General features: G+C 48.2%; 9 protein-coding genes across 15 annotated transcripts; 4 read left to right on the top strand and 5 right to left on the bottom strand.

The window, feature by feature from the left end:
• The first annotated feature begins 6032 nt into the window (after positions 1–6032).
• Positions 6033–10977, top strand: LOC112902643 (hippocampus abundant transcript-like protein 1). Of its 3 annotated transcripts, XM_025971785.1 has the most exons (14): positions 6033–6319; positions 7436–7547; positions 7724–7836; positions 8132–8254; positions 8375–8550; positions 9030–9105; positions 9216–9302; positions 9408–9488; positions 9587–9619; positions 9720–9773; positions 9961–10002; positions 10105–10183; positions 10292–10362; positions 10452–10977. In XM_025971785.1, exons 1-14 carry the CDS (start codon positions 6119–6121, stop codon positions 10566–10568), a joined length of 1365 nt encoding a protein of 454 aa, XP_025827570.1. In that variant the 5' UTR covers positions 6033–6118; the 3' UTR covers positions 10569–10977. The 3 variants fall into 3 exon arrangements, with proteins under 3 accessions (XP_025827570.1, XP_025827571.1, XP_025827572.1); XM_025971787.1 differs by lacking the exon at positions 7724–7836 and having other exon boundaries at positions 6034–6319; positions 8136–8254; XM_025971786.1 differs by lacking the exons at positions 9587–9619; positions 9720–9773.
• Positions 10978–12435: 1458 nt separating this feature from the next.
• LOC112903177 (tetracycline resistance protein, class H-like) lies at positions 12436–17437 on the top strand. Of its 3 annotated transcripts, XM_025972399.1 has the most exons (14): positions 12453–12784; positions 12953–13064; positions 13178–13290; positions 13857–13979; positions 14081–14256; positions 15514–15589; positions 15673–15759; positions 15869–15949; positions 16056–16088; positions 16227–16280; positions 16463–16504; positions 16616–16694; positions 16786–16856; positions 16966–17437. In XM_025972399.1, the coding sequence occupies exons 1-14, from the start codon at positions 12590–12592 to the stop codon at positions 17092–17094; spliced, it is 1371 nt and encodes a 456-aa protein (XP_025828184.1). In that variant the 5' UTR covers positions 12453–12589; the 3' UTR covers positions 17095–17437. The 3 variants fall into 3 exon arrangements, with proteins under 3 accessions (XP_025828182.1, XP_025828184.1, XP_025828185.1); XM_025972397.1 differs by having other exon boundaries at positions 12436–12784; positions 16056–16280; XM_025972400.1 differs by having other exon boundaries at positions 12514–12784; positions 13861–13979; positions 16056–16280.
• Positions 17438–18364: 927 nt separating this feature from the next.
• LOC112902950 (protein Rf1, mitochondrial-like) lies at positions 18365–24570 on the bottom strand. Its single transcript, XM_025972147.1, has 2 exons — positions 23128–24570; positions 18365–19836 (listed from the first exon to the last, which is right to left on the bottom strand). The coding sequence occupies exons 1-2, from the start codon at positions 24261–24263 to the stop codon at positions 18708–18710; spliced, it is 2265 nt and encodes a 754-aa protein (XP_025827932.1). The 5' UTR covers positions 24264–24570; the 3' UTR covers positions 18365–18707.
• Positions 24571–24787: 217 nt separating this feature from the next.
• LOC112902952 lies at positions 24788–27111 on the top strand. The gene is made up of 2 exons (XM_025972148.1): positions 24788–25183; positions 25806–27111. The coding sequence occupies exons 1-2, from the start codon at positions 24811–24813 to the stop codon at positions 26921–26923; spliced, it is 1491 nt and encodes a 496-aa protein (XP_025827933.1). The 5' UTR covers positions 24788–24810; the 3' UTR covers positions 26924–27111.
• Positions 27112–27463: 352 nt separating this feature from the next.
• Positions 27464–30717, bottom strand: LOC112902953. 2 transcript variants are annotated; one of them, XM_025972150.1, is made up of 8 exons: positions 30407–30717; positions 30187–30285; positions 29499–29658; positions 29241–29420; positions 29004–29138; positions 28362–28444; positions 28207–28249; positions 27464–28106 (listed from the first exon to the last, which is right to left on the bottom strand). In XM_025972150.1, the coding sequence occupies exons 1-8, from the start codon at positions 30694–30696 to the stop codon at positions 28008–28010; spliced, it is 1089 nt and encodes a 362-aa protein (XP_025827935.1). In that variant the 5' UTR covers positions 30697–30717; the 3' UTR covers positions 27464–28007. The 2 variants fall into 2 exon arrangements, with proteins under 2 accessions (XP_025827935.1, XP_025827934.1); XM_025972149.1 differs by having other exon boundaries at positions 27464–28063; positions 28156–28249.
• An 896-nt stretch (positions 30718–31613) lies between these two features.
• On the bottom strand, positions 31614–32475 carry LOC112903468. Its single transcript, XM_025972739.1, has one exon. The coding sequence runs from the start codon at positions 32464–32466 to the stop codon at positions 31960–31962; it is 507 nt and encodes a 168-aa protein (XP_025828524.1). The 5' UTR covers positions 32467–32475; the 3' UTR covers positions 31614–31959.
• A 2100-nt stretch (positions 32476–34575) lies between these two features.
• LOC112872438 (probable mediator of RNA polymerase II transcription subunit 26c) lies at positions 34576–37960 on the top strand. Of its 2 annotated transcripts, none has more exons than XM_025935510.1 (9): positions 34576–35463; positions 35565–35633; positions 35784–35866; positions 35978–36051; positions 36169–36221; positions 36595–36634; positions 36750–36892; positions 37190–37298; positions 37530–37960. In XM_025935510.1, exons 1-9 carry the CDS (start codon positions 35077–35079, stop codon positions 37643–37645), a joined length of 1074 nt encoding a protein of 357 aa, XP_025791295.1. In that variant the 5' UTR covers positions 34576–35076; the 3' UTR covers positions 37646–37960. The 2 variants fall into 2 exon arrangements, with proteins under 2 accessions (XP_025791295.1, XP_025791296.1); XM_025935511.1 differs by having other exon boundaries at positions 34704–35463; positions 37202–37298.
• A 3600-nt stretch (positions 37961–41560) lies between these two features.
• LOC112903255 lies at positions 41561–43145 on the bottom strand. Its single transcript, XM_025972488.1, has one exon. It carries the CDS (start codon positions 43123–43125, stop codon positions 41821–41823), a length of 1305 nt encoding a protein of 434 aa, XP_025828273.1. The 5' UTR covers positions 43126–43145; the 3' UTR covers positions 41561–41820.
• Positions 43146–55015: 11870 nt separating this feature from the next.
• On the bottom strand, positions 55016–56067 carry LOC112902596 (probable CCR4-associated factor 1 homolog 9). The gene has a single exon (XM_025971719.1). The coding sequence runs from the start codon at positions 55997–55999 to the stop codon at positions 55079–55081; it is 921 nt and encodes a 306-aa protein (XP_025827504.1). The 5' UTR covers positions 56000–56067; the 3' UTR covers positions 55016–55078.
• Positions 56068–56331: the final 264 nt, after the last annotated feature.

Consider the following 56331-nt stretch of genomic DNA (forward strand, 5'->3'; position numbering starts at 1 on the left):
CATTTCGGGACGACGTAGCAGGTAGCACGCTTCAAGCTATAGGAGAAAAGAGATCGGAGAAAGAAGTAGGATGGATTCAGGAACTGGTTGGATTGTGATTTTGTGAAGTAGCAAGTTCTGTTGTTACATGGCTACGCTACATCCGTGCCTGGAGTGTGTCTACGCACGAGAGGTGTGGCATCTGATGGAGGTTTGGTCAGCAGGTCTTGTCCAAGTACCGGAGCCAGACGTGGAGATCGTAGATTGGTGGAAAAACTCTCTCTTGCACCTGCCTAACTGTGAGGGTAGGGTTGCAGCTGCTTTGCTTGTGTACATGGCCTGGAACATCTGGAAGGAGCGTAATGGAAGGATCTTCGACGGAGTCTTGCTGCTCGCTTCACAAGTGGTTGTTTTCATCAAGAAGGAGACAGGCTCGCGGCAAGCAGCCTTGAGAGTACCTAGTGTACTTTAGTTTTCATGTTTAATTTCTTCAGTTTAGTGAGTGTGAGTTTTTGGTTTTATGTAACATTTAGCATGTTTGTATGAAATTTTGCTTCTCCTTCTATATGATTTGGCAATGCTCCTACAGTATTTTTTTTTAAAAAAAACATGGCGACGCTACATCGTACCGGGTCCATTATGGGCCGAAAACTCTGGCGTTGGATCGGGCCTTTCTTGCCTGCGCCGCCTTTCACAATTCTCCGTACCTGGACCTGGGCCTTCATAATCATCTGGGCTGGTAGCAGAACTTCCCTTCACCTTTCTCGTTCACAATAGTAGTAGTATTGTTCTATCACATTCGCCCCCAAATCGGATCAATCGTGCATGCACTGCCACCCTTTGTCTGTTCCATGATTTTTTTAAGTTTAAAATTGAATATTTTTATCTTTTATAAAATAGAAAACTACCTTCAAGACTATCCAAAGACCCAAATTTACCCTGCTGTAACGGTTGGATGGGCTATATTATTCGATTTTATAGTTGAAGATTGAAAATTAGTTTTTTGTGATATTTCGAGAGTGTAAACCGGATTTTTCTCTTGTTCTATCACATGCCTCTTCAGGAAAGAATCATTCGTTCTTTCCCTTGTTAGAAATCGGATCAATCATGCATGCCAAGTCAGGGAAAGGAATTGGGAAGAGCCGAGTTGCCACCGCCGCTGTTTGAGTTCAGGGGTTAATTTTTAGTCCGGATCACATTCAATATTTGGATGCTAAATATAAAGATTAAATATGAGTTAATTATAAAACTAATCGTAAGCCGTTGCTAATCACGAGATGAATCTATTAAGCCTAATTAATGCATCATTAGCACATATTTACTGTAGCACTGTATAGTCAAATTATAGATTAATTAGGCTTAACGGATTCATCGCGTGAATTAACCTCTATTTATATAATTGATTTTATAATTAAATTATATTTAATACTTTTAGTTGGCGTCAAACATCCAACGTGATGGGATTAAAATTTAAAATTTAGTGCGAGGAACTCTGTTCCATGACCGAGCACGCCAAACTTCCTCGCAGTATAAAAATCTACAAGCAGCCCGTCATTTTCATGGCTTCGTCGTCTCCACCTTCTCCTTGCTGCCACTTATCCGTTGAGTTTTTTTTAAAAAGGGGATAAAAAAAAAACAAAATTCGAAAAAGGGGTGCCAGTTGGAGAAATTTAGGGAAATGGGTACCTCCCGCCCGCTGGGAGGGCGGAAAGAGGCATCCCGCCCAACCATAGGGCGGGATGCTCAAAAAAATTTCCAGGGACCTCTTCGCGAATAAAAAAACTTTTTTTATTCGCGAAGTGGTCCCTGAAGCAGGCCTCCCGCCCGGCCACTGGGCGGGAAGCCTCCCGCCCGGCAACTGGGCGGGATGCCTCCCGGTGCACTGTTATTTCATGTGTATGTGTTTTCTGGCTTCCAAAATTCGTAACAATTCACAGAAAAATCCAAAAATAGTAAAACTAGTTTTGTTAGAAAGTAGATTTCAAACTCTATAACTTTTGTTAATGGAGTTTAGTTTGAAACAAAATACTTTTACTCCTATTTTAAAACTAAGATTAAGAAAAGTTTATGCATAACTTTAGGATTTCATGCTTTGTTGTTTATGAAGTTTGGTATGACTATTCTATAAACTCTAGGTACCTTTGTGCAAAGTTTCAAACTCAAATTTGATGTAAATTTAACTTCTTTTGTCTTGAATTTTTCAAATTTGAAATGTTAACTAAACCTAATTATAACCCTTTTCTAATTAAAATCTATTGTTATTCTCTAATGTGATATTATTTAATATCTAATATATAGTCAAAGTTCTAAAACCTATAAAGTTGTAAAACCTATAATCTTATGCTCCTGGTCCATTTTTGTCAAATTTTTCTTAGATTATTTGTTTCAGAAACTATTTGAAATTCAGAATTTTTTCAAATATAAGATTCATTCGCCATACTCTTATGTATGCACATAAAATTTTAATTCAATTTTTCAAAGAAGATTACGGTATCGAAAACTCGTACGAAGATAGTTAAACGATAACGTTTGCAACGTAGAATCTAAATATTACGATAGTACAATACATGAAGCCATTTAAAATAAAATAATATGATAATGAACATTACAAATATTACAAATACATGAATCCAAATATTGTGTCTTCAGTCAATGCGGCAAATATTACAAATACGTATCTAGGTCTGATAGAATCTCAACGCAGCAAATATTACATATGAGCAAACAACGTTTAAATAAAATTACAACTAAATGATGCCTGATGACGTACTAGCACTCGATCGGCGACGTCTCCCACTTCTTGATGCAACCGGAGGTCTTCCATCTGTAGCATCACCTGTAGGGCCAGCTTCAGCACAACTGGGGCCAGCATCATTGGTTGGACAACGTTTATACGTGTGTCCAATCTGATTACATGCACTGCAGCGTTGTATCCTCGGACGGAGCTCTGACTCATCCATATCATTACGAATACGCCGTGACTGACGGCGTCCTCTCTTAACCCGTGATGATCTTGGGTCTGGAATATAGATAACAGGATTCGCTGTCTCAGTGAACGATCCAACCAAACGGAACCCATAGATCTCATACTGCCAGGTGCTAGCAATTGTCTCCTTTCTGAAGTAATGTGAAACATATATATCGATAGGATGTCCAATATCTGCACAAGCAGCCATTACATGAGAACAAGGTAAGTGCAGCAACTTGGGCCTCATGCATGAGCAACAACAAGTTCCATCGAACTTGAGAATGCACTCCTTTACAGGAGTTTGACGCCTCATGCCATGTCGCGCCCTATCTTTAGGAGATACCTCAAACTTGAGCTCCTGTGTTCCACATTGCCGTACATGGTGTAGCCGGGCGCTTTCTGCCTTCTTAGTCATGTATTCTGTTACCTTGAATCCAAAATTTCTGTCTGGATCTCGCATGAATATCTGATTTTTATTGAACCGCTCCCGAAAGTAATCGGTACACCCGCGGACAATGAATTCAACAATTGCAACCAGTGGAAGCCCACGAACACCTCGCAGCACCCAATTGTAAACTTCGGCGAAGTTGGTGGTCATTATACCGTATCTTGCACCATCGGTATCATAAAGTAACGCCCACTTCTCCTTAGGTTCATTCTCAATCCATTCAGAAAATTTTTTCACCGCTGACCCAGACCTTCTGCGAGTACGTGCAGTATCTGTTGGCAAAGAGCACAAAGCCTCTGCTTCGTCCTGTGCAGTTATGTTTTTTGATGCGTCCTCGGCTCTTTTCTTCCCGGTCAGTTCATCAAGTTTCTGCCACTGCTTGTTAAATTTTTGCTGATTCGTTTCCTTGCATAGCCTCTTGAACATATCCATAAGGTGCTTGTTCTTGAATTGCCTGAAAAAGTTTGCACCGATATGCCTCATGCACCACCTACTGCGAATATCACGCCACTTGGGCGGCTCTCCGGTCTCCACACACCCCTGCTGCAAATCTAGAATTGCCCTCAGTATGCCGGCGTGACGATCATGAATCAGGCAGACATCTTCCCTATCCCGAACGACTGCAAGCTTAACCCGTTCCAGAAACCAGTACCAACTGTCTGTGTTCTCACTCTCAACAAAAGCAAAAGCAACAGGCAGCAATTGATTGTTTCCATCCACTCCAATAGCTGTCAGCATTTGCAATCTATACTTTCCTGTGAGAAAGGTCCCGTCGATGCACAGGATAGGCCGGCAGTGATGGAATGCGTTAATGCATGGACCCAAGCTGAAAAAGACCCGCTGCAATATGTGGGGCGGACCTTCTCCTCTGTCTAGAGTTTTCAGGTCATAGTAGCTTTCAGGATTTCTCTGACATAGGACGGCCAGCATTCGAGGAACATTATCATATGCAGCCTCGAACGTACCAAACCTCATCTCCAACACCTTTTGTTTTGCACTCCACGCCTTACTGTATGAGATGGTATACTTGTACTTTTCCTGAATGTACCTGATAATAGACTTTGGTTCATATGACAAGTTCTCTACTATCGTCCCGTACATCTCATTTGCGATGTATTGCGACGTGAGGTTGCGATGGCTCTTCTGCACCCCAGGCAAATGACAAGTGTGCTGAGTGACAATGGAGCATTCCCAATAATCTTTCCATTTACCCTTGTAGGCATGCACCCGCCATGGACAGCCATCCTTCACACATACCACATCGTACTTACGAGATTTGCACTCGACTGTCTTAAACTCTCGCATAAGAGAGAGAGACCAGCACTTAACAGCTTCCTTCACCTCTTCAATTGAGTGGTACCTTGCACCCTGGATAATTTCATTCTCCCTGCAATCCGAAGGCCAGCTACATCCGTCATCTACGACAAGATGACTGAAGTCGCTGCTTACCCAATCTTGAGGCACATCATCGTCATCATCAGACGAATCGGCATTCATTGCTTCATCCAATTCACGTTCTTCGTCTTGCAGCTGTTCAACAATAAAGGGTATGTTCTCCCCCTCATCAGCCACGCATTGAGGTGCTGCGGTGCCACCTGCCTCAATGTTTGCCTCCTCGACTTCTTCATCAATATTTTCATCCCCCGGACCAGCTTCAATGTTTATCAAAGGAGGGTTTTGGTGCACACTGACAAGGAGTACCAGTGGCCACTGCCAATGACTTGCATTTTGTAGATAAGTTAGCCAGTCCTCGTTGCTTGCAAGTGGCATAAGCTCCCAGATCAAAGCGTGAGTGGTACGATTTATGACGCATTGAACACTCACAGTGTGTGTCTCCTGATTAATCCTTAGTCCCCTCATTAACCAGTTGCATAGGGATTCAAATGTCCTCTCGTGCGGTCTGGTAATTCCTCTGACCGCACAGTTGAATTCACTTAAATCTACCCCATTCGGCCCATAAATCACATTTCCTTCTCCGTAATATATACTGAAAATACCCTTCTCGGAAGACATATCTGTCAATCATTAATAAACTAGTTATACTACATATTAATACACAACGAACGACGATCCTAAATTTCAGCGACTCTCAGATTATATTTTACAGATTCTAAACTATTCAGATTATAAATTATACTAAAAACAAATGAAAATACTAAAACTATTCAAAACATAACTACTCTAACAAATATTTCCTAAATTATAGTTATTTTCAAGTACTTATATGGCTAGAACGAGAATATACCTCAAAATCGACGCGTGGACAGGGCTTCGCCGCTTCCTCTTCTCTCTTCCTGTTCTCTCTTTCTCTTTTTTTCTGATTTTTGCTGGATAAAATGGCATTTTTGGGGCAGGTTGGGGCTTAAATAGCCGGTGGGGGGACCTCCCGCCCGACCAAAGGGCGGGATGCCTCCCGCCCGCTGAACGGGCGGGACGCGTGGGGCCCGGGAGGGCGGGATGCCCTCCCAGGGACCTCGGGATGTCCCGGGCCCCACGCGTCCCGCCCGTTCATCGGGCGGGAGGCACCCATTTCTCTAAATTTTCCCAACGGCCACCCCTTTTTCGAATTTTAATTTTTTTTATCCCTTTTTTAAAAAAAATTCCTTATCCGTTGATATAAAAAAGAAAGACCCGCCGAGTTGACAAATCTCCGCGACGGCCTGAAACTAGACGCTTTACAGGGAGAGAGGACAGAGGACCGAGAGAGGGGAGCGCAGGAGGAGATGGGAGGATCTTTTGGAGGCCGAGGGATGGGCACCGCTGCGGTGAGGCCGTTGCTGCACCTGCTGGTGGGGCTGGTGCTGTACGAGGTGGCGGAGGAGATGGCCGTGCCGGCGCTCGTCGACAAGGTCACCGCCGCGCTGTGCCCCGCCCACGGCAAGTCGTGCCCGGAAGCCATCTACCTCACCGGCCTTCAGGCTTCCGTATGCACCCAGCCTTCAGTCCTCTTTGCTTCTCTCTGCTTTCTGCCTGCGGATATGGGAGCCAGAGAGAGCGGCAGCTCCAATCCGATCGGAGTGAAACGGCGATTTTGATTCTTTCCCATTCTTCTTCCTCAATCCTCTCCCTCCCTTGCTATCAAGCATTCAAGCTCTCTGAAACTGAAACACGAGCACACACAGGCGTGCAAAGGGGGTTGAGATGCAGGGGGCAGGGGGAAGAGGATGTTGGCGCAGGACCATGGGCATGGGTGTAGTTCGCTTGGTGTTGGTGCTGCCCTGGAATCCACTACCCCTCTGAGCTCCAGCACATGGCCTTGCTCCGTTGCTCGTAGCACCACACCTACCTTTGCAGCGTTTTCCCCTTTGTTGTTGTTGGCTAGCGAAACGACGACCTTCGCACTTCTCATACTATAGCTATTTGAGAGAGATTTAGCTAAATTTTTTCACGCGCAACTTAGTTCTTAGCTGCCACAATAAAGTTATAGCTGGCTATAGCCTGTTTTTGACATAGATAGCTAAATGCCTTGACTGGATATTTGAAACATTGATACTACTACGTGCCAATAGCAGTTTTGGTAAAAGCCTCTGCAAGTTCAGGATCCGGTTCCTGCAAGTTTCTTTTTTTTTTTCTTTTTGATAGTTAGTTCCTGCAAGGTTGGGGAAATTAATCTCGCAAGGGACCCCACGTCCCGAGCAAAACGGAGTGCAGTGCTTCTACTCTGTTTCTTCTTCTCTAAGCTGAGCTTCCCGTCTTACAGAGCACTCTCTACAGTTTGTTGGGGCCAAGCGTTCTTTTTGAGCCCCAACAAACGATATGTTATTTTTCTGGGATTCCACAAAATAAATTCAGTTCACAAGTGAGTACTGAAAAGAGGATAGATATAGCAACCGGGCATTGCTTTGGTAGCTGTAGGTGCCTACTTCCTTTTATGCTTGTGGGAATGCCGTCATAGTTTCTTGCCTAACTTCTGAAAAACAGTGTAATTATTTTTGTCGTGTTAGTTATTCTCTCTGTTTTTTTTTCAATGGAAACAATGTCTCTTAGTGAAAGGGAGTGAAAAAAACATGTTGTTAATCATGTCATTTGCACGACTGCAGGTAGGAGCTATTTTCAAGATAATAGGATTCCCTCTAATGGGCCAGCTAGCTGATGAATATGGTCGGAAACCTATTCTCCTCCTAACTGCCTCTACATCCATAGTCCCTTTTGGTAATTTGCCCCTGCCTGTGCTCTCTCTGCTTCTAATAATGCAGTAGCTCCTTTTGTGTACACTCCATATCATTCACTCTAGAGTATATGTTTACCAGTAAGGCTTCTTTTAGCTCTCTGTCTATGTTTATTTACACCATTTGCACTAGATACTGATTGTCTGTTTATTCATGCATCCGTGCTTGCATGGAATGATTCGAGGACTGTTGTGCATGTCTACTTTATTCTGCGCACCTTTTCATTCTTGATTGGCCAAGGAACATTGTTCATCATTTCACTTGCATACACGGTTAGAATTATTGCAATTTTCTTATCGTTTTAGGGAAATATTGCATATAATCTGTCCAACTCATCATTCTGCGGTAGTCTGAGTCAAACTCTACATATGCATGATTTTCCCCAAGGGAAACAACGATTTTGTGTTCGAAATTATTATTGACATACCAGTGTGGGTGACTAGGTGGAACCTGAGTTATCCCATGGTCCAATATCTATTTATTTGTTTTATTCTTTTTTATCCTAAGATGTAAATATGTTTTCTAAAATATGTCATCTACTTGCATGAGAACACAAATCTATCTTAGGCAGATGTGGTTGAACCGTCAAAGAGGGCGACTGCATTTGGCTTCATAACAGGAATTGTCTCTGCCTCGCATGCTTTGGGGGATGTTTTCACAAGGTTTCTACCGAAGAGTTGGATTTTCCAGGTATCTCACTAGTTACTTACTTTTGTAATATTGCTATGTTCACCTGTGAAGTCAGTATTATTGTTTGTTACTTACTTTTGTAATCTTTAGTGATACAAGCACTAGACCATGGCTTCACAGGTGTCTGTTATTCTGTTGATCTGTTCAGTCCTCTACATGAAAATATTTCTGGTTGAGACACTTCAAAGAGCTCCATCTTCACCTAGTCGGCATTCATCATTATCGTATTTGGTTATCAGGGTACCACAACAACGTTGGGAATCTATCAAAGAGAACATTAATATATTTAAAAATAGGTACAGCTTATATATATAGACATACTTCTCCAGATCAACAAGTCAATCACTAAAGGAATTCTTGAAAATTTAAATGAAATCCTAAAGGATTTTTTGTCCCTTCCTTTTTATTGCAGAAAAATGTGGATTATATGTTTGCATTTGCACTGCTAGGGACATAAATAGCATTGTTCTTTAGTTGAAACAATAAACTGAGAATGTATAAACTTACATAAATATGGTATTTTACTAACGTAGTCTTTTTTTAGCGATCAACTGAGAATGTATAAAGTTCCATATGAGTACACATATATATTTGCAAAGTTTGCCATCAGGATTTAAGTTAAACTTTTTCCTTCATTCTTGAAGGGATTAAAGGAAAAAAAGGATAATCACCTCATTGATTGAAGAGAGTTACAATGACTACTGACAAGTTTTAAAGTCAGCTACAACTGCTAATGCAAATTTTGACGAATTTTCTTATATTGTTGTGTTTATAGTGAATCACTTAGGCGAATAGCATATGTTGACTTCTTCTATAAATTGGGCATGAGTGGCATTATTGATGTCCGACTGGTAATTGCTTCTATCGCTGTTACTATATGATATGATGTTCAAAATTACTTGGCTTGAGTTAAAGGCAGAGGCGAAGTTTGGTAATAATTTCTATCCCTCTCTTTTCCTAGTATTACTTGAAGTCAGTATTTGGCTTTGACAAGAATCAATTCTCAGAAATTCTTATGGTGGTAGACATTGGTTCCATCTTTTCTCAGGTGCCACTTTGAAAGTCTATAACAACTCAAATTAAGATCCATGTTTTGCATGTTTTAGTTTAAAATTAGTTATTATGGTTTGTGACACTGTTTTTGAAATTGTAGATTTTGGTCCTTCCCCTTATTAGCCACGTTATTGGTGAAAAAGGAATCTTATGCATTTCCATCCTTGCATCCATTGCTTATGTGAGTTATTGCACTGAGATCTTTCTGTAATAAGTTTCCACTAATCTCAGCTACATTGTTACAAAATTAAGTATATTATTTCTGAAATATATTTTCAGGCTTTTCTTTATGGTGTTGCATGGGCTTGGTGGGTATGTATTTATTAAGCACATACTTGCTTTAAGTAATTGCAATTTTAAGCAAAAATGTGCACATAGTCATTGTTGTGTTTTGCTTGTACCTATATTGCAGGTTCCTTATTTTAGCTCTTTATTTGGCATCATCTTTGTGATGGCCAGACCAGCTGTAAGTCAGCCCTATATATCTGTCCTCTAGGCACTATGACATAATTTTTTTTTCACAGTTTCTAATTACTATAAGGGAAGGCAGTTACTCGAATTTTCCAGACACAAACTCAGCCATTATGTTTCTGTGCATTATAATGATATTTGATTAATTGTAGTCTTACTTGCATTGGATTAAAAATATGCAGATCCATGCAATCATTTCTAGGGAAGTACTCTCAACTGAGCAGGTATACATACTCTCAATCTCAACTGTCTTGGTTATATCTGTGTATACCTGAAACCTTTGTGTAGTCTTCTGGGTTATCAATTTGTTTTTTCTTACTTTCCAGGGAAAGGCACAAGGTTTCATCGCGACTGTACAATCTATTGCTATAATGCTGGCACCTCTGTTTATGAACCCTCTAACCTGTGAGCAATTAGTTCTGACGATTTTCTATATTGCCTGGGGACTACTGGGCTCTGTACACTGTACTATTCTTTATTTTGATCTCATTCTGTCCTTCGCCTCTGTTTCAGCTTACTTCATTTCACAGGAGGCTCCCTTTAATTGCAAAGGTTTCAGTTTCCTCGTGGCTAGTGTTGTCTTGGTTAGTTAGTCCCTTTTGTTATCTCAGTATGATACTACGAATCTACCAAGAAAGTAAGGTATTTATTCCAATGCTAAATATTTTTGCAGGTGGCCTCCTTATGCTTTGCTAGGACACTGAATCGGAAAGGCACGGACAAAAGCACAGAAGTTGCAGTTTCAGATGAGCCTAGTGAGGAAGCATTGCAAGCCCCTTTATTGGCTTAAAGGCCAGCTGAGGATCATCAATGAGGCGAGAGCCATCTCGAAGTGGCAGATGAATAGTTACCACAGTTTGCAACGAGGTTTTGCTGAAAAGCTTAGTGGAGGGCATGTACATCAACAACCAGCGTCGTTCACAAGCAGAGGAACACGATCGAATATTCCAATTTACATCGTTTGTTGATCATCAATTGTTATAACATGTTTAGTATTACTCCCTCCATTTTTAGATATATGAGTCCTATGCTGTTTAGGACAAGCTAAAATGGTATAATTAGCTTGTCCTAAACATCATATATTAAAAAATAGAGGGAGTGGTAAATTTTTAGGCCTTGAAGTTTGAAATCACAACCAACATATTATGAAACCATACAACACAATTGGATGAAACGTATGCACGCAAACTCATACAACACAGAGTCACAGATGATAGCTAACATTGTTTAGTGTGTTGCTTTTAGTATGACCACTGTGACCCTTAACAGAAGGGGTAACTATTTGTATTTCACACTGAGCCGATAGGTATCTGAGCGAGTAGGTAAAATGATCATGTTAAAGTTGTTCACCAAAGGAAAGTAACGGCTTATCTCTTATAGAGCGAGAGTACTAATTAAGAAATACTCAAGAACAAAACAACCAACTCTCTGAGCCTCGCAATTACACCAGCAAACGGAAAAACTGCACACAAAAAGCATGCATGAAAGTCTTATTTACTGGCACCTCTGGCTCTTTTGCATAGTCATCGTGTTTGTTTTGATTGCTGCAGTACCAAAAATGTGATGTTATCCTATACTCTGTGTGGGTTTTCTCTTCAGTAATTTACAGTGAGAAAACCCGCATAGCATTGCTATCATGACTCATAAATTAGTAGTAGCTCGGATATCTTCAGTAGGATTATTGAAAAGTGCCAACCCTTGATTAGATATTGCTAATTCCTGCTGCCTGGGCCAAAACAAGCAAAAGGTCACTCACAACCACAGTATTGCTTGCACGCAACAGCTTACATGGCGGCATGGAAAGTGTCAGCACTCAGCACCCTTGTTTATGCCATGCCATTTCTATGTGTTAAAAAAGCTAGGAAAAATTGTGGGGATTTTTTCCCCAATGCCGGTCGCTGTCAGCTCAAAGATTTATGGAAGAATATATGAAATGGATCAGACGCAATGACGACGGCTAACCTACTCGATCGAATTATTCAACCGGCTGATCATGAAAGGCGGCGACGCTGCATGAACAAGTCAAGCTGGATTGCCTTTTCCCCAAGAAGAGATAACCAGCTTCCCCGTCGCACGCGCGTGTCGTGTAGAGCCCAGCAGGGGAGGCCGCTCACCCCGTCCGCGGCAGGTGAGGCGCGCGCCGGCCACGCGCGCGCCGCCACCGCGCGTGCGCGGGCGCGCGCCGCCCCGCTCCCGGCACGCGCCGGCCGATCAGAACGAAGTTGCTGTGGACGCCGAGCTCGCGATCGCCAGGTGCCAACTTGTTTTTGTTTGTCTGCTCCGGGATCAGGAAACAAGCTAGGCTGCTTGAACAAGATCCCCGGCTTATCCCGAACTCAGTCGCTTCACTCTGTTCTTATAGATCTACTAGACACTATGGTATCTGTCTCCTCATCGTATCCGCGGCTCTCTTCACCGCCATCTCTGTTGTTGTCAGATGCCGTCGCTATGAATCGTTTTGTAGGTGTTGTCACTTGTCAGTGCCAGTAGAGACCAACTAAAGGAATGCAGCCACAATATTGACTGAACGTGACAACGTGGCAATAAAAAGTGCCAGCGCGGCAGCACCCTTTTCCTTTCTGGCATGTCATTTCTCTAAAGAAATAATAACTATGTAAAATTTTTATAGCTGACCTCACCTTCTCCTGGTGCTATTTCTTTTTGTCCTTTTCAACAAGTGAAGGGGCTAGCTGCTTGATACACACACACACACACACACACACACACACACACGAAGTGCTCGCAATTGGTCCATTGCCAACAAACACCCTGTAACTGGGAACCAAAGAACCGAGCTGAGCCCGGTCGGAAATGGGAGTCTTAGAAGCCAATGCGACGAGCGCCATGATGAGGCCGGTGCTGCACCTGATGGTCGGCCTGGTGCTCTACGGGGTCGCCGAGGAGATGACCGTGCCGGCGCTCGTCGACAAGGTCACCGCCGCGCTCTGCCCCGCCGACGAAGGGTCGTGCCCGGAGGCCATCTACCTCACCGGCATCCAGTCTTCGGTACGCTGCTGTCGTTCTCAGCTATGCACGATCTGTCTCCTGCAGTACCTGCTTGAAGATGTACCCTCCTCATGGCGTCTCTGCACTCCGTTTGAAGTTCTGCTCGGACAATCACAGTGTTCAGGATTCAGGTGCTTGCATGTTTTCCAATCAACTGCTTGACTGCAGGTAGGAGGGATCTTCAGGACGATAGGACTCACTCTGATGGGCCAGCTGGCTGATGAGTATGGTCGGAAGCCTCTCCTCCTTCTAACCGCCTCCACTTCCATCATCCCTTTTGGTAACATGGACCCATCTCTTCTGATCAGCTAATAGTAAAATAGTATACTACAAGTCAATGGACGTTTTTGCAGTACATTTACACTGGATACTAATTGTTGCTCATGCTTGCAGCTGTGCTTGCATGGAACAATTCAAGGACTGCTGTGTATGTCTACCTTGTGCTGCGTACCCTCTCATTCATGATTGGCCAAGGAACCATATTCTGCCTCTCTATTGCGTACACGGTGAGAACAATAATTCCAGTTCATCATATTTGTAGATAAACTACGCGTATAGCATTCATTGAATTATAATGCTCCTATATTTGGAGTTGTACTATGCTTTTATCCATCAAGTTTGGCAAAGAATTTTACCTTTTCTACTGTTGCCAGTAAGTGTATCTTTCATACAAACATAGGCCTAGTAATTTAATGCTTGCTTATGTTGCAATATAAGTAAGAAATAGTACCCCCTAACTTATCATGCTTTTTTGACCGAAGTCAGTAGGAAGGCCGCTATCTACTTTTTATATAAGTTTTTATTTAAACTAAGCCTGTTTTTAATTCGTCCTCGTCAGAAGTTGAACCTAGGCCTGCTGGAGGCTACTTAAGTGGTCTAACCACTAGAAGAGGCCCTTTCACTAACTTACCATGTTCTATCTTGGAAATATTATGTTATAGGATTCTTCAAGTGCTTTAAGTACTTTGAAAATATTAATATAATCGAATAGAAGGTTATCAGGGTATATTTGTTTTCTGGTTTGTGAATAACAGATAGTGTCTCAACAGTTAATAAAATTCTGCTAAACTAGGCAGATGCGGTTGAACCGTCAAGGAGGGCAGCTGCATTTGGTTTCATGACAGGAATTTTCTCCGCCTCACACACTTTGGGCAGTGTATTTTCAAGGTTTCTGCCTGAGAAGTGGATTTTTGAGGTATCAGCACTTATGACTACTTGTAGCTGCATAACCATTTTAATTATTTACTTTCCTCTGCAAACTGTCAGTCTTACAAGTGCTTTAACTTTTTTTATTAGGTCTCCATTGTCTTGTTGATCTGTTCTATCCTCTACATGAAAATATATTTGGTTGAGACAGTTCATAGAGTTCCCTCTACACCATGTCAGCATTCGTCGATGTCATCTTTGCTTGCCAAACTACCAAAACAACGGTGGGAATCTATCAAGGAGAATATTAGCATTGTCAAAAACAGGTAATCCTTCAACATACAGAACACAAAAACACGTTACTGAATCATATTCAAATAGTCAAGGGATTCTTGTATTCATGAAATTCACGTAAAATTTATTTAGGGTTTGTTTCTTCCTTGTTCACGAGGAAGAAATGTGAATGATATATTTGTGTTTGTATTTATACCAACCTGAATAGCGTCGTTCTTTAGTAAATGTATTCAATGTTGTTTCTTCCTTATTCAGTAAGATTCAACAATGACCCATCAATGGTCTTTCCCTAAAGAAAATGAGTATAACGACAAAAATGACGAGAATCTACGAAGTGTCAAATGATTTATGAAGCATCAACGTTAACACTTTTCCTATCAGAATTCAATTTTTTGTTCATGAAGGATTAAAAAGGAAAAATAAAAACATGACAACAGATAGATTTCATAAGGAGTGAGTTAGATTACTGCCCTTCGGCATCTTGATGATACAATGAGAATTGACTAGTAAATCAGTAAGAGTTTGCGATTGCTCTTTTTAAAAGGAATGTATTTATTTCAGCCTCTATATGAGTCACGCACTCAGTCATGCATAGATTGGACTTTGAAATAAACCTTCTTATGTGGAGATTATTGAATAATCTTACTAGTCATTAAAGTGAAGAAATGCCCCTAGCTTGAAGTTCATTCCATTTTTTTTGGCTTTTCTTGATAACAATAGCCCTGCAAAAGGAGAAATTAAAGGGAATGCACTTTAAATCATGGATCCTATTCCATGTTTCATGGTCACTATAACATACAAGAGGGGTACGGTATTTTTTAATTTATATGTGTGCATCTAGCAAGCCATGTATCTTTCCAAAAGATGATTTGGGTCCCACTGTTCAATCTAAGGCAAAACTAAAAAATTGAATCCCCCAGTTTCCACTACACTCCACCAACACTTTCATCGCTTGTTTTCTTCCTACCAAGTTGTTGCCACCCAATCATCGTTAATTGTAAGCTTAAAATTAATTCACTTAATAGAAATTTATTTTGTACATCAAGGTCTCGAATTCCTAATCCACCTCGACCGTTTGGTCTGCATAATGTTTTCCATTTAACGAGTTTGTACTTCTCATGATCATCACTTTGCTAGAAAAATTTTAATCTGTAATAACCTAAAATTTTTAAAATTTCTCTTGAGATCTAAAAAGAAGAATGTATAAATGGATAGGCAACTCAACACTGACTTCATGAGAACCACTAATGCCATTTTTTTGTTACTTTCTTTTCTTTCTGTGTTCATAGTGAAACGCTTAGGCGGATCTCGTATGTTGCTTTCTTCTATAAATTGGGCATGATTGCCATTAGCGACGTCCTAATGGTAATTCTTTTCCTCACTTATTGGATTTTATGATATAGTTTTAGAAACTATATGGCACCTAAATTACCTTTTTCTATTTTCAGTATTACCTAAAGTCAGTATTCGGCTTTGACAAGAATCAGTTCTCAGAAATTCTAATGGTGGTAGGCGTTGGTTCGATCTTTTCTCAGGTATTCCTTCAAGCTTTTATTTTTCATCAATTTAAGTGGAATAAATATGTCACGTGGCATAGTGTCTAGTTAATTAATTGGACTTTGTGGTAATGTTTTCAAACTGCAGATTTTGGTCTTCCCCTTTCTTAGCCACATAATTGGGGAAAAAGGCGTCTTATGTATTTCAATACTCGCCTCCATTGCTTATGTAAGTAGTAAGTTATTTAACTGGGATTTTTACTCTGATTTTACTAATATATTTAATACACTAATTTAATATCTTTCTCTACTGATTTCTGCCAAAACAATTCCAGTCCTTGCTTTATGGTGTTGCATGGGCTTCATGGGTATGTGTGCAATCAAGTAAATTTACCTTAAGTCCTCAACTTATTTGCTACTCAAAGGAAAAGTACTGCATGTTGTTGGGCTTACTACTCGGTACAGTTACAGAAGTTTGTTTCATTTACGCTGAATTTATCCTGCAGGTTCCATATTTTAGCTCTTCACTGGGTGTCATCTATGTTCTAGCCAAACCCGCAGTAAGTCCATCCTACATATATTATTCATCTATGCATTACGCCTTCAAGTTTTTGTGGTTAAAAGTTTACTCTAAGGAAGGAAGCGCCTGAAATGTTTTCAGAAATCAAATTCATCTTTTATCTTTTAATGCATTCCAGTGATATTCATAAATTTGCTTACATGGAAATATGCAATTGTGCAGATATATGCAATCATTTCTGGGGAAGTACTCTCGACTGACCAGGTACACATACAAACCCAATCTCTCCTGGATTTATTTGCAAATTCAAACCCGAAAAGTTTATCCTAAATCCTAATCATCTATGTCATTGTCTCATTGTTTCTAATTTTATAGGGAAAAGCGCAAGGTTTTATTGCAACCGTGCAATCTGTAGCTATATTGTTGGCACCTCTATTCATGAGTCCACTAACCTGTAAGCAGTCGCTTTTCGTGTATTAGTTTTGCAACAAGCACATTTCATTTGTATTTTTCTCTCGTCATTTTCTCCACCTCTTTTTCCCCAGCTTACTTCATTTCAGAGGAAGCTCCCTTCGACTGCCCAGGTTTCAGTTTTATTGTGGCCGGTTTTTTCTTGGTTAGTCCTTCTGTTCCTCTGAGGGTGATAGAAAATGTCAACAATGAATACCTTTTGTAACTATAATCTAACACCAAGAGATTTCCTCTAATGCTAAATATTTTTACAGGCAATCTCCTTTTGCCTTGCTTGGACACTTTATCCTGAAAGCAAGGACGACAAATGCAGAAAACTTCTTGTCTCTGATGAAGAAGCAGTACAAGCACCGCTATTGGCTCATCATCATCCCAAACCATGAGCCCATGAAATTGAACAAAAATACTGCCAATTTTAACATAGTGTTAGTATAACACTTTCTGTGTACATACATCGCAAGTCAAATGAGAACTTGTAGTGAGCCACTGGTCAAGTAATCTAGTTCCTGCTCAGAAATTTAGCTCCACACCGGTACGGACAAGCGAAGTGCGTGTTGGTGGTAGCGATGGCAGTATGTAAAGTCGTGTTTGTAGCAGTTGTAGTGGTGACATAAATAGATAACTGAGATGGAAGTCATATATGTGCTCGCGTTTGGTTTACCTCTCAACAAACATGCATATATTTGGCACTTTTAAATACTGATGCTAAATTTTGGCATTTGGTATGAGGTAACTCCATCAGTATGCCATCTCTTTTACTTTATCTAGTTGTGTGATAGTCTTGTAGCATACGAAGAATCCAGCAAGCATTTTCAAGGGATTCGCAAAGCAAAGATCTTAATCCGTGCTGGACAAACGGTTTCCAATTCAAAATACTATTGGCAGTGTGCTATTTCCGCTGAAGTCTGCATTTCCGTTTCCCTTTTTCCAGCTTGATTGATCTGTGCTCATCCTTTTTATGAACATTCTTCGGCCAATCAGATGTGGAAACGTTTTTTCACTCAATTCATAAATTACTTGCATTAGAGAGCTATAAACCTTTCTGCTCAATTTGTACTCAATTGCTGGCATCTTTCAAAGCAAGTTGAATACCTAAAAAATACACACAGCCAAGAAGGTATGAAAACGAAAACAGACGGAGGGGGGGGGGGGCATTATTTATTGTTAGTCAGCATAGTAAAATAATTTCTAAGTAAAACTTTCCTCCCTGCAATTTCCATAGATGGGGGAGATTATATTGACGAGAGGATTTTGACCAGTCATCTTGCATGGAATTATCCTCCTCGCTACACATCGTCCCTCTTGTGGTGGGCAGTTGATGTATACAGAAACCTTGCACAAATATTGCATTTATGAGTTAAAAATGTTACAACACAAAGAAAGCAAAACAATTAGAAGTGTGCTGACTGTAGAGGGGAGAGAGAAAAATTCTAATCATTTCCAAATAACTGAAAAGACGTGCCTTATGCACAGTTGCACTCATTATCAACAATCCAACCAAGGTCACAACGTGGATTCAGGGGCATCTTGTAGCCCCTCAATCAAAACAACATAGAAATCAAGGGCTGGTTGCTGGAGCTTGTATGAGGGGAAAACATATCAAAACCTTTTACACTGCTAACAGTGGGGGAATACACAAGCTTAAATTATAGGAATCATGTCAAGGATCAAAAGGTTCAGATCATATATTTTATCACCATAAGTGCAGGGTATCTTCACAAACAAGCAACAAAATGCAGAGACCTAAGTGACACCAGTTAATTTGTAAACTGATTCTGCTGTAAAGCTAACTTGCACCGCATTAAAGATAATTTTACCTGGAGATAAACACTTAACCGCACCAACACAACAGCATTTCTCTAGAGAAAAACAAATGGGACAACAGAACATCATAAGTAAATTAGAGCATGAGACATGAATAATCACTTCAACAAATTAACATGTCCCATTTAGATGTATCAGCACTGTTGAGAATTTGATTCATTTAACACAACACTCATTTATTGACATCCACAAGAAAATGGTACTTTTCGGGCAGGGACTTTGCATGGTGCTGATATGTCTCCCTCGAGAAAACTGATATTAGCAAGGAAGTAGTGGATGCCTCAAGTGAGAAGTTCATCTCATCAATTTTGGAGAGGTAAGCCCCAGCCCTCATTATCTCACCTCTATGCAACAGACCCCTAACTAGAGCATTTAGCATACGAGAGTCTGGAGTGCATCCACTCTTTTCCATTGCTAAAAACAGATTGTCAGACTCTTCTAGCAACCCTTCTTTTATGAGATTTTGTATCATTAAGCGATAGGTCACAACAACTGGAACTAAACTATGGGCAGAGATAGCAGTGAACATATCCATAGCATCTTCCTTTCTGCCACTTTTGAGAAAAGCATCAATCATAATATTGAAGGTACTAATGTTAAGTTGAAAACCCTTAGAACATAGACTCTGAAATATTTTAAATGCCTCATCAACATAATCATTTTTGCAAAGACCATTCAGAATTATGTTGTACGTGTAAATGTTCAGCTGCATTCCACTTTTGATCATATTGATATAGAGTTCTTTTGCTTCAGAAAATTTCCCAGACCGAAATAAACCCTGAAGTACCATGTTATAAGTGACAATTCCAGGCCTAACTTCTTTGCTTAACATTTTTCTGAATAGTCTAACTGCATCATCTATCCTGCCAGCTCTACAATAGCCATGAAGCAAAGTATTATAAGAAAAGGCATCGGGTTTCAAGCCAACTCGGACCATATCATCAAGTAACTTCATAGCTTCCTCCATCCTACCAGCTAAGCAGTGGCCATCCATTAACGTAGTATATGAGATAACATCAGGCCTCACACCTACACGTACCATCAAGTCAAGGAGACTCTGGGCTTCCGTGACTCGTCCTTCTCTGCAAAGGTTACACATTATTGTGTTGAAGAACAAGGCATTGGGATGGATCCCTCGATTCAGCATTTCAGAAAATAATTCATTAGCCTTCTCCCATTTGACATCAGTGCACAGTCCATAAACTAGTGAGCTAAATACAATGATATCAGGACTCACCCCTTCATAGATCATCTGATTGAATTTAAGCATAGCCTCGTCTACTCTTTCCATCTTGCAAAATGTAACACCCTAATGTAATTTTTCCTAATTTTAATGAATTTATTTGGGCTTAAATAAATTTTCCAGGTTTTTCTTTAATTTTTGTGGCATTTAAAGCAATTTATAACACAAGAAAATAAAATTTATTATAGGATCGACTTGCTTGTGCATGCATGCTGGCGCATTGTTTTATTTGTATTGGGTGCATAGGGTTTGAATTCAAATAGTTTTGTTTGAATGTTTGAGTGTAGGAAAGAAAAAGGAAAGAAGAAAAAGAAAAGAAAGGGGCAGCCCATTCTCCTTCTCTCAACCCGGCCCACCTCTTTTCCCTCTCCTTCTCCCACATGGGCCACGGCGGCCCAGCTCCCCTCCTCCCCTCGGGCCCCTCTCTTCTCTGCCTTCCCCACGTGGGCCGAGCCCCGGCCCGTTTCCCCCAGCCCCGTGCCTCTCTCTCCTCTCTCTCTCTTTTCTTCCACGGCCCAGCCCGAGCCAGCGCTTCTTCCTCCTCACGCGCGCAGCCGCCACGTGCGCTCGCCCTCCCCCGCGATCTCCTCCTTCCGCTGCCAGGCCGGCCCCACCCGTCATCCCCCTCCTCCCGCAACGGCCGCGCCGTCGCAACGGCCGTGAGCTCCGGATCTCCTCCGCCACAACCGTCCCCCGAGGTCCCCGGGCCCTGCCCTTCTTATCCCCTGCACCATCCCTTGGACCCTCTCATCCCAACAGCGCCGCCCCAAAGCCCTAATCGCGGCCGCCGCCTTGCCTCTGCTTGAACCCGAGCCGTCGCCGCCGGTGAGCCTCGTCTGTGCAATTGCCGGCCACCCGTACCCCTCGTGCCGTGTTGACCTCCCCATCCCCTTCACAGGACCTCCACGCACCGATCCTAGGTGACTAGGAGCCCGGAGAGCCCCGGCAACGCTCCTTCCCGCGAGCACCGAACCATCTCCGCCGCAGGACCTCGCCGCCGGCCACCTTCCGCCACAGCACCGGCCTCCACAGCCCTCGGTAAGCTTCGCCACTCTCCCCTGGTCCTTTTGCACCGAATGTCGTAGCCCTTAGCCATCCGTAGCGCCCGGAACACGCGCGCCGCCGTTACGCCGCCGCGCCGAGCCGCCCCTCGCCGTGGGGAGCAACCACCTGAGCCCTAATTCACTTTCTTGAGCACCTAGACGGGTTACCCGTGTCGCGCTCTACCTCTAGGGCTTGATGCCGTTCAAAACCGCGCCCGGAGCACCAAGATGGGCCAGCGCCGGCGAAGCGCCGCCGCGGGAGCCGAGCTCCGGCGACCCCCCCGCCGCTCCAGCACCGTTGACCCGAGCCGTGGAATCCAAGCCGCCCGATCCGTGAAGGACGCGTAGGATTAGATCCCGCATACCCCTTCGCCCAGAGCCCTCCGATCGCGATCCAACGGCCGAGCGTCGCCCATACCGGTTCGGCCTGGCGATCTTTCTAAAGAGCCCCTGAGTTTTTCTCAAATAAACCCGCGGTCCGCTGCAGTGCAATAATAATTGCAGTTTAGCCCTATTTCTTGCACCGAAGCCCCTGATCTTTATAGTATTAGAACCCGCCGTCCATGCCGTGAGTTTTAGCGTGTTAGACCCCGAGTCTAGGGTTTAATTGCGTCTAGGTCCCTCAGTTTTGCGCAGGACCCTTTAGAACCTCCAGTTTTCTTACAAATAGGTCCCTGGATCTTGTTTTAAGCGTAGTTTTCGCGTTTTAGCTCCGTTTTAGGTGTTCTTTATATCCACGCGATCGTTGCAACGCGTAGAATAGCTTTAGAATAGTTTTGTGTGCTGTTTCTATATAATGTTGTACTGTTTCTTATAGTTTGCTATTGTTTGTGCATGTGTGTATGTCTGGACCATGCTTGATGATCGTGAGTAGACGCGGAGCCTTTGGACCAGTACCAGGAGCAGCCATCTTCCGAGCAGTTCGAGCAGCAGCCGGGAGAGTACGAGGAAGGAAAGTATAACATGAACCTCCTATCACTTTTAAATACAATTTCATACTGCATTTTAATTCTGTATGCCTATAAGGACTTTCCTAGCCAGTTTTATCCTTATTCTATATCCTTTGGGTTGCATTTTGGTTAGTTGTGCTAGGTTGCTGCGCTATAACATATCTTGGTCCTTTTTAATTAATTTGTTAATGATCTTATGCAACTTAATTCTGGAGCCGACCCTCGGTGCTGTGTGCTTGAGTGGTTTGTGCGTCCTTAAAAACATGTTTTTGTAGAAACATGGTTTAGGGGGCCAGCACGGTGCTTAGTGCTTAGTTGGCCACTCTCCATAAGGACCGGTTCATAGAGCGACAACCTGGGACAACCGCGCAACCACAAGACTGGAATGGGACGGTCTTGACTTACTAATTAGGTCGTGTTGGTTCGGGAGTAACTTACCTGCGTGGGCAAGAGGGGTGGTAAGCTTCAATGGTCCCTGCTCCTCCGGCTTGGTCTGTGCTGTGTGTCTTGTACCCCCGGAGGTGGGCCCCATCGTCGCTGATCCAGAATCCTTAGCGGTTACACCTTACCAACGTGATTCTTTGTAACGGTCTCGTAGTGTGCTTGCTAGCCATCTCACCTAAGGAAGTGTGATGAACTACTAGCGTAGCTCACGACTTGTGGGTAAAGTTGTGCAACCTCTCGAGAGTGTAAAACTGATATATCAGCTGTGCTCACAGTCAGGAGCGGCCCAGATTCTCCGTCTGATTAGTGGGGTTATCAACCTTTGATTAGGGAGATTCCCCGGGTGGTTTTGGTTTGGATGGTTCTCAGTAGTTCTTAATTAATATTGATTAATATATTATGCAATTTGGATTTATGGTAATTCATCCACTTGTAGTAATTAACTTTAATAAAACTTTGCCAAGACTAAAAGCTAATGCAGTTGAGTCAGCCAACCTTAGAGCCTCATAGTTTGTGTTATACTTGTTGAGTACGAGTTTGTACTCACACTTGCCTCTCTACTCTTTTGTTCTCTTGGATACCTTCGACTGCTGCTCAGTGCCCGGCAACGTGGAGGACTACGTCAGCGGCTTCGACGACTTCTAAGCGTTTGTCTCCCAGTCGACGTCCCTGTGGCGCCCAGCTCTTCATGTATTTCATTTTACGCTTCCGCACTCTTGAACCGATTCTTGATTCGGTTGTAATAAAACAATTCATTTACGACTTATTTACGATTTATATTAATGTTGTTCGTGATATGTGTTGTGATATCTTGATGATTCTGTTGTATATATGCGTGACTTGATCCTGGCGCATATATGATTATATGATTGCTCGATTTATGTTCTTTATAAATCGGGTGTGACACAAAATGCATCTATTATTGCTCCATAGCTGACTACATCTGGACTCAACCCTTGCTGCCTCATTTGGTCAAATATATGCATTGCCCCATCTATCATACCACCTTTAGCATATGCCCAGAGAACTACGTTAAAGGTACAATGGTTAGGTGAAATATCATTTCCTGCCATCAAATCCAATAGACCATGCATATCAGAAAGAGCTCCTTTGGTAGCATACCCATTAAGCAGAGTGTTATATGTAGTTACATTAGGTTTTGTGCCCTTTTCAATCATAGAATCAAAAATCTTTCTAGCCTCTGTGCAAATTCCACTCTTGCAAAGGTAATCCAGCAGCAAAGTACAAGTGACAACATTAGGACCATGACCATGTGCGGACATTTCTTTGAGCATTCGAACCACCTCTTTCCCCTGTCCTGAAGAGCAATATCCATGGATCAGGCAAGTATATGTCTGATTGTCTGGCTTAACGCCTTTATGAACCATCTGCCGAAGGACACCCTCGGCCCTGTCAACAGCTTGAGCTTTGCACAGGCCATTGATGACTGTGTTGTAGGTCACAACAGTCGGCAAAATCCCCTGGTTATCGATTTCACGAAATAGGTTGTAAGCTTTGTCCACCTGACCCTCTCTAAATAAGCCATTGATGACAATGTTGTACGCCACGACATCTGGTGGGCAGCCAAACTCAGGCATTCGTCGGAGCAATATGTCCATAGCCTCAGACACGCACTTTCTGTCACAGAGACCTTTGAGCAGTTGACTGATGACTATGTCATCCACCCTCCAGCCTGTCTTAAGGATGAGGCCAAAGGCGGCGAAACCAAGCTCCAGGCGTCCCATTCGGCAGAAGCAGTTTATGAGGATGCTGTAGGTGTGCAGTTCGGGAGCTACCTTGTTGGAGCAAGCACGGGCCATCCGGTTGAAGAGGGAGGGGACGAGCTCCGAGGAGGAGGACCCCCTGCGCTGGGCGCGAGAGACGGCGGTGAGGAGCTGATTGATGGCGATCACCGAGGCCGGCCTAGCGTGGTGTAGCAATTCACCGAACAGCTTGACGGCGTCGTCGAGGCCAAGGTTTCCCGAGCTGACGCGGCCAACGATGGCGCGCTCCAGCTCCAAGCAGCGGTCGCGCACGCGGCAGGACATGCCGGCGGGGCACGGCCCGGCTAGCGGCCCGGCGAGGAGACGGATGGGCGGCCCTGCATCCGCCTCCGGGTCGGGCGTGGCGGCTCGATCGGTGGGGGCGGAACAGCGCGTTCTGCGGCGTGGAGTGGGCGAGCGACGGATCTGGAATGCTACCGGCGGTGGCCGCGGCGTGGAGTGGGCGTTCTATGCGTTGGCTGGTTGGGGCGGCGTGGCGCCGGGCGTCAGGTGTTGGAAGAAGTCCTGAGCTCCTAATCTTAGAAGAAGGTAGCAGGTGGCTAGCGCCGTTAGTAGCTGGACACAGATTGCGGCATTGGTCCAGGTCCAGGTGGTTGGGATGGCAACTATCGATCACGAGCAGTCTTCTATAATCATATAATCATGCAACTACTAATGCAGTAGGTTGTGCCAAATGATGCTTAGCTTGTGCTCACGGCTCCTCATCATCACTCTGGCTGGGCTGGGCCACGTGTCTGGACCAGGCCCAGCCCAGGAGGGTTTACCTTGCGCCTCCCAAAGCCCCTGCGGCCAAAGACCTCGCGCCGCCGCCATGTTCGCCTGCCGCGTCCGCCACCTCCTCGGCGTCCTCCCCCGCGGCTTGGCTCCCCACGCCCCCTCCCCTTCCTGGCATGGCGCCGCCGCGCGGCGCCACTACCGCCAGCTGCAGGAGGAGGAGTGGGAGGAGGACGAGCGGGGGGAGTCCAGGGCGGTGAAGGTGACGGTGTGGTGGGACCTGCAGAGGTGTCGCCTCCCTCGCCGCGTCGACCCGCGCTGCCTTGGCGCGCGCGTCACCGCGGCGCTGCGGCGCGCCGGCATCCGCGGGCCCGTCGAGATCACCGCCTTCGGTGACGCCACCCGCATCCCGACCGCCGAGCAGGAGGCGCTCACCGTCACCGGCGTCGCCTTGTCGCACGTCCCTTCCAGTTGCGTCCTCTGTCCCCTCCCGCCACCACGCTCTCTCATTCAAATTCTCGCGCTAGCCTAAAAGAATTCGTTAGAATGAGAAATGATTACTCCATTTGTTGCTTCTGATTGCTTAGGCTACATGTGCTTGGGATTGCGACGAATTTGCAACATCTGTGGTTCAAACAGTACGCGAATTTGTTTTAGTTCATGTCATACAGGATACAGTCTTGGGATCATGAGCACATACTGGTTCTAACGTATTGACATTCAGCAGATATTGGCACAATTTATCCGTGCAGAGGAGGATTGGTTCAGATCAGTGTTCTGGCTACTCTTGTTGTCAGAAATATGTGACCTTTCTGGGATGTGGATTGATTTTCAATTCTGCTCCTAAGGACATGATTATCAAATATTAGGATTTGGTGCTGCTGTTGCCATTTCATGTTAAATAGGACTCCATAACATCAGTATCAAGTCATTAGCTAAATTATTTACCTTTTTTATGGGAGGACGTTGACACACATGAAGTTCAAGATTTGCTGCCATCACAGAAAGACACCCTGTTTTTGTATGTTGATTCCAGTTATGCAGTGTTGCTATTCCATCTGATCATACTAACAATATGGTTTCGTTTTCTAGGTGGAAAGGATGGTTCTTACAGATCATTAATGCCTGATATTGTCTCTTGGATTGCTCAGAACCCTCCGCCAGCCCATTTCCTCCTTATATCTGGGGATGAAGAATTTGCAAGCATTTTGCATCGTCTTCGGATGAGCAATTATAACGTATTGGTTTCTTGCCCTGATGTTGGCTCAAAGATGTTACGCAGCGCAGCGACATTTATGTGGCCATGGGAACCTCTAGTCAGAGGGGTGGATCTTGAACCCAAATATATAAATCAACCACCAGATGGTTTATCTCCTTCTTGGTATGGTCAGTACAGGGAATATGGTCATGACCCTCTCTTGAAACCAAAGAAACGCATGGCTTTACGACAGTATGCCAAGGAACATAAAGTCCCCAAATCTGTTGTCATTGGGATTAAGCAAGTACTGCATTTTTACCCTGAAGGGATCAGTGTGTCAAATCTTCGACAGGAACTTTTAAGGATCAATGTGTTTATTGATAAAGGATTTTTTGGCTTCAGAAGGTTCTCTGCCCTTCTCAAAGCTATGCCTGATGTTGTAAAATTTATAGACCCTCTACCAGGTGATACCCAGCCTGCTGTGGTTGGGGTTTTCAAGAGTTCAGTAGTCTCTTCTGAGCAAAGTGATTTCAACGGAATGGATTCTGCTCAAAGTAGCATTATTGAGGAAAAACACCACTATGAAAGTGAAAGTGAAAGTGAAAGTGAGGAGCTGTCATCATTGTTTGACCAGCCTTCCTTGTCAGAATTACCATCATGTACAGAAAAGAAGACTCTGGAAACTGAAGTCCCATCCTCCCCATCAGAACAATTATCCAGAGACCATAGGAAAGCTCCTGGACTAACTGAACTAGCAGAGCCACCTTCCAACAATGTGGAAGCTGATGTTACTCTGACAGAGGATGTTCCATCACCACCATCTGATGCACCATCTGTGGGTCAAGGGAACGCTGCAGCTGTTGATCTCGTTAACAAAACAGAACAACCAGTCAACCATATGGAAGCTGATAAGGTGGATGCTGCTGGCACTCCTTCCTCATCAGGGGTGCAAGGTAATATCAGCAATAAAAGGGGACTATTTGGACGCATATCATCTCTGTGGAATGGCTGAAATGCTTAGGTTTTGTGGCATCTCTTATAAAGCATCCAATGATTACCAATTGATCAATGCATAGGCAGAATCTTGTAGAATAGTTTGTTCAGACTTCAGATGTGTGGTGAACACAGAATGTTCATCTGAATACACTTAGTATGCTGTATAAGAAACCACTGCATATGTTGAAAGGATTCTATTCATTATTCAGTGTACTCAACCTTGTTTTCATGAGCATGGAGGGCAAATGCTAATGCAGTGAGATGTTTTTGTCTAAACAGTAATTTGGTTTGTGCCGGAAAATGAACAATGTGAAGCCCACTGAAGCTGAATCAATCATTTTGTGGTTCAATTACATATATGTTCATGATGTGGAACAATTTTAGAATCAGCTTTTCTAGCTAAAGTGTAATAAATATATTAAGGAGCAGAATTACAATTTGGAGATGCCGTCTGTCCATCTCCCCGAGCTATGCATCTTGTAATTATTCTCATGGGATCAGTTCTCTCCCACACGAGCTTGAACTAACTATTTTAGTTCCACAATGCATTCACCTATTGAGCAAGGCTTAATTTGGATAGAAACCAAGTTAAAAGTTATAACCAGTCAAAATTACTGGCCCAACAATATCCAAGCTGAGCTACGTCTTCATATATCATTTAGCTCTAAAACCAATAACAACATATGTGCAAGGATATAATTGGCCACTTGGTGTATGGCATCTTCTGTCTAAAACACCCTTATCATCTTTGTGAATTGTATAAAACTAAAGCACATAGCTCTACTGGAGGAAGATTCAAAGGAACATAAAAATGCATTGTTGAGATCACTTTTGATGTGCCAGCAAATCCTTCACTCAAAAGCATCAAATCTTCTCTCAAACAGTTTCAAGCTTCAGCATTATTCTCGTTTAAACTCAGATTAACATCCCATGCTACATTCTTAGCTTTTGCTTTCCTCCTCTCATACTAGAGCACTCCAAGGTCAACCCCATTCTTTCTTCACCACTGATAAAACCTGTGGCAGCTGTGTGCCTGTTCCAACAGTATGAACACTGTTTACCTTCCAGTTCATGAGTTCACCGAAGTCCAGGTGTTGAACTCATCCATTCTTAGCGCGAAGGAACTTGAACTTGGTTTCCCACCTCCACCATAAGCCTACATTTATATGATGCGGCAAGACATGGACAATCATATCCAGCTGTAAAGCCATGCAGTTTTGAAGAGCATTAATTAGATCTACTGCAGACCTTTGCAATATTTGCTGTATTAGTTGTACTGTCAGTAGTCCTCAAGCAAACCTTTAGGATACCGCGTTGCATGAAGACCACTGCTCCAATAGGCCTATGATAAGAGAGAGAGAGAGAGAGAGAGAGAGAACGTTCTTCAATAAACTACCAGAGAACACAAAATAGACATGAAATACGTGTTCTGTTAAACCTGAATAAAGATGTACCTTAATCCAGCAGCAGCACTCCTCCTACTCAGCTCCAAACCAATTTCGTGGCTCAATTTTGAGTTTCCATCTGCTCTGATTGCCTTATAGTAAGAAAACAAACCATGTACAGATGAGATATTTTTAGAGCTAATTATATAATATTTACCCAAAAAACAATATTATAAGAGATCTAGAGGTAATCTCTAGAGCTGGCCATCCTCAAGCATCCAACCAAGTTCAAGAACAGTCAGGCACACAACAATCCAAGAGCAGACGTGCTCATAAGCATAAAAGCATTCCATGCAGAAGTCCAGTTGAAAAAATTGAGCAAGCATTAGCGACTATAAGAAAACATCTTATACTGTTCTGTTGGAACATGGAAGAAGGGGTCAATCAATTAAAGATGACAACATAAGGCTCAGGCACAAGCATTCATTTTTGAACAAAACATGCCTATCTCCAACTAGCTAGTAGCATAGTACCATTAAAGAAAAGGCACTTGGAGGCAGAACTATTTGCCTTTGCTAAAGCAATACAGTTAGAAAGCTTCATCAAACAAAAGAACTGTGCTGCGCACATTATGCACCATGAAGCTATCAAAAATTGACAAACACAGGTGACAAAATCAGTATAAAATGCAAGAGCATGATGTTCACATACCAGGCATTCACCATACAGCCCTCTTCCAAGCTGAATCTTGAAAGGCATCTGTATGAACTCCCCTGCAGCCTGTACACGATCATGAGCAACCGATTTCCCCCTAGTAAGCAGATCGCCAACATCAAGTTGTAGTAGCTGTTTGGAGTACCAAAACAACGATGCAATCATTGACCATGTCATGCAGAAAGATCAGGATCTTACAAGAAACAAGCTTGATGGCAGCAGGTAGGGCTAAACCTGTTCAAAAACATGAGGATTTGTTACACAGTTCAACTTTGCACGTTCATCCCTAAGTGCTGTCTGAAATTCCTTGGTGTTAGGCAGTTGCCACCGTCGCAAATCTGCATCCTCTATGTATTCAAGAATATTTGAAACTCGCTCCTCATCTTCTAGGCCAAACAAGTTTTCACAAATTCGCTGTGTGAAAATAGAACATCCTCATTTGTCTTCTAATCATACAAGATAATGAACAGAGATGAATTTTTCTATACTCACAGATTCATATTTTGTCCCTGCTAGCTTCTTGGAGAAATAATCAAATACAGATCGAACACTGCTTTTTGACGTGTCAATATGAAGCTCAACATTGCTTGGGCACTGACCCAACTTGGGGATTCTTGCTAGTGTGCTTTGCCGGTGATCAAATGCTATCACACTGCATCAGTTGGCATGTCATGAGGTTATACACCCCTCTACCATGTTGCTCACTTAAACAAGATCGACATCATAATGTTTCATACAATAGAAAAGTTTCATCAAGCAAAAAGATGGAACTTTCAAAGGGCTGTGTGGCAATTATAGTACATGACCATGAGCTATACGGAGTCATTAGCAACTCCAGGTATATTAGGCTTATCTAAAGCAACTTTTTATTTATAGAAGATTGTAAGATTGTAAACAACTAACTTCATAAACTGCTATCATCACTATGCAAACCTTGTAATCTAACAGTAGATATGTTCCTTTCTTTTGATTGTTCCATACAAAAGCAACTTCTTTGTTTTGAACATTGTCAGACTTTAACTGATTATCATAATTCCAAATCATCTTTGAACATTGTCGGCAGTATTAATCTACTAAGTAACTCAGTCTTCCGTCAACTATTCAAATCACTCATTCGTAAAAAAAAAAATCATCATGAGTGACCTATTTCTACCGAGCAAAATTCTCTTTAGGAACGCACCTGGGGACGCATTGAGAGAGCTCGAAAGCAAACTTCTTGGGCCCAATGAAATCCAAGAGATAGCACGTCTGGAACCCCGCGTCCTCAAAGTCTCCAGCTCTAATTGGTCAATCCATTTCAAGAACACACGCCGCCGTGAGACAAACAATTTTGCACACGCTGATTCACGCTGCTAGGAGCCAATGGGCATGCGGAATGGCGAGCTACGGTGAGATGGAACCTGAAGGGCTCGACGGAGGAGAAGGGGAGGACGAGGAGGCGGCGGCGGACGCGCTGGTGGAAGCGGCGGGCGGCGAGCGCGCCGTAGGCGCCCGCGAAGGTGGGGTAGTTGTAGATCGCGAGGCTGGCGGGCCCCGCCTCGTCTCCCGCGCCGGAGGAGGGGGCGCCGGCCCTCGACTGGAGCGAGTGCCAGCGGATAGCCTCGAGGGCGGCTTCCGAGCGGAAGGCTCGCCGGTGTGCGGGCGCCGGCGGCGAGGGGACGGCGGGGAGGCGCGGTCGGCGGCGGAGCATTTGGTGGTGGTTCGGTTTGGGGCTTTGGGCCGCGGTTGCTAACTTGGGTTTGGGCCTGCTAGTTGCAGAAACAAGTGGGCCCGGCGTGGCATAGACTGCTAACATTTTTTTTGGTATATCCCCGTATTTGCCTCTATGTTTGGACAAATACACCTCAAGTTTACCCGCGTACTTACCTTGTTTGTAATCGCAAAGATGAAGCGGACCATATGGACAGGAGGCGTTTTTGCGAAGAGCATATCTTACTGCTCGCACCTAATTCAAAATTCGTACAGTAAAATTTGCAATTGAACTATTTCTTTTAATGAAATACGTGCTCAGTCACGGTTGCGTAAAAAAGATTGCAACTGAGTTGCTAGTAAGAGTGAATTGTGATATTTTTTGATGCACCACACATGAGACAACCGTCAATTAGAATATGGGACCACCGGTTAATATATATTTAGAATGTCCCAAAATCCCACATGCTAAATCGCCTTTCTTCGTGCAGTCTATATCTAGGACAACTTATTTAACGGATTTTTAAAGGCAGTATAGATATATATATATACACTCACGTATATGTACAGTTACACACGTACATCATATGCCTACAAAATATTTACATAAGATACATTCTACTTACGATTCGGACACCGAAACATCTTTATGTCAAAAGTTTTGAATAGAAATATTGCTTAAAATTTCAAAATCTAAAGCTTTTGTACACAACAAACCTTTTAAATAAATGATAACAAAAAATACTATAACCGAAAATACTAAATATAACAAAAAAGGTAGTTCCATTTCCATATAAAAATAAGATTCTACTTAAATAGTCTAAAATATATACCAATTACAACAACAAGCTGCAAATCATGATACCTACACATACACATACAGTAATTACTACTTTATGCATGAATTAAAATCCATATCAACTGCAATCCGACGATATGAAATACGAACCCTGCACGGTTAAACCATGCAAAACCGCGCGCTTTTCTAGACTATCATAAAAAAAAACCATCAAAGATATGGAAGTACGGAACCCAGATGCCTCAATTTGATACTATCTAGCTTGAAAACCACACCTCTGTTAAAAAAAGTCGTAAAGGAAAAAAAATCACCCCCTGAACTTTTACGCACACCCGGGTCCTCGTACACACTGATCCTACGGCTGCCAACCTGCCACGTACTCCCAGGGAATGGAATGTTACTGCCACCCTGGGGGGGGAAAAAGGAGAAATGTTACTGCAGCAGTAACCGCGCGTGATCGAGCTACTATAGCAGCCGGCGCTGCCGCCTCTTCCACGCGACGAGCGCCACGAGCGCGAGCAGCATCACCGCCGCGGCGGGCCCGACGACCATGAGCGCCGGCACGCCGGCGGAAGCAGGCCGCCTTCTGCCTCCTCCCCGGCGGTGGCGCCCCGGGGCCCTCCGCCTCCGCCGGTGCCCGGCGGCAGCCTCCTCCGCCGGCTCACCGCCATCGCTCTCGCTCCAGCTCCACCCGTCCTCCTCCGAACCGGAACCACGACCGGCCACCTCGTGATGACGAGGGTCGACGGCCTGGAGTCCCCCGTCCCCGGCGGGATCCGCCTCGTCGGCGTGGACCGGCAGCGTCCGGTGGCTGCGCTCCGACGACGCCGTGGACTCGGCGTCGTCGTCATCGCCACCAGCCGCAACGTGGAGGTGGGTGCCCACCGCCACCGGCACGTCGTCATCAAGCCGCGGCGGCGCCGCCGGGTCCGGGTGGTTCGGCCGCCTCCACGGCCACGGCAACAGCCTCATGGTGAATGAACGGACCTCCGCCCGCCGCCTCTTGTCTGCTGTCACGGCGGAGCTGCTGCGATAAACTTATAGACGATCGAGCGAGCGAGTTGTATGGAAAATAAAGCAGCAGAGCAGCGGTGCTTTGCTTTGTCGCGGAGACATGGATATGCCATCCCCGTCCCATCTGGCAGCTGGAGGTATGCCTAGACAAGGACTCTCCGCCTAGGCTCTGCTAGCTTTAGTTTTTGTAGGCGTCGGCATCGCCAGTCGCCACGTGGAGTTGAGGCATTCCATTCAGCAGAGGGAATTAGCCCGGGTATTGGGCCGGGCCCGTTGGATTGGATGTAATAAGGCTGGCTTGATGTGCTAGCCAGGCCGAGCACGAACAAATGAGGCCTCAAGTACTCGAACAAACCTCTCTCTTGCGCTGACTCTGAATGGGATTCAGACAGCCACCCATACTGATGCCACTACATGCACACAGAGAATGCTTGTCCTTGCCTGCAGCCATCTCTTGCATTGGAGGAGCGATCGAGGAACATATAGCAGCCTTGTATTATGCAAAGACAATAACCTAACCTACTACCTACTTCGATAATTAAAGAACAACTTGACTTGTCAGATGTTGACTTGACATCATTCTACATCATGGCCTTGTTGTGCTTGTTAGGTCCACGTGAAACATATGAGGTCAGGGTGTTTTTTTTTTGTCTATAGATATCAAATAAAAGTATGGCTCATGTAACATACCACTACATTTTTATGGTAGTAAATATTTCACATAAAGTATACCTAGCTGGAATCACACGTAACATACCACTGCATTTTTATTTGTTTTGATCTAGCGAAACGTAAGGACACGCGCGCGATGCACCATGTTTTTAATGAACTCCACACTCCCCTACCTAAAAACTAAAGAAACAAAAACGCACATGTAGCCGAAATCAAGCGTAAGGCGCCGCTACAATCGTATCCGCTTTGTTTCCAGTGAAATGCAAACACGCAATGCACCACACCACGTTCAATGGAATTCCAAACTAACTATGCAAGCGAAAAGTATTTTCGCAGATGTCACGCAAATGGCAATTTTGTGCATATTAATGACCGGCACTTCAAGCACTCAACCCACGGCAATGCCACTTAGGCACAGCTTCACTGTGCTTCACCAGGGAAGCTAAAGTCGGTGAAGCTGAAAAAACTAACTTCACACAGCTTCTAGTTAATTTTTTTTAGAAACTACGGCAGGAAAAAAGCTAGCCTGAACTTTTTACTCATGCCAAACTGTTGCATACGTTGCTTTGTAAAAGCAGGTAGAGAGAGGGGAGGGGGGGGGGGGGGGGTAAGTTAATCAAACTACACTGCCTATATAATTCTCCCACCAGAGGATTGCGACTACATTTTCATCCCGAGTTCTTCGGGACCAAAGTTGGTGGTCAGCTGTAGTCGCCCTGATAACCTGCAAGATAGAATGATGTTCCTGCCTGAAGACGAACGAGTTCCTTACTTTTCAGATGTTTCGGAGGAGAGCAGTGGTAACGGTGGATGCAGACTTAGGCATGTGATGACCCTGGAACTCCGAGGTAGACCAAATTGCTGCAAGAGACTCCAAATGTGGGAAGAAATCCCAACCCAGACACTTCCAAATTCTGATAACGTCCGGGCATCGAAGAAAGATGTGTTCATGATCCTCAATTTGATTTCCGAATTCTGACAACGTTCGGGCATTGAAGAGAGATGTGTTCCTGATCCTCAATTTGATTGTAGCGTGCACGGAATGGGTGGTCGACAATGTTTCTCCGATGCAAAAGAGAACTTGTTGGAAGCCTCTGCCGATGAAGGAGTCACATGAATTGTTTACCTCGTGGGGAAGCCCACCAGGGAGATTTGATTCATATATCAGGAATAGAAAGCTGAAGAGAAGAAAGGTTTGTATCTACTTTCCAACCCCTCAATGGAGATATAGCACTTCAGGCTACAGTATGTAAAATAGATACCAAAATAAACCACGACAAATGGACCCATGTACCATCGAATTCCATGGGCTGCCCAACTTGTGCAATTCGCAACTCCAGAAAAAAAAAGCCCGGCCGCAATTCCGAGAAGGAAAACAGAGCGCGCCGCAAGACCGGAAGGGAGGAAAGCCCCCCCTCGGTTTCCGAGGCTATTTCCGTCACTTCCCAAAACAGAGTTAAAAACAACAGAGTGGGACCCACCGGTGCGGCGATCGAGAGCGTCGCCATCGGCTATTCGCAGCGGCGCAGGGGGCGCAAGAACGAACCAACCCACCACCCCACCACCCCCGAGCTGATCGATGCTGAGCGCAGCCAAATCCAGCCAAGCCACAGGAATATCACCAGTAATTCCCCGTCCCCCTCTCTCTCCTCCCGCGCTCCTCGTCCTCGGTACGGATGCACCCGCCGCAGCCGTAGCGGGCCCTGTCGCTTCGCCTCTCCCGGGCCCCACCCGCCGCTTCCTCCGACGCTCCTGCCGGCGGCGGGGGCGGCTGGCTGCGTAGAGCCGCCGTGAGGAGCGTGTGCCTCCTGGTTCAGTGGTGGGGTTGGTTATCGGATCTTCCTTCAGCCTCGCGCGGCGCGGCGGCGGGTACGGGGCGCGTCGCCGGCCCGGGCGATGGACCGGGACGAGCGCCTCCGCCGCGCGCTCACCGCCTTCGGGGGCGACGCGTGGGCGCTGGTGGACGCCGCGCTGGCCGCGGCCGCGCAGGACCGCCCGGGGGAGCTGCGCGCGCGCCGCGACGGCATCGTCGAGCGGCTCTACGCCGCCGCCGGCTGCAGCAGCTGCGACGCGCGCCCGCCGCCGCCGCCGCGTGCCGCTTTGCCGGCGGCGGGGCTGGATGAGGAGGACGGCGAGGAGGCGGCTGCTCCGGTCTCTCCCGTGGCCGAGGCTGACGCAGCGGAAGCCGGTGACGCGGAGGCCGAGGAGCTGGGCGCCAGCGGCGAGCCCGGGCTGGAGAGCAGGATCGTGGCCATCAGGGACTTCTTGGAGGACCCCGACCAGGTCCCCAAAGAAGCCATCTTTACCACCTCGCAACGCGAATTTGCTCCGAATGCGCAGTTTTTTTCACGCAAACTGTGCACGTTTGTGGTGTTTTGTCGCAGCCCGACGACGAGCTGGTGAGCTTGCTGCAGAACCTCGCAGACATGGACGTCACCTACAAGGCGCTGCAGGTCAAGCTCTTGTTTTTTTTTTTCATCTGCCCTTCTGTTCCGTCACTTTTTGTTATGTGCCTTAGCCGAGGAGTGGGTTGGATTAGTTTGGTTACTTGAATGATGTGCGCGGCTGCCATGGAACTGAATTTGCTGTTCGTGTTCGTGCAGGAGACTGACATCGGCCGGCATGTGAATGGCCTGCGCAAGCACCCCTCCGCCGAAGTCAGGCGACTGGTGAAGCAGCTCATCAGGTGAAGAACATGGACAAGAACACTATTGCTAAACAGAAGTTTGTTCTGTTCCGAATATGCTGCCTAATTATCCTTTCTTTTGTGGGACTCGGTGTTGCTTGCAACTTGAAGGAAGTGGAAGGAGATAGTGGACGAATGGGTGCGCCTGCACAATTCCGGCGGTGACGGTGGCTCCTCGATCATAGGTACGTCACTGTGCAGAGTTTTACAGTCTCTTTTGGCTCAGGATTTTTGCAAGAAAAGATTTCTCTAATCCTGTTGATAATGCTGATGGGTGAAATCGATTGCTTTGATGATGGCAGCTGATGGCGACTCCCCAGAGAAAATACAAGGCAGGAGCCACCAAAGCCCTCGGGTAACTGTTCTTGCTTACAAGTCTATCTGATTTTTTTAGAAAAAGGATAAGAAATCTATCTGAATGACTACACCACAGGCTTCTTTAGTGATTCCCCTGTCTGTGGAAAGCTTCTTTTCGTAAGAAGCATCGTGCCTGGAATATTCCCCTGTTAGTTTACCAACCGATCACAGCTCTGAAAGGGGTGATTATACATGCTTTTCTCATTCTGAGTAAACTACTACTAGTAGTAATAGGTTGTGCAGGGCCAGTAGCTATTAGCTATAGTGACCCACTGACACCTTTGTATTTTATCAGAGCATGTACTTTTACCTTCTTTTCATTGACTACCCAATTCTGTAACAATGACACCTTCGATGGTTCAACCTTCCAGGTTTCAGGGTTTCAGTATTCTCCCAGCCCGCAGAGGCATAGTGAGTGTCACATATTATCTTTCCATGTTCAGACTTCGTAGTATTCGGTTCTCATCATTTTAGTTCCTGCAAAAAATTAATCACGGAGGTATGGTCTTTGTTTCTGAAATTTTAGATGGCTCTACTTCAGAGAAGACTAACAACGGACTTGAGCCAACAATGGATATGAAGCGCAGGCCCAGCCCTGCACCCACACATCACAACTCCAGGCAGATGAACAACAACCATCATTCTACTACTATGTCATATGCTCCAGCTGTAAGGATTGAACCAGATTTTTCACCTTAATTCATATTCCCCATTGCTATCAAACACGGTTGAGCACTTCATTTTGTTTAAAGTAGAACTGGCCTTATCAGTATGGACCCCAGATGTAGCATCTTTTGACCGATTTTGCCGCACATGTCACTACTCATTGCACAACTTGCAAAAAGGTTTATGTCCCATTGCTATTAGAGTTGTCAGGAAATCAGAAATTTTCTTACTGCATTGTTATTTCTTCGAAAGGATTCTGTTTTTTTTTCTTCGATGGATTTGAGTATGTGAGATTTTCAGTTTTCCATGCAGAAAGTGACAAGGGACCACAAGGACAGTCTCCTGGACCTTGATAGGCTTGATTCTGCAAGAAAGAGGCTCCAGGAGAATTATCAGGAAGCACAAAATGGTAAACTGCTGACTTTATACCTCATCATGCATCATGGCAGACAATATGATGATAAATAATCAATTATATCGAAGTGTACTTGTCATTCTTCTGACCGTTGCCTTGGCACTAATAGTATCAAGTGAAATGACAAGCTGTCAGTCTTTAAATCAATTTGCAAAAGAGGATCCTTCAGATTAAAGACACAAATCGGTTAACCTTTCCCCCTTTTCCATGCTTGCTTTTTGGCAGCCAAAAAGCAGAGGACAATCCAAGTGATGGACATCAATGACATACCAAAGCCGAAGAACAGAAATGCTCTCATCCGCAAGAGCGGCAGCGGCGAGCTCCCGGCAAGGCACCGATAACCCGCCTAGCCCTCGCCGGCTCAACATTGCGCCAGTTGCAAACTTGTGCCCTAAAACTGTGACGAAAAAGAAAAGAAGCAAACGGCTTCTTCTTCTTTTACCTATGTTCTTGGTTGCCTAGCCTTACTCCAGTGTAATAGCCATCAGGTACATAAGAGTGAAGAATTTCTATTTTTTTTTTTTAGAAATTAGAGTTCCTTCCGCTGCTTTTGCTATATGCCTATGTTTGGGTTCTCAATATTGCTATTGGTCAGTGGTGGATACATACGCACATATCATGTGTGCAAAGTGCAATCTAGATGCCCCAGGTCAGCAGATGCAGCACATGGCATGGAGCCATGGGAGTGGCAACCTTTAGCGTCATGTCCTATATTCCTGTTGTGCTGTGACGGTTTTGCCCCCCTTCATGCACCAAAACTTCACTTTCACCCTTGGGGTAAGTGGAATTCACACCTCAGTATGCGGCAGGGCAAAACTGCCAGATTGTTTGTCTGAATCATGGAAGAAAGGAAGCAACAGAGGGGGAATTTGCACGGGGACGAATGGCATCTTGAATCCTTTTTCCAGGGGTTCACTCTGGGGTCCTATCATTGGTTCCTGTTAGGATGGTGACGGCGTGATGGTTATGCCATTATGTCTATGTGGCCCATGCCTGCAGATGCGAGGTACTATGCTGGCGTAGACACAAAAACGTGGCTCCATCAAAGAGTACTGAATCGCTTGGGATGACGCGTAGAACGTTGGGGCTTGGGTTTCCTTGTCACTTTTGTGCTGGACAGCGTACAAAAATTCATCACAGCTGCTCCCTGTTCCTTTCCCTTTTGAGCTCGGATTTCTTTGGTGAACACTGAGCCATAGCGCCATGTGTACAACCTACGTGCATAACTCTTTGGATTCATAAATATTTCAGATAAACATTATAGAGAAACATATATGCAAGTATGTTAAAAACATCGGAACTAAGGATTCCATTTCTTTTCACAATGTGAACTTCTTTTTTAAATATGTTAGAAATATTTGAACTAAGAGCTTGTTTGGATCTGGCAACTAAACTTTAGGTGGCTAAATTTAGCTGTAGGATCCAAACGGCCCATCTAAAAGATCAGCTAAAGTTTAGCTGTTTCAACGTAGCTAGAGGATCCAAACACCTCAACTAAAATTTAGCTGGAACAATTGTTAGCTGACTAAAGTTTGGCTTTAATATTTGAGCTAGCTAAATTTTAGTTAGATGGATCTAAACAGGCCCTAAGGAGTCTGTTTTTTTCTCACAATGTGAACTTCTTTTTGAAAGTTTTTCTTCGAAAGGGTTGCAGAAGCTTTGACTCAAAATTAATTAGGAGCAAAAAAAAACAAGTACTAGCCCTGTCTCTTTGAAAGTTGAAACTGTGAAAAGTTCGTGAATCACCAGAACTTTTTGGAGATGAAGTCTAATATTTTTTATACTAGGCTTGGGCCTCTCCAGATTAAATCTGGCACTCGAGATTGAGTTTGTGCATCATCCATAAAGGTAGGTTCGTGCATTAGACAGTTCACCCCTTTAACCGGAGCCGCAACATTTAATATTACTATGGTACCGCGATATTTGCAAATAACTTCTTAGTTTGGATCGCGATTAATATTCACGATATGAATATTTATAAAATAGAATCTCAGTTATTTATATATAACCTTCGGATCGCGATTAATAGTTGCAATCCAAATGTGCACACATAGACCCTGGTATTTTGCAAAGAGCCCCCTGGTTCGGATCGACTCGTTCTGGCCGACGACGGCCGCCGCCGCCGCCATCCTCGCGGCCGGAATCCGCATTTTCCGTTCAAATCCTCCGCTCAGCCCTCCGATAGGCTGCCTACCACGGCAAGGATAGGACAGGAAAAGACGTACGTGTGGCGACTGGTTCATCGACCTCCGAGCGGAGCGAGCAACAGCGACAGCGAGCTTGACTTCGAGTCGGGAGCCCGGCTATGGCGGCTCGTCCCGTAGCTTGTTTAGGAAACTGGACTAAACTCACAGCCATTTGAGCATGGTGCTGGGTTAATCCTCCCTTGGTATTTTTTTTTTCGTGCTGTTGTTTTCATCCGGAGTGGTAGGCATCCAACTGTGTTTGGAGCTGTACCAAATCATCGCTAATTGACAAAAAGATATGTTGGAAGCGAAGAAGCCATCATCAGGAAGATACGCTTTTGCATCATCTTGGACTCTTGGCATGCTTCAGCACTGAATCCTTGATGAAGTTCTGATGAACTCTTGTGCACCTGAGCTCTGGATTCCTGCCTCTGCAGCTCTGCATCTGCCTGTGCTTTCTGGAAGTATGCAAAAGGAAAGGTACTCTGAAGTCTGAAGATGTAACTGAAACCAGGATTAGCACCTGATTCAAGTATGAGGTATTACCAGCTCTGAACCTCAGAAAGAACATTATTGGAACTAATTAATTTACTTCAATCAGAAGTGAGCAATGCTGCCCTGCACTTGGCAATGGCGTTTCAGAATTTAAATTGCTCCCATACATGCTGGCGGTTGTCACTGCCACACTAACTTGTCTCGTGGCCAAGACATTCAGGCACAGGTGATGTGATGCGCAGGGCAACATGCAAGCAGCCATATGTAAGCCTGGAACCTGTAGAGATCGATTGACATGTTTACACTATAGGACAAAGACTGTGATGGTCACCTTCTAAGCAAGGCATAGATGAACTAGTTGCTTCTGCCGCTTCCAGAACAACAAGTACGAAATCACTCTTCTGTTTATTTGTAGTTTTATTAGTACTGAAACTAGTATGAAATCAGAACTGAAGGTACCTGGACTCAGCAGCAACAAGCTGCGGGTTCGACGTACGTGACGGCTTATACTGCGTCGAGCAGCTGATGATCATCCGTGGGCGTCGACGGCGAGCTTCATCCCCGACTCGCAGTGGCCCACGACGCCGCAGATGAAGAACCACGCACCGCCCGGCCTGCCATTTGATATTTGTTAGCTTGAGCTGTATGTGTTTGATATGAAAATCGGTATGCAGGTTCATTCCTTCCCGCACATGGTAACACACAACATGCATTTAGTTTTTTCCAATATTAACAACGCCAGAAGCAGGTAATTAGAAGCAGGTATATAGGAATAGTATGGGATGTTTTTTTTCTAACGGCAAAGTAGAAATTTTGATGCAGATTTAGGGTTTCATTATTAGTTTATAGGCTGCTTCTAATAATGGAGGATGTAGGTAATAATCAATATGCAAATCTAAAGGGTTATTTTAATTACTTTCTTATAATGACAAAGATGAATAGTTTAGATAAATAATACTAGGAAGTTACTTTAGATTATTTTTCATAATAGAGATTAGAGATGGTGGGTAATTAGATATAGAGTTACTACTTTGATTATTTTCATAGTGGTAGAGATGAGTAAATTTTTTTAAAAAAGTATATAATAGACCCTACCATAATTTATTATTATTAATGACGGTTAATGCCCCCCTCCCAAATTAATGGCCGGATGTCTATGAATTTTGTGTGAACGTCTAAGAATGATGTGAGAGTTTCTCGATAGCAAGATCATGCATGTACAAAGCAGCTCGTTTGCTTCGCCTTAGCGGAGCCAAATGATACCAAACAACCGTGACAAAGGTTTCAAGGAATCCAGGGGACAGACAAAAGTTGCCTTGATTGATTCCGGCAGCCTTTGCTTGCATTGTTCTCCTTAAAAAAAGAACAGCTCGACATGCCTTCTGATCCACGGCTCGACCGATCGTCGTTAACCTACTGCGTCGCTAAAACTGAATCGTGCGCTTACGCATTCAGAGATCGAGTGATCAGTGACCACCACGAACATGTTTTTACAGATGCAGTAGCACTTGCATTGCATTATTGTTTAACTTCACTATCGAGCAGTCTTATACATATTAACCAGATGCTTACCACAATCATAAAATCTTATTCCACACTCTGAAGAACTGAAAAGTACAAGCACACCATACTGAAATGAGACCAAGGATGAAGCTTTTAGGGGGGAATTAACAAAGACAAACATGCCGCCTTGATTCCATTTCGGCAGCAGGCTTTATTTAAAGAAGACAAACAAAGCACACCTCACCTTGTGCAAGCCCTCATCATGCATTCACGCAACAACACTCACCATGCATACCAGCTGCTACTGATGAGATCGACGACGGCACACGGCGTCAGACGGGAACCGAGCCAGGCTGTTCATCACGGGCCGTCGACGACGATGGAGCAACTTGGGTGCTGACGGAGCTCTTCTTCCATGTCTTGGTGGTGGTGGTGGTGGCGGCGGCGGCGGCGGTGGTGTCGTTGTTGGCCTCGTCTTTCTTCGCTTCGACCTGATCCAGGGTCAAAGCGCCTTCTTGGCCGATGCCTTTCCTGTTGGAGGGGAAGATGATGAAGACGAAGCTGGCGACGAACCCAACCGCCAGCGGCAGGAGGGTTAAGAACTCCCTCCACTGGCTCGACTCCTTGGGGACCAGGCACCCCTGCACGCCGGCGTTGCAGAAGGCGATCGCCACGAACACGGCGGCGCTGAGGAGGGCGTGCCAGCAGTCCCGCAGCTTGATCCTCTTCCTCCTCTTCAATTCCTCCCACTCCTCTTCCCCCTCCCTAGTAGGGTGATGGTCGAAGAGCCTGAAGCCACTGAGGGTGGCTATCCCGTAGTAGGTGCCGTCCTTGTCCGTGATGCTGTCGGTGAAGCTGAGCGCCGCGCACAGCACGGTGAGGAAGCCGATGAGCCCCCAGGTGAAGGCGAAGTTGACGCCGTGGCGCTTGCACTCGCCGCCCCTGGTGAAGGACGGCGCCATCGTCTGGAAGGCCAGCGTGGTGCCGGCCGGCAGGAGCTTCGACAGGCCCGCCGCCGTCACCAGCGACTTGTCGAAGCGCCAGCGCGTCTTGTGGCTCGTGTCGGGCCCCTCCGGGTCCGGGATGGCGACGTCGCCGATGCCTTTCCTCTTGGAGGGGTATATGATCAGCACGAAGCTGGCGAGGAACTCCACCGCCAGCGGCAGGTGGGTGAGGAAATCCTTCCAGGGCCGCGACTCCTGCTTGACCAGGCACCGCTGCACGCCGGCGTCGCAGAAGGCCAGGGCCACGAACACGGCGGCGCTGACGACGGCGTGCAGGAAGTCCAGCGCGTTCATCTTCATCCTCCTCCTCAGGTGGCCGATGCTCTCGCCGTCGGCCGGCTTCAGGCGCCTCAGGTCCTGGTTGAAGAGCTTGAAGCCCCGGGGGGTGGCCACGCCGTAGTAGGTGACGCCGTGCTTGTCGGTGACGCTGTCGGTGAAGCTGAGCGCCGCGCAGAGCACGGTGAGGAAGCTGATGAGCCCCCAGGTGAAGGCGAAGTTGACGTCGTGGTCCTGGCACTCGCCGCCCTTGGTGAAGGCCGGCGCCATCGTCTGGAAGGCCAGCGTGGTGCCGGTGGGCAGGAGCTTCGACAGGCTCGCCACCGTCCCCAGTGACTTGCCGAAGAGCTGCTTCATCTTCTCCCCAGGATTGCCGCCCTTGGCCGACGATGGGGGCGCGTCATTGTTCGATTTGGCCGGGTCATTATTGGACCCGGCGCCCTCAGCAGTAGGGCTCATGATCGCTCGATCTGTGCAAGCAGCTACGTCGATCTCTGCGCGCGTACACCCGGCCGGCCATGCCCTTTTATACACGGCAATAGAAGACAGGAACCAGATGCTGAGAGCTGGAAAAGGCCAGAGCATACATGCGATAACACGTGCATGCGCCTGGTCCGTCCTGTTGAGGATTTCTGCTCACGTTGCTTGGGTGTTAGGTTAAGTACCGGCAGCGAGGCCGGCACCACGTGCAAAGGTCCTGCTTCCATGATTGGGCTATTGGAGGCGACGACATGATTTGTTTGTGTTTCGTCATGCATAAATACATTGACGGGGACGAACATCATGGATCCCCAAAATACAGTCTTTAGGAACCTAATCACAAATTAGCCCTCCCAAACTGTGCAGCTCGGCCTAACCGGGCAGCCACGCGGCCATGGACGGTCCACCGGCTGAAGGAACGATGACAGCCCAGCATCGGCCCAGATGCGGGGCATGGGCCGCCTTGCCCGACCCCAAGGGTGCAGGCTTGGACTCATCCGACCCCTATGGGAGAGGTTTCTGTCTCGCCCGACCCTGAGGGCACAAGCTCGGCCTCGCCTAACCCCAAGTGTACGGACGCGGACACGCCCGTCTCATGGACGTGGGACCCTTAGGGTCCTGCGGGAGTAAAGACTCATGTCGGAGGTCAAGCCTCTGACAGGAGAACAGGCGAGGGCACGCCTCGACATAACCTCTAGAGGTGACAGGCCATTATGGCGAGCCCTTGTCACCCACCACGCTGGGGGTTAAGCCGCAAAACGCGTCGAGGGCTCACGCTACCCGTCTTGTGAGAGCGCACGTCGCCCACCATGCACGCCGAGGACCCGTGCGGCCTATCCAATTAAGGTGCAGGTCGCACGTTGCGTCAGGGAGCGACGCAGGGACACCCCCGGCATCATCTACAGGACAAATAGGGCCCACGTAAAGGGAAGGAGAGCAGCGGGATTCCGGCGACCCTCCTCTTTCTACTCCTTATCTCTCTCCCCCCTCTCTCTCGTGTATCCGACCCCTGCCCCTTGGCTTATAAAAGGGAAGGGGAGGACCCCGTAGGGGGGACCGAAGTCTCGAACGCGGTAGCACTCGCATAGCATTTTGCCACTAGAGACATGGGAACCCGTTCCCTCTCTCGACCGTTTGTAACCCCTGCTGCAAACCAGTGCAAGAACACGAGCAGCTCAAACTAGATGTAGGGATGTTCTGCTCGAACCAGTATAAAACCTTGTGTCTTCCTTGTACACCATCCGAGCTACACGCGCAAGCACAAATTTACTAGTCGGCGGTCCGAAACACCGACAGTTGGCGCGCCAGGTAGGGGCCTTTTGCGCGTCTCGTCGTTTCCACCAGGTTGCGGATGGCCAACCACGCCGGAGGATGCGCCCCGGGCGTGCTCGTGCGTTTCGGGAGCCTGGATTCATTTTCGCCATGGAGGGCGGGCTAAAGCAAGTTCATGCTTCCGTCCCGCCCCTTCGCACCATTGACCTCAACTCTATCATTGAGGCCCTTGAGGAGTTGCAGCTGCACACACCGGAGGCCTGCGCCTACGGAAGCAGCCGGCCCCTCGATTCCGACCACAAAGGGTTGCAGCGCCAGCTCAGCACCTTCCAGGGTCCCCGACCGACCCAGGAGGACTTGCGTTGCGTCCTCTTCTCGCTTGCCAACGTCATATCACAGCTCTCCAGAGGAGAACCGCTCTCCCTAGAAATCTCTACCAGGAACGTCCCGACAACATTTCCATTCAGCTTCCGCAATGCCGCGGAGGCCATGCGTTGTCCCGCAGTGCCGCACATTTGCATGTCTCCCACGAACAAGTGGGCGCTCGAGCTGATGGGCCAAGGGATTTCGGACGCCCCTCGAACGGCCACCAAATCCCAGATGCTGGCCGACTTCATCGCAGAATGGACTGGGATCCAGATGCCACCATTGGTCGTCGACGAAGAGTGCTGGATGTTGTACTTCGATGGGTCGCTGAGCAAGAAAGGCGCCGGTGCGGGGCTTGTCTTCATCTCTCCCCTCGGTGCACGTATGTGGCCCGTATTCATTTTCCCACCACTACTAACGTGGCCAAGTATGAAGTGCTCATTAATGGCCTGCGTATCGCCATCGAGCTGGGCATCCGACGACTCGAGATCCGAGGCGACTCGCAGCTGGTCGTCGATCATGTCATGAAAGAATCCAGCTGCCGCAGCGCCAAGATGGCCGCATATTTCCAAGAGGTCCACCAGCTGGAGGACAGTTTCGATGGCCTCGAGCTCAACCATATCCCGAGACAGCTCAACGAAGCAGCCGGCATGTTGGTGAAAATGGCGTCCGATCAGGAGCCTGTCCCGACTAGCATCTTTGCTAGTGACGAGTACAAACCCTCAGTTCGTTATGAGGAGCTAGGGCGGGTCCGCGACGAGCCGCCCGCCCTAGGCTCGGGGGCTCACCAGCCACCGACTCCTTCTGACCCTAAAGTCATGTAGCTCAACGAAGAGCCAGCAGCGGAGCTCGGCCCTCCGACCGACTAGAGGATGCCCTATCTCGACTACCTCTTTCATGAAGTGCTCCTGACAAGGGCCGTCACAAGCTCTCCCGTCCTGGGAGGGATCGTACATCATCGCGGAAGTGCTCCGGCCAGGCACCTACAAGCTGCAAACCGCCGACGGCGAAGTCTTCACCAACGCCTGGAACATCGAACAATTACGTTGCTTTTACCCTTAGTCTTTCCAAGTTATGTGTATATTCACGCTGGTTAATGAGCTCTGGTGCGAAAACCCTCTGTTCTGTGCACTCTTTAGTGAGGCACGGCAGGGGGTCGGGCCTCACTCGGGGGCTGCTAAGGCTGTACCTACTTGAAACTCTTTTGCGCCCAACCCTTTCGTACGAATGAGGTGAGATGATAAAAACTACGAAAGAGCGCGCTACGGCACCCTCGCTCACCAGCGTGATCAAAGTCCTCTTGTTCGCATCTTGTTTCTATCGCCTCAATGCTAGGAGCGGTCAGCGTCCTTAACCTTCCTCGCCAAAGGCCTTCCCGGCCGAAATCAAAAGCTTAAAAGTTTGCTTATAGACACGCCTTTGGGCGCTGAGGCCTAGTTCATCATCTAAGCTCGCCTAACTACTCCTTGGAAACAACTTCCTCCTCTGTACTTGCAGCCAAGACCTGCGCGAGGGGGGCCACCTATTCCTCAATCTGGTCTAGCTTGACGTCATCATAACCGGCGCGAAGCCTTGGCTTAACGCCTGCAGATCAATGTTCTCACAATGAGAATGCGCGATCGCAAACGACCGCTGCATCCCGAGGTGCAGTGCCCGCCTCACCATTCCGCGTGCCCAGTCCATGATGTTGATGACCTAGGTCGTGCTCGAGTTTGTCCCCTGTCTGACGTCATCCCAAGGTCATCCAAAACCAACCCAACGGCAACCGGCAGGGTGTCATGGTCGTCGAATTCCTTGAGGAGGGTGTTTTTTGCCTCGCCGAGCTCCCTCTGCAGGCATCGGCGTGCCACCACCTCTTGCCCAAGCTTCTCGTCGAAGGCTATCTAGACACGCATCAACAACGTCAAAGAGCCTGCCGAAAAACTTAGAAAGGACGGCGAAAGCAAGTGAAATCTTACCATCCACCTGGTCGCGAAGCTTGCGCTCCTCGGTATTCAGGTGGACGATCTCCGCTTGTCCAGAAGCAACCTCCGCCACAGCTTCAGTTAGCCCACCTTGATGGGGAGCTCCTGCTGAAGGGAAGCCACCTACTGCTCGACATCTGCAAGGGAGGAGGATCAAACGCGCCGCGCCTAGAAAATCCAACAAACTGAAGGAAGAGGAGAAAGATCTTACTCGCAAGACTCCCCTGGGCGGATCGCGCCTGCTCCTCCCTCTCCTCCTTCCTCCCTCTCCTCGGACATACGCATGGAAGCATCGCGCTCTTGGCCGTTTGCAGCCGCTCAAACACCATGGCGTCCGTGGCTTGAGCATCGACCACCTCCCGGCGGGTGGGCGGCGAGCTGCTTGGCCAACTCTTCGCGCTGTCGTGCCTCTTCGGCACGATGGTCCCGGCCACGATTCATGAGGGACTACGAAAACGGAGCAAGTCAGGAATGCCCGAGAGGGAGGCGAGAATCGGAGACGCTGACACGCCGTACCTGACACACCGGCAGCTGCGGCATGAGAGACCGCAGCGTTGCCTCCGCGTCGATCACGGCGTGCTGCGCCCAACCGCCGTCGGCGGACAGCTCCCAGACGGATATCTTGAGCCTGTCCCTGACGAGCATGATCAGCCTCCCCTCCGGCGACGACACTAGGCGCATGTTAGTGTCACTGGCCACTCTGTAACTCTCCGGCAGGCAGTCCATCGGGAGCTCGATCGACCCCGCCGTGGCTGTGCGGACGTCGTAGGTGAGGATGTGGAACTTGTCCCTGATGCCGCCTTGCATCACCCAGTGGACGGAGACGCCGATGACGACGGCGCTGCAGTACGGGTGAAGAGAGGAGCAATCCGAGGGGCGATGGGTAGCGGCCGAGGTGACGGGGGTCCATTCGCCGCCGCCCACTGCGCCCGATGGCGAGACGGTCCGGACCCTGACGGAGCGTGCCGGGTACATGAGCATGGTGAAATCCGCGGCGAGGATGTTGAATAATTCTTGTGCAAGTTAGTTAGCTTTCAGAGTCTGTTGTTGTTTCAGTTAGAGTGCATGGCTGATTTAGCTGGCCGTGAGCGTAGTTGGCTCTGACGTGTGCACGTTCGCATGGGAGCGAGTCTCACGTGCCACGATCCTGAAGTTTGGGATGGCAGACTTCGTCAAGGGGTGGTGGCGCGTTTATAGGCCTAATGGCCGGTTGTAATCTGTTTTGATATATTGGTAAGTGAGTTCAGAAAAGGTGCACTTTTGGGCTGCACCAAAACGTCCGTGTCTCTTTGTTCTTCCAGGTATTCGCGTGAGTTTGTGTGCGTGCGTTTTCCAGGAGCTCGCCGGCGATGTGCTCAGCGTTGCTACTCCGGTGAACTCCGACAAGTGGCACCAGAGCCGGTTGAGAGGGACTAGCGCCGTGGGATGACTTCAGGCGATCGCCGCGGGCGGTCGCCGCCGTCGACCAAGGTCGGGACGTCGGGCGGCGACAAGATGCCATCGCCGAAAGGGAAGTCGCCGCTGCGTACTCCATCGCCGATCCGTTCTCCACCACGCCGCTCGCACACCCGAGACGCACGTCCGCGCCGGGAGGTCGTCGTCGAGCGCGTCATCCGGGAGAGCGGCGGCGCAGGCAACTGGCCGCAGTTGACGAAGACCAACTATGACTCGTGGGCGCTGTTGATGAAGCTGAAGCTGCAGGCGAGGCACCTCTGGCAAGCGGTCGAGGACGGGGACGTGGAGTTCCACGACGACCGCACCGCACTGGAGGCGATCTGCAGCGCCGTCCCGCCGGAGTTGGTTCCCACCCTGGCGACCAAGCCATCAGCCAAGGCAGCGTGGAAGGCGATCCGGATGATGCGCGACGGCGATGAGCGGGTGCAGAAGTCGACGGCACAGAACCTCCGCACCGAGTACGAGCAAATCGCCTTCCGCGACGGCGAGTCCGTCGAAGATTTCGCCCTGCGGCTGTCCAACATCATGCAGAGGCTGGCAATTCTCGGTGATCCGGAGCCGGAGGCGAAGGTGCTGGCCAAGTACCTCCGTGTCGCCCGTCCGCGGTACCGGCAGCTCGTCGTCTCGATCGAGACTCTCCTCGACATCGACACGCTGTCGGCGGAGGAGGTCACCGGCCGGCTCAAAGGCGGCCACAGACGACGAGCCGGCACCGGCGCAGACCATCGGCGGCAAGCTCTACCTCATGGAGGAGGAGTGGGAGGAGCGGCGACGTCGACGCGAGGCGGAGAACCAGAACAGCGGCGCGAGCGGGAGCTCGGGACGCCGCGGCAGAGGGCGTGGACGTGGAGGACGCGGACGCGGCAACGACTCCGGATCGTCGTTGTCCTCTGGGCCGGGAAAACTGGGAAAGCTGAGCAAGGACCAGTGCCGCCGTTGTGGTGGGAAAGGGCACTGGGCCCGTGATTGCCTGGCAAGGCCCAAGAAGGAGGAGGTCCACGTTGCCCAGGAAGAGGAGGCCTCCCTGCTCCTTGTGCGGTCAACGTCTGCTGCACGCATCTCCTCCTCATCGCTGCCCCTAACAGATCCGCCGGCGCAGCACTCTGCAGGCAGTCCGGCCACGGGCGAGGGCCCGTCCCAGGCACAGTGGGCGACCCCTGCAGGCTCGAGCAGCGGACTCGACGAGCCGGAGTCGCGGGCACTCCGTTTCTCCTCGGATGGCGGAGCAGGATCTGGGCAAGGGGAACCATGAGGTTCTGTCCATCTCCGCGAGCAGAAGGTCCTCGTGCACCTCGGAGCCGAGGAGGAGCACGAAGCGACGTCGTGGGTCCTCGACACGGGGGCCACGAACCACATGTCGGGCTGCCGCGCGGCGTTCGCGGAGCTCGACCCGGCGGCCTGCGGCACGGTGCGCTTCGGCGACGACTCGATGGCGCGGATCGAGGGATGCGGCACAGTCGTGTTCACGTGCAAGAACGGCGAGCTCCGCTCCTTCTCCGGCGTCTACTACATTCCCCGGCTCACAACCAACATCGTGAGCGTGGGGCAGCTCGACGAGGTCGACTACGACATCCACATCAAGTCCGGCGTGATGCGGGTCCGCGAGCCTGACGGCCGGTTGCTGGCGCGCGTACCAAGGGGGGCGAACCGGTTGTACGTCCTCGACATCAACATTGCGCGGCCAGCTTGCCTGGCAACTCGCGGCGAGGAGAACGCCTGGCGTTGGCACGCCAGGCTCGGCCACATCAACATGCCGGCACTCCGCAGGATGGCGCGCGAGGAGTTGGTGCGCGGGCTGCCGGCCATCGAGCAGGTGGACCAGCTATGCGAGGCCTGCATCGCCGGGAAACAGAGGAGGACGCCGTTCCCGGACCAAGCGCTGTGGCGGGCGGAGCACGCATTGGAGCTGGTCCACGGGGATCTCTGTGGGCCGGTAGCGCCGGCGACACCAAGCGGGAACGCCTACTTCCTGCTGCTTGTGGATGATAGAAGCCGGTACATGTGGGTGACCCTGTTGCCGTCCAAGGACCGTGCAGCAGCGGCTGTCATGGAGTTCCAAGCGCGAGCAGAAGCGGAGGCCGGCTGCAAGCTGAGGGCATTCCGCACGGATCGCGGCGGCGAATTCACCTCGAAGGCATTCATGGAGTACTGCGCAACCGATGGGGTTCAGCGCCAGCTGACGGCGCCGTACTCGCCACAGCAAAACGGTGTAGTGGAGCGCCGGAATGGCATGGTGGTCGAAACCGCGCGCAGCCTTCTCAAGGCAAAAGGGCTGCCGGGATGGTTCTGGGGAGAGGCCGTGCTGACAGCAGTCTACCTGCTGAACCGCGCACCGACAAAGAGCGTGGAGGGCATGACCTCGTTCGAGGCGTGGTATGGGAAGAAGCCGGCCGTCCATCACCTGAGGACGTTCAGTTGCCTGGTGTACGTGCGAAACACGGCGCCGCACTTGAAGAAGTTGGAGGACCGTGGGGTGAAGATGATCTTCGTCGGATACGAGCGCGGCTCCAAGGCGTTCAGGGCCTACAACCCGCGCACAGGCCGTGTCCATGTGGCACGAGATGTGATTTTCGATGAAGGTGGCCAGTGGGACTGGTCGGGAGATGCGGCTCACGACGACATGGCACGCAGCGACGCGAACGACTTCATCGTCCAGTACATGGTGTCACCGGCTTCATCAGCGTCGAAATCGGAGGACTCTGCTGCCCCTGCTGCCTCGGCCACATCTCCTACAACACCTGCTGAACCCTCATCACCAGCAACTCCGACGACCATGACTACACCGAGCTCTGGTTCAGCTCCAGCTATCCAGTTTGCCTCACCCCCGGCAGTGCCGGGAGAGGACGAGCTGGATGCCGACCACGACGACGACTTGCCGCCACGTTTCAGGAAGCTGGAGAACATCGTCGGACCAGCGACGACGCCGGGGCTTGCGGTGCGTGATCTGGGCAGCGAGCGGCTGCTAGCAGTGAGCACGGAGGAGCCGGCATCGCTGGCTCAGGCGAAGCAGGAAGCGTGTTGGCGGCGCGCCATGGAGGAGGAGCTGCGGTCTATTGAGGAGAACCGCACTTGGACCCTCACTGAGCTACCTCAAGGCCGGCGTGCCATAGGGCTCAAGTGGGTGTTCAAGGTGAAGAAGGATGAGCACGGTGCGGTGGTGAGGCACAAGGCGCGGCTCGTCGTCAAGGGGTACGCGCAACGCCACGGCATCGACTATGATGAAGTCTTCGCTCCGGTGGCACGCATGGAAGCGGTGCAGTTGCTCCTAGCCCTTGCTGCTCATGAGGGATGGGAGGTGCACCATATGGACGTCAAGACGGCGTTCTTGAATGGCGACCTTCAGGAGGAGGTGTTTGTGGTGCAAGCGCCGGGATTCGCTCAACCCGGGCAAGAACACAAGGTATTCAAGCTACACAAAGCTCTGTATGGGTTACATCAAGCTCCTCGTGCTTGGAATCAGAAACTAGATGAGAAGCTTAGTTTACTGGGTTTTGTGAGGAGCACCTCTGATCATGCTATCTATTGCCGTGGAAGTAGAGTGGAAAGGCTTGTGGTGGGTGTCTACGTGGATGATCTTGTGATCACAGGCACCAACAGCAGCAGCATTAAGAAGTTCAAGGAACAGATGACTGCAGTATTCAAGATGAGTGATCTTGGACTGCTCTCCTACTATCTGGGCATAGAAGTGAAGCAAAAGGAAGAGGGAATCACCTTGTCTCAAGGGAACTATGCTCTGAAGATACTTAAGAAAGGTGGGATGTTGGACTGCAATCCCTGTCAGGTACCTATGGATCCCAAGGTGAAGCTGACCAAGGAAAGTAGCAGCATGAGTGTTGATGCAACAGAATTCAGAAGCCTTGTGGGGAGCTTGAGATATCTTGTGAATACCCGGCCTGATCTGGCTTTCTCAGTTGGATATGTGAGCAGGTTTATGGAAGGGCCACATGAAGAGCATTTAGCAGTGAAACATATACTCAGGTATCTTGCTGGTACTAAGAATTGGGCCCTGTTTTATCCGAGGAAGAAGGAGAAAAGGCTGAACTCAGGGGCTTCAGTGATAGTGATCTAGCTGGAGACTTAGATGGCAGAAAGAGCACCACTGGAATCCTATTCTTTCTTGGGAATAGTCCTCTGAGTTGACAGTCAGCTAAGCAAAAGGTAGTAGCTCAATCAAGTTGTGAGGCTGAATACATTGCTGCTGCTGCTGCTGCAAATCAGGGTGCATGGTTGGCAAGGCTGCTAGCTGAGATGTTTGATTCAGTTGTGAGCAGGCCTTTGCTGCGAGTAGACAACAAGTCTGCTATCTCACTGATGAAAAATCCAGTGCATCATGACCGGAGTAAGCACATTGATGTCAAATTTCATGTCATCCGGGACTATGCACAATCTGGTCAAATTGAGGTGAAGTTCATTGGAACAAATGAGCAGCTGGGTGACATTCTCACGAAGCCACTTGGGAAGAACAAGTTTCGGGAGCTTTGTACCAAAATTGGCCTATACTCTGGTGAGTAGCTTAGTTCAGTTGCACAAGATTTAGGAGGAGAATTGTTGAATAATTCTTGTGCAAGTTAGTTAGCTTTCAGAGTCTGTTGTTGTTTCAGTTAGAGTGCATGGCTGATTTAGCTGGCCGTGAGCGTAGTTGGCTCTGACGTGTGCACGTTCGCACGGGAGCGAGTCTCACGTGCCACGATCCTGAAGTTTGGGATGGCAGACTTCGTCAAGGGGTGGTGGCGCGTTTATAGGCCTAATGGCCGGTTGTAATCTGTTTTGATATATTGGTAATTGAGTTTAGAAAAGGTGCACTTTTGGGCTGCACCAAAATGTCCGTGTCTCTTTGTTCTTCCAGGTGTTCGCGTGAGTTTGTGTGCGTGCGTTTTCCAGAAGCTCGCCGGCGACGTGCTCAGCGTTGCTAATCCGGCGAACTCCGACAGAGGAGAAGGAAGGAGCAGCCGATGCCGTCCGAAGCAGTGAGCAGAACCCATCGTATGGTGAGCGTTTCGCCATCTCCGGCCACGGGTTCGGGAGGAACGTTCGGTCGCCGGTCATGGGGTCGTACACGCAGATGCCGGGCCCCTGGGGCGCACCGGCACGCTGGAGGCGGCGGAGCACCACGAGGCCGCCGCGCGACGTCACGGGCTTGTAACGGGCCAGGAGGCCCGGCGGCGCCGCCGCGGGACACGAACGGCGCGAGGTGCTTCTTGGAGAGGCGCGCCGCGGCGGGCGTCGCTGGGTGCGCCAGGGAGAAGGGCGGGGGCATGGACATGGGAACGGCCGCTCCGGAGAACCTGCCGCGCCTCTGGAGGAAGCCGAGCAGGCGCGGGGGGCACCACGGCGCCGAGCCCGCGGCAGACGCGCCGGATGAAGGCCGGGCTGAGGACGTCGCAGCGGAGGGGCTTGCAGCAGGCGGCGCAGCGGACGAGGGTCGCGGCGTCGGACCGCGCGACGATCTCGAGGAGAAGGTCCGACGGAAGCGCCGGCGGCGCGGCCGTGGACGCGTGGCGTCGCTTGCGTGGCGACATCGCCTGTACGTGCAAGTTGGTAGTTGGGACAACAAATTGAGGGTTGCGCGGCGGCACGGGTTTGGAGGGTCCTCCGGCGTCGACAGACAGACTTGTTAATATAATGCCCACGAATTGAAAGCCGGCTCCGATCCGAATCCGATTCAGAAAGGCCTACTGCTGGATTAGCTATCTGACAAACTTGGGGGACATTACCAGAAAAGGCCTATTTTTCTTTTTGGTTAGGTTCATTAACATTGGTTTTTTGTGGAAAACGCTGCTCAAGATGAACGACAAGCTAATATGGCTTTGCTTGACTCTAGTATACTGCTAAACCCAGTATTTTGTAAACTTGGTGTGGCTATCAAGTGTCAATGAACACAATGCAGATTAAGCTAGAGAGGCTGATTAGCATCGGCAACAGAAAGATTAGTCCAATCGACTAATAACCCCAAACATGCCAGGAGACCCACAATCAGATTACTGATGTATATGTTTGGTTCCCATAAGACAAAGCACTACAACAACTGAAGAATCAGTTGCAGATCATGTTGTACAATTTCTTCTTCAGGAATGCAAGGATTCAGACCATCCAGCAGGGGGGTGAGCATGTTATCAATTATCATCGATGGATTCAGAAAAACAGAACACCAAAGTCTGATGATGTTGATCTATGTTGATTCCCAGATGGCGAGCCGCTACAGCAGTGGACAAATTAGTTGTGCATCATGTTCTGGATGGGTTCAGAAACGATGCAAACCATCCAGGGGGAAGAGTATATATCAACAAACTATGAATTCAGAAATTGTTGTATATTGATTCAGAAGAACAGCTACAACAGTTGAGAATCAGTGGCGCGTAATTTTGTGCACAATTTCTATACTATCATACCTAGGGCCTGTTTGGATCCACCCCCAAATGGCAAAAGGGCAAATGGCAAAATTTTTGCTCCTGTCACATCAGATGTTTGAACGCTAATTAGAAGTATTAAATATAGTTTAATTAAAAAACTAATTACATAGATGAGGACTAAATGACGAGACGAATCTATTAAGCCTAATTAATTCATAATTAGCAAAATTACGGTAGCATTTGCCCTTTTGCACTTTGGGGTGTTTGGATCCAAAAGTGCAAAAAAAATTGCAAAAGAGCAAAAGTTTTGCACTTTCTCTCTCACTTTCCCATTCATCCGAACGCAGCCCTAGTCAGAGACGAAGGTAAAATTGGACAGTGCACAATGCAAGGCAAACGTAGCCATCGCATTCTACAACAGAATCAGCTCCACGGAGGCGGCGCGTGCAGGCCGTCGATGCAGCCGGCGTGCATGTTGATGCCGTCCCACGCGAAGTAGAGCCCCTTGATCCGCATGAACACCTGGCACGCGGCGAGGCTCTTCTCCCCGGCCTGCCAGGGCCCCCTCGCCGCCGCGGCGGGCGCGCCGAGCAGCGCCGCCAGGTACGCGAGCGGGCCCTTGAGGGTGACGCCCTTCGGCACCCGCGCCGCCACGTACCTCACGTCGAACACCCTCCCGCCGAGGTACCCTCGCAGCGCCGCGAGGAACTCGCCCCTGGTGTCCGGCAGCGGCGCGCCGCCGGTAAGCGCCTTGAGGAGGAAGCCGAGGTGGTAGAGCCCGCCGTGCGCGACCCAGGTGACGTTGCCCCAGGTCTCGGGGGAGACCACGCCGGTGGCGCGCAGGGCGTACGCGAGCTCCCGCAGGGTCGCCGCCCCGCCGCCGCCGCCGCCGGAGGAGGAGGAGGAGCCGCGGCTGGGGAGCAGCTCGACCTGCCACACGGACGCGGCGGCGGCGGCGGCCCAGGGGACGGCGCGCAGCGAGGGGAGCCGCCCGTGCGCGTCGCAGAGCGTGATGCCGAGCCGGAGGAGCGGGAACGCGTCGACGTCGATCTTGGCGAGCGCGTACCGCGCCGCCGCGGGGAGGCCCTCCACCCGCACGCCCGGCGGCAGCGCGACGCGGCCGTCGGCGTCGGCGTAGCCGCCCCCTCCGGCGGCGTGCTCCGCGTAGACGGTGACGTAGGGGTACTGCGGCAGGAGGGCGCGGATGGTCGCCAGCTCCGGCATGAGGTTCTCGGCGCAGACCAGACGGATGAACACATCGCTGCCCCGCGGGCGCGGCGGCCGGAGCGCGGACGGCGGGACGCCCCCTGTGGTGGCCGGGGTTGGTGCGCGGCGGCTGGACATGGTCTGGTCGTCGGAGGAGGAGACGCGGCTGGTGGCTGCGGCGGGCACGGCGGCGGTTTTTAGATGGATTTGGGAGGTGGGCGGTGGGTTTCACGCAACTGCGACGGGAAGCAAGAATCGAGTCCGACTCGAACACAAGATTCCGCAAATATAGGAGGTTCTGCTTTCCTTGCTTAAACTCTGGTACATGTGGCCAGATAAGGAGATACCACGTGGCCATGTGTCTTTTTCAAGGAAAAAACTACTCGTATACGACAATATACACGGTCTCTATATACAAATACGACAATTCAGTTCAGTTCATAACCAAAGCTGAGATTTAGACAGGACGT

This window comes from Panicum hallii, chromosome 8 (genome assembly GCF_002211085.1).
Source record: "Panicum hallii strain FIL2 chromosome 8, PHallii_v3.1, whole genome shotgun sequence".
NCBI classification, from domain to species: domain Eukaryota; kingdom Viridiplantae; phylum Streptophyta; class Magnoliopsida; order Poales; family Poaceae; genus Panicum; species Panicum hallii.

Excerpts from the sequence above, each read along its gene's own strand:
- LOC112872438 (XM_025935510.1), top strand. The coding sequence starts at position 35,077 with ATGGACCGGGACGAGCGCCTCCGCCGCGCGCTCACCGCCTTCGGGGGC. Across the intron at positions 35,634-35,783 it reads TCACCTACAAGGCGCTGCAG|GAGACTGACATCGGCCGGCA; the intron begins GTCAAGCTCTTG and ends GTGTTCGTGCAG. Across the intron at positions 36,222-36,594 it reads GGAGCCACCAAAGCCCTCGG|GTTTCAGGGTTTCAGTATTC; the intron begins GTAACTGTTCTT and ends TCAACCTTCCAG.
- LOC112903468 (XM_025972739.1), bottom strand. The coding sequence starts at position 32,466 with ATGAGGCTGTTGCCGTGGCCGTGGAGGCGGCCGAACCACCCGGACCCG.
- LOC112902643 (XM_025971785.1), top strand. The coding sequence starts at position 6,119 with ATGGGAGGATCTTTTGGAGGCCGAGGGATGGGCACCGCTGCGGTGAGG. Across the intron at positions 8,255-8,374 it reads CGAAGAGTTGGATTTTCCAG|GTGTCTGTTATTCTGTTGAT; the intron begins GTATCTCACTAG and ends ATGGCTTCACAG. Across the intron at positions 9,489-9,586 it reads TCCTTGCATCCATTGCTTAT|GCTTTTCTTTATGGTGTTGC; the intron begins GTGAGTTATTGC and ends ATATATTTTCAG.
- LOC112902950 (XM_025972147.1), bottom strand. The coding sequence starts at position 24,263 with ATGTCCTGCCGCGTGCGCGACCGCTGCTTGGAGCTGGAGCGCGCCATC. Across the intron at positions 19,837-23,127 it reads TATGGAGCAATAATAGATGC|ATTTTGCAAGATGGAAAGAG; the intron begins ATTTTGTGTCAC and ends TTAGGGTGTTAC.
- LOC112903177 (XM_025972397.1), top strand. The coding sequence starts at position 12,590 with ATGGGAGTCTTAGAAGCCAATGCGACGAGCGCCATGATGAGGCCGGTG. Across the intron at positions 13,065-13,177 it reads CACTTCCATCATCCCTTTTG|CTGTGCTTGCATGGAACAAT; the intron begins GTAACATGGACC and ends TCATGCTTGCAG. Across the intron at positions 15,950-16,055 it reads TACTCGCCTCCATTGCTTAT|TCCTTGCTTTATGGTGTTGC; the intron begins GTAAGTAGTAAG and ends AAACAATTCCAG.
- LOC112902953 (XM_025972149.1), bottom strand. The coding sequence starts at position 30,696 with ATGCTCCGCCGCCGACCGCGCCTCCCCGCCGTCCCCTCGCCGCCGGCG. Across the intron at positions 29,421-29,498 it reads CAGGGACAAAATATGAATCT|CGAATTTGTGAAAACTTGTT; the intron begins GTGAGTATAGAA and ends ATTTTCACACAG. Across the intron at positions 28,445-29,003 it reads GGCTGTATGGTGAATGCCTG|GCAATCAGAGCAGATGGAAA; the intron begins GTATGTGAACAT and ends TCTTACTATAAG.
- LOC112902952 (XM_025972148.1), top strand. The coding sequence starts at position 24,811 with ATGTTCGCCTGCCGCGTCCGCCACCTCCTCGGCGTCCTCCCCCGCGGC. Across the intron at positions 25,184-25,805 it reads CTTGTCGCACGTCCCTTCCA|GTGGAAAGGATGGTTCTTAC; the intron begins GTTGCGTCCTCT and ends TTCGTTTTCTAG.
- LOC112902596 (XM_025971719.1), bottom strand. The coding sequence starts at position 55,999 with ATGTCCAGCCGCCGCGCACCAACCCCGGCCACCACAGGGGGCGTCCCG.
- LOC112903255 (XM_025972488.1), bottom strand. The coding sequence starts at position 43,125 with ATGAAGCAGCTCTTCGGCAAGTCACTGGGGACGGTGGCGAGCCTGTCG.